General features: G+C 46.7%; 3 protein-coding genes across 9 annotated transcripts; 1 reads left to right on the top strand and 2 right to left on the bottom strand.

Annotated features, from left to right (window-relative positions):
• Window positions 1-39021: 39021 nt before the first annotated feature.
• Window positions 39022-40549, bottom strand: LOC141029375 (uncharacterized). Its single transcript, XM_073506144.1, has 3 exons — window positions 40472-40549; window positions 40224-40370; window positions 39022-39702 (listed from the first exon to the last, which is right to left on the bottom strand). The coding sequence occupies exons 1-3, from the start codon at window positions 40547-40549 to the stop codon at window positions 39022-39024; spliced, it is 906 nt and encodes a 301-aa protein (XP_073362245.1).
• On the top strand, window positions 40485-46200 carry LOC141029373 (protein synthesis inhibitor I-like). 4 transcript variants are annotated; one of them, XR_012191532.1, is made up of 5 exons: window positions 40485-41474; window positions 44470-44567; window positions 44681-45475; window positions 45623-45794; window positions 46150-46200. XR_012191532.1 is itself a non-coding variant. In XM_073506141.1 (4 exons), exons 1-3 carry the CDS (start codon window positions 41334-41336, stop codon window positions 45465-45467), a joined length of 1026 nt encoding a protein of 341 aa, XP_073362242.1. In that variant the 5' UTR covers window positions 40485-41333; the 3' UTR covers window positions 45468-45475; window positions 45623-46200. The 4 variants fall into 4 exon arrangements, 2 of the variants coding, with proteins under 2 accessions (XP_073362242.1, XP_073362241.1); XM_073506141.1 differs by having other exon boundaries at window positions 45623-46200; XR_012191531.1 differs by having other exon boundaries at window positions 40486-41474; window positions 44681-45794.
• LOC141029374 (uncharacterized) lies at window positions 45782-69132 on the bottom strand. 4 transcript variants are annotated; one of them, XM_073506143.1, is made up of 9 exons: window positions 68711-69132; window positions 63620-63659; window positions 50134-51473; window positions 49717-49943; window positions 47338-47534; window positions 47185-47251; window positions 47004-47098; window positions 46648-46929; window positions 45782-46563 (listed from the first exon to the last, which is right to left on the bottom strand). In XM_073506143.1, exons 3-6 carry the CDS (start codon window positions 50148-50150, stop codon window positions 47225-47227), a joined length of 468 nt encoding a protein of 155 aa, XP_073362244.1. In that variant the 5' UTR covers window positions 50151-51473; window positions 63620-63659; window positions 68711-69132; the 3' UTR covers window positions 45782-46563; window positions 46648-46929; window positions 47004-47098; window positions 47185-47224. The 4 variants fall into 4 exon arrangements, 2 of the variants coding, with proteins under 2 accessions (XP_073362244.1, XP_073362243.1); XR_012191534.1 differs by having other exon boundaries at window positions 47185-47534; window positions 50124-51473; XR_012191533.1 differs by having other exon boundaries at window positions 46692-46929; window positions 47185-47534.
• Window positions 69133-72089: the final 2957 nt, after the last annotated feature.

Below are 72089 nucleotides of genomic sequence, written 5' to 3'. Positions count from 1 at the left end.
CTTGAATCATAATTGAAGGCAAGCATACATGCTTGGGCCTTCATGGGACTATACTAGGTTATGTCGCTGTGGGTCTACCCGGTGGGAGATGACCTTGTCATTAGCCCCTGAATTCGTCAGGGTCTTGAAATGAACATCAAGCAGACGGGAAGAGATCCTAATGGATTCTAAGAGCAAAGATTTCATGGCCTTAATTATTACGAACAAGTTTCATAAAATGTTTGATGATACACAATCGTCCCTCGGGAGAGGCTGACTAGTGATCCAACTGAGACTGACTAGTGATTCGACACTTTGGTTCCTAGAGAAAGGACCAAACCATGCCGCGGAAGGCACGCATCGAATTCGCCCCTTGTTTGTGACATCCCCAATGATACGACAATCTAAAAATAATGGATCATCGGTTTATAACCTTATAGAACTAACCTGCATAGAGTGAATGATCACTCGGATTTATCTTCGCACAATCGATTGGAAAGTGAGAAGACAAGTTCTTCTTTCTTTTATCACTTAGGAGCCATGCGAGATGAAAGTCTCATGCACGGTTTTGCATGAGAGAAAGAAGCGAGGAATCCTCTTTTCGACTCTGACTCCCGCACTCCAGTCGTTGCTTTTCTTTCTGATACTTCGAAAGTAGCTGCTTCAGCTTCAGCCACGCGAATTCTCGATATTCCTTTTTATTTCTCATCAAACGAATGTCATCTTCTTCTGGAAATCCTAGCTATTCTTAGCATGATTTTGGGGAATCTCCTTGCGTTTAGTTCAAGATTCTCTCAACTGAGATTAAAATTTCATCCGTCTGGAAGCAAACCGTCTCGTGACTTCTCTGGATGGACATCATAAATCTCAAGTTCCTTCTCCTCTGTTTTGAGGAGATGTCGGATCTAAAGATTAACTTTGATAAGAGTGAGATAGTTGTTGTGGGATTCTCAACCGAGGAACAACAACAGATTGCGGATAATTTCAACTGCAATCTGGCCTCATTTTCCATTACTTACCTGGGAATGTCGTTGGCCGACTGAAAGATCCTGATGAGCGACTTCGACCCGTTGGTGGGACGTGTGGCATCTCGGGCTGAGCCCTAGCGAGGACGGTTCACCTTCAAGGGGAGAAAATGGGTCCTCATTAGGGCTAACCTAGCAAGCCTTGAACGAAATATGCCCTAGAGGCAATAATAAAGTATTATATTTTTCCTTATATCATGATAAATGTCTATTATTCATGCTAGAATTGTATTAACCGGAAACATAATACATGTGTGAATACATAGACAAACAGAGTGTCACTAGTATGCCTCTACTTGACTAGCTCGTTAATCAAAGATGGTTATGTTTCCTAGCCATAGACATGAGTTGTCATTTGATTAACGGGATCACCTCATTAGGAGAATGACGTGATTGACTTGACCCATTCCGTTAGCTTAGCACCCGATCGTTTAGTATGTTGCTATTGCTTTCTTCATGACTTATACATGTTCCTATGATTATGAGATTATGCAACTCCCGTTTACCGGAGGAACACTTTGTGTGCTACCAAACGTCACAACGTAAATGGGTGATTATAAAGGTGCTCTACAGGTGACTCCAAAGGTACTTGTTGGGTTGGCGTATTTCGAGATTAGGATTTGTCACTCCGATTGTCGGAGAGGTATCTCTGGGCCCACTCGGTAATGCACATCACTATAAGCCTTGCAAGCATTGTGACTAATGAGTTAGTTGCGGGATGATGTATTACGGAACGAGTAAAGAGACTTGCCGGTAACGAGATTGAACTAGGTATCGAGATACCGACGATCAAATCTCGGGCAAGTAACATACCGGTGACAAAGGGAACAACGTATGTTGTTATGCGGTCTGACCGATAAATATCTTTGTAGAATATGTGGGAGCCAATATGGGCATCCAGGTCCCGCTATTGGTTATTGACCGGAGACGTGTCTCGGTCATGTCTACATAGTTCTCGAACCCGTAGGGTCCGCACGCTTAAAGTTACGATGACAGTTTTATTATGAGTTTATGTATGTTGATGTACCGAAGGAGTTCGGAGTCCCGGATGAGATCGGGGACATGACGAGGAGTCTCGAAATGGTCGAGATGTAAAGATCGATATATTGGATGACTATATTCGGACTTCGGAAAGGTTCCGAGTGATTCGGGTATTTTTCGGAGTACCGGAGAGTTACGGGAATACGTACTGGGCCTTATTGGGCCATACGGGAAAGAAGGAAAAGGGCCTCAAGGGTGGCCGCACCCCTCCCCTTGGTCTGGTCCGAATTGGACTAGGGAAGGGGGGCGCCCCCTTCCTTCCTTCTCTTTTTCCCTTCCTCTTTTCCTATTCCATATGGGAGGTGGAATCCTACTAGGACTAGGGAGTCCTAGTAGGACTCCACACTTGGTGCGCCCCCTCCTAGGGCCGGCCTCCTCCTCCCTTGCTCCTTTATATACGGGGGCAGGGGGGCACCCCAGAGAGACAACAATTGATCCTTGTGATCTCTTAGCCGTGTGCGGTGCCCCCTTCCACCATATTACACCTCGATAATACCGTTGCGGAGCTTAGGCGAAGCCCTGCGTCGATGGAACATCATCATCGTCACCACGTCGTCGTGCTGACGAAACTCTCCCTCAACACTCAGCTGGATCGGAGTTCGAGGGACGTCATCGAGCTGAACGTGTGTAGAACTCGGAGGTGCCGTACGTTCGGTACTTGATCGGTCGGATCGTGAAGACGTACGACTACATCAACCGCGTTGTGATAACACTTCCGCTGTCGGTCTACGAGGGTACGTGGACAACACTCTCCCCTCTCGTTGCTATGCATCACCATGATCTTGTGTGTGCGTAGGATTTTTTTTTGAAATTACTATGTTCCCCAACAGTGGCATCCGAGCCTGGTTTTATGCGTTGATGCTATGCACGAGTAGAACACAAGTGAGTTGTGGGCGATATAAGTCATACTGCTTACCAGCATGTCATACTTTGGTTCAGCGGTATTGTGAGATGAAGCGGCCCGGACCGACATTACGCGTACGCTTACGCGAGACTGGTTTCACCGTTCGGAGCACTCGTTGCTTAAAGGTGACTGGTGGGTGTCTGTCTCTCTCACTTTAGTTGAACCGAGTGTGGCTACGCCCGGTCCTTGCGAAGGTTAAAACAGCACCAAATTGACAAACTATCGTTGTGGTTTTGATGCGTAGGTAAGAACGGTTCTTGCTAAGCCCGTAGCAGCCACGTAAAACTTGCAAATACAAAGTAGAGGACGTCTAACTTGTTTTTGCAGGGCATGTTGTGATGTGATATGGTCAAGACATGATGTGATATAATGTGTTGTATGAGATGATCATGTTTTGTAACCGAGTTATCAGCAACTGGCAGGAGCCATATAGTTGTCGCTTTATTGTATGAGATGCTATCACCATGTAATAGTTTTACTTTATCACTAAGCGGTAGCGATAGTCGTAAAAGCAATTATTTGGCGAGACGACAACGATACTACGATGGAGATCAAGGTGTCGCGCCGGTGACGATGGTGATCATGAAGGTGCTTCGGAGATGGAGATCACGAGCACGGTGCTTCGGGGATGGAGATCACAAGCACAAGATGATGATGGCCATATCATATCACTTATATTGATTGCATGTGATGTTAATCCTTTATGCATCTTATCTTGCTTTGATTGACGGTAGCATTATAAGATGATCTCTCACTAAAATTTCAAGATAAAAGTGTTCTCCCTGAGTATGCACTGTTGCAAAAGTTCTTCGTGCTGAGACACCACATGTTAATCGGGTGTGATAGGCTCTACGTTCAAATACAACGGGTGCAAAACAGTTGCACACGCGGAATACTCAGGTTAAACTTGATGAGCCTAGCATATACAGATATGGCCTCGGAACACAGAGACCGAAAGGTCGAGCGTGAATCATATAGTAGATATGATCAACATAGTGATGTTCACCATTGAAACTACTCCATCTCACGTGTTAATCGGACATGGTTTAGTTGCTTTGGATCACGTAATCACTTAGATGATTAGAGGGATGTCTATCTAAGTGGGAGTTCTTAAGTAATATGATTAATTGAACTTAAATTTATCATGAACTTAGTCCTGATAGTGTTTTGCAAATTATGTTGTAGATCAATAGCTCGCGTTGTTGCTTCCCTATGTTTATTTTGATATGTTCCTAGAGAAAATTATGTTGAAAGATGTTAGTAGCAAAGATGCGGATTGGATCCGTGATCTGAGGATTATCCTCATTGCTGCACAGAAGAATTATGTCCTTAATGCACCGCTAGGTGACAGACCTATTGCAGGAGTAGATGCAGACATTATGAACGTTTGGCTAGCTCAATATGATGACTACTTGATAGTTTAGTGCACCATGCTTAACGGCTTAGAATCGGGACTTCAAAGACGTTTTGAACGTCATGGACCATATGAGATGTTCCAGGAGTTGAAGTTAATATTTCAAGCAAATACCCGAGTTGAGAGATATGAAATCTCCAACAAGTTCTATAGCAAAAAGATGGAGGAGAATCGCTCAACTAGTGAGCATGTGCTCAGATTGTCTGGGTACTACAATCGCTTGAATCAAGTGGGAGTTAATCTTCCAGATAAAATAGTGATTGACAGAATTCTCTAGTCACCATCACCAAGTTAGTAGAACTTCGTGATGAACTATAGTATGCAAGGGATGACAAAAGTAATTCACGAGCTCTTCGTGATGCTGAAATCGACGGAGGTAGAAATCAAGAAAAACATCAAGTGTTGATGGTTGACGAGACCACTAGTTTCAAGAAAAGGGCAAAGGGAAGAAGGGGAACTTCAAAAAGAACGGCAAGCAAGTTGTTGCTCAAGTGAAGAAGCCTAAGTCTGGTCCTAAGCCTGAGACTAAGTGCTTCTACTGCAAAGGGACTGGTCACTGGAAGCGGAACTACCCCAACTATTTGGTGGATAAGAAGGATGGCAAAGTGAATACAGGTATATTTGATATACAGATTATTGATGTGTACTTCACTAGTGTTTATAGCAACCCCTCGGTAATTGATACTGGTTCAGTTGCTAAGAGTAGTAACTCGAAACGGGAGTTGCAGAATAAACAGAGACTAGTAAAAGTGAACAAAGGTATATTTGATATATAGATTATTGATGTGTACTTTACTAGTGTTTATAGCAACCCCTCGGTAATTGATACTGGTTCAGTTGCTAAAGAGTAGTAACTCGAAAACAGGAGTTGCAGAATAAACAGGGACTAGTAAAAGGCGAGGTGACGATGTGTGTTGGAAGTAGTTCCAAGATTGATATGATCATCATCGCACACTCCCTGTACTTTCGGGATTAGTGTTGAAACTAAATAAGTGTTATTTGGTGTGCGTTGAGCATGAATATGATTTGATCATGTTTATTGCAATACGGTTATTCATTTAAGTTAGAGAACAATTGTTGTTCTGTTTACATGAATAAAACCTTCTATGGTCATACACACCAACGAAAATGGTTTGTTGGATCTCGATCGTAGTGATACACATATTCATTGAAGCCAAAAGATGCAAAGTTAATAATGATAGTGCAACTTATTTGTGGCACTGCCGTTTAGGTCATATTGGTGTAAAGCGCATGAAGAAACTCCATACTGATGGGATTTTGGAATCAATTGATTATGAATCACTCGATGCTTGCGAACCATGCCTCATGGGCAAGATGACTAAAACGCCGTTCTCCGGAACTATGGAGAGAGCAACAGATTTGTTGGAAATCATACATACAGATGTATGTGGTCCGATGAATATTGAGGCTCGTAGCAGGTATCATTATTTTCTGACCTTCACAGATGATTTGAGCAGATATGGGTATATCTACTTGATGAAACACAAGTCTGAAACATTTGAAAAGTTCAAAGAATTTCAGAGTGAAGTGGAGAATCATCGTAACAAGAAAATAAAACTTTCTACGATATGATCGCAGAGGTAAAATATTTGAGTTACGAGTTTGGCCTTCAGTTAAAACAATGTGAAATAGTTTCACTACTCACGCCACCTGGAACACCACAGTGTAATGGTGTGTCCGAACATCGTAACCGTACTTTATTAGATATGGTGCGATATATGATGTCTCTTACCGATCTACCACTATCGTTTTGGGGTTATGCATTAGAGACAACTACATTCACGTTAAATAGGGCACCATCAAAATCCGTTGAGACGACGACTTATGAACTGAGGTTTGACAAGAAACCAAAGTTGTCGTTTCTTAGAGTTTGGGGTTGCGATGCTTATGTGAAAAAGTTTCATCCTGATAAGCTCAAACCCAAATCGGAGAAATGTGTCTTCATAGGATACCCAAAGGAGACAGTTGGGTACACCTTCTATCACAGATCCGAAGGCAAGACATTTGTCGCTAAGAATGGATCCTTTCTAGAGAAGGAGTTTCTCTCGAAAGAAGTGAGTGGGAGGAAAGTAGAACTTGATGAGGTAACTATACCTGCTCCCTTATTGGAAAGTAGTTCATCACAGAAATCTGTTCCTGTGACTTCTACACCAATTAGTGAGGAAGTTAATGATGATGATCATGTAACTTCAGATCAATTTACTACCAAACCTCGTAGGTAAACCAGAGTAAGATCCGCACCAGAGTGGTACGGTAATCCTGTTCTGGAGGTTATGTTACTAGACCATGATGAACCTACGAACTATGAAGAAGCAATGGTGAGCCCAGATTCCGCAAAATGGCTTGAGGCCATGAAATCTGAGATGAGATCCATGTATGAGAACAAAGTGTGGACTTTGGTTGACTTGCCCGATGATCGGCAAGCAATTGAGAATAAATGGATCGTCAAGAGGAAGACGGATGCTGATAGTAGTGTTACTATCTACAAAGCTAGAATTGTCGCAAAAGGTTTTCGACAAGTTCAAGGTGTTGACTACGATGAGAGTTTCTCACTCGTATCTATGCTTAAGTCTGTCTGAATCATGTTAGCAATTGCCGCCTTTTATGAAATATGGCAAATGGATAAACAAAACTGCATTCCTTAATGGATTTATTAAAGAAGAGTTGTATATGATGCAACCAGGAGGTTTTGTCAATCCTAAAGGTGCTAACAAAATATGCAAGCTCCAGCGATCCATCTATGGACTGGTGCAAGCATCTCGGAGTTGGAATATACACTTTGATAAGTTGATCAAAGGATATAGTTTTATACAGACTTGCGGTGAAGCCTGTATTTACAAGAAAGTGAATGGGAGCACTACAACATTTATGATAAGTATATGTGAATGACATATTGTTGATCGGAAATAATGTAGAATTATTCTGTAAAGCATAAAGGAGTGTTTTGAAATGAGTTTTTCAAAGAATGACCTCGGTGAAGCTGCTTACATATTGAGCATCAAGATCTATAGAGATAGATGAAGACGCTTGATAAGTTTTTCAATGAGTACATACCTTAACAAGATTTTGAAGTAGTTCAAAATAGAACAGTCAAAGAAAGAGTTCTTGCCTGTGTTACAAGGTGTAAAATTGAGTAAAGACTCAAAGCCCGACCATGGCAAAAGATAGAAAGAGAATGAAAGTCATTCCCTATGCCTTGGCCATAGGTTCTATAAAGTATGCCATGCTGTGTACCAGATCTATTGTATACCCTACGCTGTTTTTGGCAAGGGAGTACAATAGTGATCTAGGAGTAGATCACTGGACAGCGGTCAAAATTATCCTTAGTAGAATAAGGATATGTTTCTCGATTATGGAAGTGACAAAAGGTTCGTCATAAAGGGTTACGTCGATGCAAGTTTTGACACTAAATCTAGATGACTCTAAGTCTCGGTCTAGATACACATTGAAAGTGGGAGCAATTAGCTAGAGTAGCTCCGTGCAGAGCATTATAAACATAGAAATTTATAAAATACTTACGGATCTGAATGTGACAGACCCGTTGACTAAAATTATCTCACGATCAAAACATGATCACACCTTAGTACTCTTTGGGTGTTAATCACATAGTGATGTGAACTAGATTATTGACTCTAGTAAACCCTTTGAGTGTTAGTCACATAGAGATGTGAACTATGGGTGTTAATCACATGGTGATGTGACTTATTGATGTTAAATCACATGGCGATGTGAACTAGATTATTGACTCTAGTGCAAGTGGGAGACTGAAGGAAATATGCCCTAGAGGCAATAATAAAGTATTATATATTTCCTTATATCATGATAAATGTTTATTATTCATGCTAGAATTGTATTAACCGGAAACATAATACATGTGTGAATACATAGACAAACAGAGTGTCACTAGTATGCCTCTACTTGACTAGCTTGTTAATCAAAGATGATTATGTTTCCTAGCCATAGACATGAGTTGTCATTTGATTAACGGGATCACCTCATTAGGAGAATGACGTGATTGACTTGACCCATTCCGTTAGCTTAGCACCCGATCGTTTAGTATGTTGCTATTGCTTTCTTCATGACTTATACATGTTCCTATGACTATGAGATTATGCAACTCCCGAATACCGGAGGAACACCTTGTGTGCTATCCTTCCTTCCTTCTCTTTTTCCCTTCCTCTTTTCCTATTCCATATGGGAGGTGGAATCCTACTAGGACTAGGGAGTCCTAGTAGGACTCCACACTTGGTGCGCCCCCTCCTAGGGCCGGCCTCCTCCTCCCTTGCTCCTTTATATACGGGGGCAGGGGGGCACCCTAGAGAGACAACAATTGATCCTTGTGATCTCTTAGCCGTGTGCGGTGCCCCCTTCCACCATATTACACCTTGATAATACCGTTGCGGAGCTTAGGCGAAGCCCTGCGTCGGTGGAACATCATCATCGTCACCACGCCGTCGTGCTGACGAAACTCTCCCTCAACACTCGGCTGGATCGGAGTTCGAGGGACGTCATCGAGCTGAACGTGTGTAGAACTCGGAGGTGCCGTACGTTCGGTACTTGATCGGTCGGATCGTGAAGACGTACGACTACATCAACCGCGTTGTGATAACACTTCCGCTGTCGGTCTACGAGGGTACGTGGACAACACTCTCCCCTCTCGTTGCTATGCATCACCATGATCTTGTGTGTGCGTAGGAAGTTTTTTTTGAAATTACTACGTTCCCCAACAAGCCTTCCCATGTATATGATGGGGATGTATATCCTACCGGAGGGCGTCCATGGATCCTTTGATAAGGAGCTTGCTGGGTTCTTCTGGCAGGCCGCCAATGGGCGCCAGAAATATCACGTGGTCAAGTGGGCGGACATTTGTATGCCTAAGGGCCAGGGTGGCCTGGGCATTGTGGCCTCCCGTCATCTGAGCTTCGCGCTCATGTTGCGATGGGTGTGGAGGATATTGCGTGGAGAGGGTGGCTTATGGCTACAGCTCATTCATAACATGTTCTCGCTCAGCAGGATCACAATTTTGGCGATCCATCCAAAGGATCAAGGAGGACATCCGTTTAGACATTTCCTTCTCAAAAGGGAATGGGGACGGGTCCCAATTTTGGTTTGACCCGTCGTTGGGTTCTGAACCTCTGAAAACGAGCTTCCCCAGCTTGTTTATATGATTTGTGATAACCTCAATGGACTAAACCCTCCGGTTTATATAGACATCGGAGGGGCCTAGGGTTATACAAAGTCGGTTAACAGAGAAAGGAAACTATTTGAGTTATTTGATGTTTGGCAACAATGATTGGTGTTGCTAATATTGATCTGAGCTACACGAACATTTTTCAGTTCATGTAAATTTGAATCGTTGAACATGTTGCTATCTGAATTCTGAAATGATCAAACATGGTCTTTCATTCGTCATACAGGACATCACCGAGTACTTTAAGCTAGTTGTAGGAATAACATAGTTTACAACGCTGGTGTGCAAATTAAAGGTTCTAATACAGTTTATGTATCCAGATATTTTGAGTCATGCTGATTAATGTACTTCACATATTTGTTTTTAAGCTAAGAGCTCCTAATAATCGTTTATCCTCTGTGTAGTTGCTATTTCAGTGATAGCTCCTAATAAGTGGCTCCTAAGATGTATTGTCAGGAGTTGTCTCTCGACGATGAGATTAGGTATATAGCTTCTTGCATAGTTTTTTTGTTAGTATCATTTTCTCTAGATTTGGTTAGCTTATAGAGCTAAGAGATAATATGGTAAGAAGTTTCTATCAAGTGGTTGAACTCCATTTCTCAAGGTCATTTAGGTAAGAAAGCGTCATTGTACTGCAACCAATAACATAAAACTGGATTATCTAATGGGTAATGAAACTAGCATTTTCCCTATTTATGATGGTCGAGATCATTACTCATTTGTGCTATGTAACCTTATTTCACTTCTAGAATTGTCCAAAATTTTCATACTTCAGTACAGGTTCACCTATCGTATCCTTTTTAGAATCCATCTTATATGAGTACATTTTGTTTATCACGTGACACATGTAAATCTAGAAGAATGGTTGATTCTTGTTATGAACTATCTTCCAGCTTTGTGTTATGCTCAGTTTGTATGTTAGGTACTGAACTATGGATGGTTTGGTTTGAGCAGCTCCATTTTACAGATATCATAAAATAGAAATTTCATTATCATCTGAATGCAGTAGTATTGAGTTTAATGGTCAGTAAATGATCCCTTGTTTCATTTTAGTTAATGTTTGTGTCGTGAAAGACAGAGTTACAAATCTACATGAGTACAAAGGGTTTGGAATTCAAAATTGAGAAAGATCTAGATAATGTAGGTTTATTTCTGTTGGCGTGAAGATAATTGATTTTACTTCATTTATCTCCTCTAGACGTGAGGTGTTTTTCTTTTTGCCGGCTATTAAAGATTTTGAACATGCTCAAAATATATCAAATCCAATAAAAGTGAACAAGCTACACACTTCTCTTGACCCTCCCACCCCCTTGGGTACTTTTGTACCAGGTATGCAACATAGTAATTGAACGCGGATCTAGATTGCTTAATTTATGACTTTATGATGGTGGGTGGTTTGATCTCAGGTGCTTAGATGTTTGGTGTATTTGAACAAAATATTCTACCATAGTTTTGTAGTTGAGCAAACTGAAATTTTCCTATTGACTACTGTTGAAGTGTTAAATTATTGTCTTTGTTGGGGAACATAGTATTTCAGAAATTTCCTACGATCACACAAGATCTATCTAGGAGAAGCATAGCAATGAGCGGGAAGAGTGTGTCCACATACCCTCGTAGACCGAAAGAGGAAGCGTTTATCAACGCGGTTGATGTAGTCGAACGTCTTCACGATCCGACCAATCCTAGCACCGAACGTACGGCACCTCCGTGTTCAGCACACGTTCAGCTCGATGACGTCCCTTGTACTCTTGATCCAATTGAGGCCGAGGGAGAGCTCCGTCAGCAGGACGGCATGGCGACGGTGATGATGAAGTTACCGGCGCAGGGCTTCGCCTAAGCACTACGATGATATGACCGAGGTGTGTAACTGTGGAGGGGGACACCGCACACGGCTAAGAGAAACTTTGATGTGCTATTGGGGTGCCCCCTGGCCACGTATATAAAGGAGGGGAGGGAAGAGGTGGCCGGCCCAAGGGGGGCGCGCCAGGTGTGGGGAATCCTACCTGGACTCCCTAGTCCAAGTAGGATTACCCTCCTCTTTCCTATTCCTAGTAGGAGAAGGAGGGAACGAGGAGGAGGGGAGAAGGAAGGAGGGGGCACCCCCCTCCTAGTCCAATTCAGACCAGCCCATGGGGGGGCGACCACCCCTTGAGGCCCTTCTCTCCTTTCCCGTATGGCCCACTACTTCCCCCGACGAATTCCTGTAACTCTCCGGTACTCCGAAAAATACCCGAATCACTCGGAACCTTTTCGATGTCCGAATATAGCCTTCCAATATATCGATCTTTACCTCTCGACCACTTCGAGACTCCTCGTCATGTCCGTGATCTCATACTCCGAACTATCTTTGTGTTGGGTAACGTAGCGGAAATTCAAAATTTTCTACGCATCACCAAGATCAATCTATGGAGTAATCTAGCAACGAGGGGAAGGGGAGTGCATCTACGTACCCTTGTAGATCGCGATGCGGAAGCGTTGCAAGAACGCGGATGAAGGAGTCGTACTCGTAGCGATTCAGATCGCGGTTGATTCCGATCTAAGCGCCGAACCACGGCGCCTCCGCGTTCAACACACATGCAGCCCGGTGACGTCTCCCACGCCTTGATCCAGCAAGGAGAGAGGGAGAGGTTGGGGAAGACTCCGTCCAGCAGCAGCACAACGGCATGGTGGTGATGGAGGAGCGTGGCACTCCAGCAGGGCTTTGCCAAGCACCGCAAGAGACGAGGAGGGAGAGGGGTAGGGCTGCGCTATGAGAGAGGAATTCTCATGTCTATGGCAGCCCCAAAACCCCCACTATATATAGGGGAGGGGGAGGGGCTGCGCCCCCATCTAGGGTTCCCCCCCCAAGGGGTGCGGCCCGCCCTAGATTGGACTTGGGGGGCGGCCAAGGGGGGGAGAGAGGGGGGCGCACCACTAGGTGGGCCTTAGGCCCATCTGAGCCTAGGGTTTCCCCCTTCCCCCCTTCATGCGCCCTGGGCCCCTTGTGGGAGGCGCACCAGCCCACCTAGGGGCTGGTCCCTTCCCACACTTGGCCCACGCAGCCCTCTGGGGCCGGTGGCCCCACCTGGTGGACCCCCGGGACCCTCTCGGTGGTCCCGGTACGTTACCGATAGCACCCGAAACTTTTCCGGTGACCAAAACAGGACTTCCCATATATAAATCTTTACCTCCGGACCATTCCGGAACTCCTCGTGACGTCCGGGATCTCATCCGGGACTCCGAACAACATTCGGTAACCACGTATATCTATTCCCTATAACCCTAGCGTCATCGAACCTTAAGTGTGTAGACCCTACGGGTTCGGGAACCATGCAGACATGACCGAGACGTTCTCCGGCCAATAACCAACAGCGGGATCGGGATACCCATGTTGGCTCCCACATGTTCCATGATGATCTCATCGGATGAACCACGATGTCGGGGATTCAATCAACCCCGTATCCAATTCCCTTTGTCAATCGGTATGTTACTTGCCCGAGATTCGATCGTCGGTATCCCGATACCTTGTTCAATCTCGTTACCGGCAAGTCTCTTTACTCGTTCCGTAACACATCTTCCCGTGATCAACTCCTTGGTCACATTGTGCACATTATGATGATGTCCTACCGAGTGGGCCCAGAGATACCTCTCCATTTACACGGAGTGACAAATCCCAGTCTCGATTCGTGCCAACCCAACAGACACTTTCGGAGATACCTGTAGTGCACCTTTATAGCCACCCAGTTACGTTGTGACATTTGGTACACCCAAAGCATTCCTACGGTATCCGGGAGTTGCACAATCTCATGGTCTAAGGAAATGATACTTGACATTAGAAAAGCTCTTAGCAAACAAACTACACGATCTTGTGCTAGGCTTAGGATTGGGTCTTGTCCATCACATCATTCTTCTAATGATGTGATCCCGTTATCAACGACATCCAATGTCCATGGTCAAGAATCCGTAACCATCTATTGATCAACGAGCTAGTCAACTAGAGGCTTACTAGGGACATGGTGTTGTCTATGTATCCACACATGTATATGAGTTTCCTATCAATACAATTCTAGCATGGATAATAAACGATTATCATGAACAAGGAAATATAATAATAACCAATTTATTATTGCCTCTAGGGCATATTTCCAACAGTCTCCCACTTGCACTAGAGTCAATAATCTAGTTCACATCACCATGTGATTAACACTCACAGGTCACATCACCATGTGACCAACATCTAAAGAGTTTACTAGAGTCAACAATCTAGTTCACATCACTATGTGATTAACACTCAATGAGTTCTGGTTTGATCATGTTATGCTTGTGAGAGAGGTTATTAGTCAACGGGTCTGAACCTTTCAGATCCGTGTGTGCTTTACAAATATCTATGTCATCTTGTGGATGCTACCACGCGCTACTTGGAGCCATTTCAAATAACTGCTCTACTATACAAATCCGGTTTACTACCCAGAGTCATCCGGATTAGTGTCAAAGTTCACATCGACGTAACCCTTTACGACGAACTCCTTTTCACCTCCATAATCGAGAAAATTCCTTAGTCCACTAGATACTAAGGATAAGTTCGACCGCTGTCATGTGATCCATTCCCGGATCACTATTGTACCCCTTGACCAACTCATGGCAAGGCACACTTCATGTGCGGTACATAGCATAGCATACTGTAGAGCCTACGTCTAAAGCATAGGGGACGACCTTCGTCCTTTCTCTCTCTTCTGCTGTGGTCAGGTCTTGAGTCTAACTCAATACTCACACCTTGTAACACAGCCAAGAACTCCTTCTTTGCTGATCTATTTTGAACTCTTTCAGAATCATGTCAAGGTGTGCGTTCTTTGAAAGTATCATCGGGCGTCTTGATCTATCTCTATAGATCTTGATGCCCAATATGTAAGCAGCTTTATCCAGGTCTTCCTTTGAAAAACTCCTTTCAAACAACCCTTTATGCTTTCCAGAAATTCTACATCATTTCGGATCAACAATATGTCATTCACATATACTTATCAGAAATGTTGTACCGCTCCCACTCACTTTATTGTAAATACAAGTTTCTAACAAACTTTGTATAAACCCAAAAACTTTGATCACTCCATCAAAGCGTACATTCTGACTCCGAGACGCTTGCTCTAGTCCATGGAAGGATCGCTGGAGCTAGCATACCTTTTAGCATCCTTAGGATCGACAAAACCTTTCTGATTGTATCATATACAACCTTTCCTTACGAAAACTGGTAAGGAAACTTGTTTTGACATCCATCTGCTAGATTTCATAAATGCAGCTAATGCTAACATGATTCCGACGGACTTAAGCATCGCTACGGATGAGAAAATTTCATCGTAGTCAACTCCTTGAACTTGTGAAAATTCTCTTTGCCACAAGTCGAGCTTCATAGACGGTAACATTACCGTCCATGTCCGTCTTCTTCTTAAAGATCCATTTATCTCAATGGCTTGCCGATCATCGGGCAAGTTCACCAAAGTCCATGCTTTGTTCTGATACATGGATCCTATCTCGGATTTCATGGCTTCTAACCATTTGTCGGAATATGGGCCCACCATCGCTTCTCCATAGCTCGTAGGTTCATTGTTGTCTAGCAACATGACTTCCAAGACAGGATCACGTACCACTCCGAAGTAGCACGCATCCTCGTCGTCCTACGAGGTTTGGTAGTGACTTGATCTGAAGTTTCATGATCACTATCATAAGCTTCCACTTCAATTGGTGTAGGTGCCACAGGAACAACTTCCTGTGCCCTGCTACACACTAGTTGAAGTCATGGTTCAATAACCTTATCAAGTCTCCACCATCCTCCCACTCAATTCTTTCGAGAGAAACTTTTCCTCGAGAAAGGACTCGTTTCTAGAAGCAATTACTTTTGCTTCCATATCTGAAATAGGAGGTATACCCAACTGTTTTGGGTATTCTATGAAGATGCATTTATCCGCTTTGGGTTCGAGCTTATTAGTCTGAAACTTTTTCACATAAGCGTCGCAGCCCCAAACTTTTAAGAAACGACAACTTAGGTTTCTCTAAAAGGTGTCGTCTTAATGGAATTGCGTGGTGCCCTATTTAAAGTGAATGCGGTTGTTCTAATGCCTAACCCATAAACGATAGTGGTAATTCGATAAGAGACATCATGGTATGCACCATATCCAATAGAGTGCAGTTATGATGTTTGAACACACCATCACACTGTGGTGTTCCAGGCGGTATTAATTGTGAAACACTTTCCACAATGTCTTAATTGTGTGCCAAACTCGTAACTCAGATACTCATCTCTATGATCATTCATAGACATTTTATCCTCTTGTCACGATGATCTTCAACTTCACTCTGAAATTACTTGAACCTTTCAATAATTCAGACTTGTGTTTCATCAAGTAAATACACTCAGCATCTACTCAAATCATCTGTGAAGTAAGAACATAACGATATCCACTGCATGCCTTAGCACTCATTGGACTGCATACATCAAAATGTATTACTTCCAACAAGTTGCTCTCTTGTTCCATCTTACTGAAAACGAGGCCTTTCAGTCATCTTGCCCATGTGGTATGATTTGCATGTCTCAAGTGATTCAAAATCAAGTGAGTCCAAACGATCCATCTGCATGGAGTTTCTTCATACCAATAGACATGGTTCGCATGTCTCAATCTTTTCAAAAACGAGTGAGTCCAAAGATCCATCTACATGGAGCTTCTTCATGCGTTCTATACCAATATGACTCAAATGGCAGTGCCACAAGTATGTGGTACTATCATTACTATTTTATATCTTTTGGCACGAACATGTGTATCACTGCGATCGAGATTCATTTTAGGTGCAAGACCATTGAAGGTATTATTCAAATAAACAGAGTAACCATTATTCTCCTTAAATGAATAACCGTATTGCGATAAACATAATCCAATCATGTTTATGCTCAACGCAAACACCAAATAACAATTACTTAGGTTTAACACCAATCTCGATGGTAGAGGGAGCATGCGATGCTTGATCACATCAACCTTGGAAACACTTCCAACACATATCGTCATCTCACCTTCAGCTAGTCTTCGTTTATTCCGCAGCTTTTATTTCGAGTTACTAACACTTAGCAACCGAACCGGTATCTAATACCCTGGTGCTGCTAGGAGTACTAGTAAAGTACACATTCATATAATGTATATCCAATATACTTCTGTCGACCTTGCCTGCCTTCTCATCTACCAAGTATCTAGGGTAGTTCTGCTTCAGTGACCGTTCCCCTCATTACAGAAGCACTTAGTCTCGGATTTGGGTTCAACCTTAGGATTCTTCACTAGAGCAGCAAATGATTTGTTGTTTCATGAAGTTTCCCTTTTGCCCTTGCCCTTCTAGAAACTAACGGTTTTACTAACCATCAACAATTGATGCTCCTACTTGATTTCTACTTTCGTGGTGTCAAACATCGCGAGTTGCTCAAGGATCATCTATCTATCCCTGATATGTTATAGTTCATCACGAAGCTCTAATAGCTTGGTGGCAGTGACTATGGAGAACCATCACTATCTCATCTGGAAGATTAACTCCCACTCGATTCAAGCGATTGTGGCACTCAGACAATCTGAGCACATGCTCAACGATTGAGCTTTTCTCCCTTAGTCTGCAGGCTTAAGAAACTTGTCAGAGGTCTCATACCTCTTGATGTGGGCACTAGTCTGAAATCCCAATTTCAGTCTTCGGAACATCTCATATGTTCTGTGATGTTTCAAAACCGTCTTTGGTGCCACAATTCTAAACCGTTAGCATTACGCACTGAACTATCACGTAGTTATCAAAACGTGTATGTCAGATGTTTCGTAACATCTACAGACGACGATCGAGGTTCAGCACACTGAGCGGTGCATTAAGGACATAAGCCTTCTGTGCAGCAATGAGGACAATCCTCAGTTCACGGACCCAGTCCGCATAACTACTACCAACTTTCACCTAAATTTTCTCTAGGAACATATCTTAAACAGTAGAACTAAAGCGTAAGATATGACATAATTTGCAAAGACCTTTTGACTATGTTCATGATAATGAAGTTCATCTGATTATTTAATGAACTCCCACTCAGATAGACATCCCTCTAGTCATCGAAGTGATACATGATCCGAGTCAAACTAGGCCGTGTCCGATCATCACGTGAGACGGACTAGTCATCATCGGTGAACATCTCCATGTTGATCGTATCTACTATACGACTCATGTTCGACCTTTCGGTCTCTTGTGTTCCGAGGCCATGTCTGTACATGCTAGGCTCGTCAAGTTAACCTAAGTGTTTCACATGTGTTCCGAGGCCATGTCTGTACATGCTAGGCTCGTCAACACCCGTTGTATTCGAACGTTAGAATCTATCACACCCGATCATCACGTGGTGCTTCGAAACAACGAACCTTCGCAACGGTGCACAGTTAGGGGGAACACGTCTCTTGAAATTTTAGTGAGGGATCATCTTATTTATGCCACCGTCGTTCTAAGCAAATAAGATGTAAACATGACAAACATCACATGCAAATCATAAAGTGACGTGATATGGCCAATATCATCCTGCGCCTTTGATCTCCATCTTCGAGGCGCGGCATGATCACCTTCGTCACGAGCATGACACCATGATCTCCATCATCATGATCTCCATCATCGTGTCTTCATGAAGTTGTCTCGCCAACTATTACTTCTACTACAATGGCTAACGGTTAGCAATAAAGTAAACTAATTACATGGCGTTATTCATTGACACGCAGGTCATACAATAAATTAAGACAACTCCTATGGCTCCTGCCGGTTGTCATACTCATCGACATGCAAGTCGTGATTCCTATTACAAGAACATGATCAATCTCATACATCACATATATCATTCATCACATCCTTTTGGCCATATCACATCACATAGCATACCCTGCAAAAAACAAGTTAGACGTCCTCTAATTGTTGTTGCATGTTTTACGTGGCTGCTATGGGATTCTAGCAAGAACGTTTCTTACCTACGCAAAAGCCACAACGTGATATGCCAATTTCTATTTACCCTTCATAAGGACCCTTTTCATCGAATCCGATCCGACTAAAGTGGGAGAGACAGACACCCGCTAGCCACCTTATGCAACTAGTGCATGTCAGTCGGTGGAACCTGTCTCATGTAAGTGTACGTGTAAGGTCGGTCCGGACCGCTTCATCCCACGATGCCGCCGAATCAAGATAAGACTAGTAACGGCAAGTAAATTGACAAAATCGACGCCCACAACTACTTTGTGTTCTACTCGTGCATAGAAACTACGCATAGACCTAGCTCTGATACCACTGTTGGGTAACGTAGCGGAAATTTAAAATTTTCTACGCATCACCAAGATCAATCTATGGAGTATTCTAGCAACGAGGGGAAGGGGAGTGCATCTACATACCGTTGTAGATCGTGATGCGGAAGCGTTGCAAGAACGCGGATGAAGGAGTCGTACTCATAGCGATTCAGATCGCGGTTGATTCCGATCTAAGCGCCAAACCACGGCGCCTCCGCGTTCAACACACGTGCAGCCTGGTGACGTCTCCCACGCCTTGATCCAGCAAGGAGAGAGGGAGAGGTTGGGGAAGACTCCGTCCAGCAGCAGCACAACGGCATGGTGGTGATGGAGGAGTGTAGGACTCCAGCAGGGCTTCGCCAAGCACCGCAAGAGACGAGGAGGGAGAGGGGTAGGGCTGCGCTATGAGAGAGGAATTCTCATGTCTATGGCAGCCCCCAAACCCCCACTATATATAGGGGAAGGGGAGGGGCTGCGCCCCCATCTAGGGTTCCCCCCCCAAGGGGTGCGGCCAGCCCTAGATGGGACTTGGGGGGCGGCCAAGGGGGGAGAGAGGGGGGCGCACCACTAGGTGGGCCTTAGGCCCATCTGAGCCTAGGGTTTCCCCCTTCCCCCCTTCCTACGCCCTGGGCCCCTTGTGGGAGGCGCACCAGCCCACCTAGGGGCTGGTCCCTTCCCACACTTGGCCCACGCAGCCCTCTGGGGCCGGTGGCCCCACCTGGTGGACCCCCGGGACCCTCCCGGTGGTCCCGGTACGTTACCGATAGCACCCGAAACTTTTCCGGTGACCAAAATAGGACTTCCCATATACAAATCTTTACCTCCGGACCATTCCGGAACTCCTCGTGACGTCCGGGATCTCATCCGGGACTCCGAACAACATTCGGTAACCACGTATATCTATTCCCTATAACCCTAGCGTCATTGAACCTTAAGTGTGTAGACCCTACGGGTTCGGGAACCATGCAGACATGACCGAGACGTTCTCCGGCCAATAACCAACAGCGAGATCTGGATACCCATGTTGGCTCCCACATGTTCCACGATGATCTCATCGGATGAACCACGATGTCGGGGATTCAATCAATCCCGTATACAATTCCCTTTGTCAATCGGTATGTTACTTGCCCGAGATTCGATCGTCGGTATCCCGATACCTTGTTCAATCTCGTTACCGACAAGTCTCTTTACTCGTTCCGTAACACATCATCCCGTGATCAACTCCTTGGTCACATTCTGCACATTATGATGATGTCCTACCGAGTGGGCCCAGAGATACCTCTCCGTTTACACGGAGTGACAAATCCCAGTCTCGATTCGTGCCAACCCAACAGACACTTTCGGAGATACCTGTAGTGCACCTTTATAGCCACCCAGTTACGTTGTGACGTTTGGTACACCCAAAGCATTCCTACGGTATCCGGGAGTTGCACAATCTCATGGTCTAAGGAAATGATACTTGACATTAGAAAAGCTCTTAGCAAACAAACTACACGATCTTGTGCTAGGCTTAGGATTGGGTCTTGTCCATCACATCATTCTCCTAATGATGTGATCCCGTTATCAACGACATCCAATGTCCATGGTCAGGAAACCGTAACCATCTATTGATCAATGAGCTAGTCAACTAGACGCTTACTAGGGACATTGTGTTGTCTATGTATCCATACATGTATCTGAGTTTCCTATCAATACAATTCTAGCATGGATAATAAATGATTATCATGAACAAGGAAATATAATAATAACCAATTTATTATTGCCTCTAGGGCATATTTCCAACACTTTGGTCATCAAATCACATAAGTCATAATACAAATCGTCATCAAACGTTAAGCGTGCGGACCCTACGGGTTCGAGAACTATGTAGACATGACCGAAACACATCTCCGGTCAATAACCAATAGAGGAACCTGGATGCTCATATTGGCTCCTACATATTCTACGAAGATCTTTATCGATCAAACCACATAACAACATACGTTGTTCCCTTTGTCATCGGTATGTTACTTGCCCAAGATTCGATCGTCGGTATCCTCATACCTAGTTCAATCTCGTTACCGGCAAGTCTCTTTACTCGTTCCGTAATGTGTCATCCCGTAACTAACTCATTAGTCACATTGCTTGCAAGGCTTATAGTGATGTGCATTACCGAGAGGGGCCCAGAGATACCTCTCCAATACACGGAGTGACAAATCCTAATCTCGGTCTATGCCAACCCAAAAAACACCTTCGAAGACACCTGTAGAGCATCTTTATAATCACCCAATTACGTTGTGAAGTTTGATAGCACACAAGGTGTTCCTCCGGTATTCGGGAGTTGCATAATCTCATAGTCAGAGGAACATGTATAAGTCATGAAGAAAGCAATAGCAATAAACTAAACGATCATAGTGCTAAGCTAACGGATGGGTCTTGTTCATCACATCATTATTTAATGATGTGATCCCGTTCATTAAATGACAACACATGTCTATGGTCAGGAAACTTAACCATCTTTGATAAACGAGCTAGTCTAGTAGAGGCATACTAGGGACACTTTGTTTTCTCTATGTATTCACACATGTATCAAGTTTCCGGTTAATACAATTCTAGCATGAATAATAAACATTTATCATGATATAAGGAAATAAAATAATAACTTTATTATTGCCTCTAGGGCATATTTCCTTCAGTCTCCCACTTGCTCTAGAGTCAATAATCCAGTTCACATCGCCATGTGATTTAACACCAATAGTTCACATCACCATGTGATTAACACCCATAGTTCACATCGCTATGTGACCAACACCCAAAGGGTTTACTAGAGTCAGTAATCTAGTTCACATCGCCATGTGATTAACACCCAAAGAGTACTAAGGTGTGATCATGTTTTGTTTGTGAGAGAGGTTTAGTCAATGGGTCTGCCACATTCAGATTCGTATGTATTTTGCAAATTTCTATGCCTACAATGCTCTGCACGGAGCTACTCTAGCTAAATGCTCCCACTTTTAATATGTATCCAGATCGAAACTCAGAGTCAGATCAGTGTTAAAGCTTGCATCGACGTAACTCTTTACGACGAACTCTTTATCACCTCCATAACCTAGAAATATTTCCTTAGTCCTCTAAGGATAATTTTGACTGTTGTCCAGTGATCTACTCCTAGATCACTATTGTACTCCCTTGCCAAACTCAGGGCAGGGTATACAGTAGGTCTGGTATATAGCATGACATACTTTATGGAACCTATGGCTGAGGCATAGGGAATGACTTTCATTCTCTCTCTATCTTCTGCCATGGTCGGGCTTTGGGTCTTACTCAACTTCACACCTTGCAACACAGGCAAGAACTCCTTCTTTGATTATTCCATTTTTAACTACTTCAAAAACTTGTCAAGGTATGTACTCATTGAAAAAAACTTATCAAGCGTCTTGATCTATCTCTATAGATCTTGATGCTCAATATGTAAGCAGCTTCAATGAGGTCTTTCTTTGAAAAAACTTCGTTCAAACACTCCTTTATGCTTTCCAGAAAATCCTACATCATTTCTGATCAACAATATTTCATTCACATATACTTATCAGAAAGGCTGTAGTGCTCCCATTCACTTTCTTGTAAATACAGACTTCACCGCAAGTCTGTATAAAACTATATGCTTTGATCAACTCATCAAAGCATATATTCCAACTCCGAGATGCTTGCACCAATCCATAGATGGATCACTGGAGCTTGCACACTTTGTTAGCACCTTTAGGATCGACAAAACCTTCTGGTTGCATCATATACAACTCTTCTTTAAGAAATCCATTAAGGAATGCAGTTTTGACATTCATTTGCCAGATTCCATAAAATGTGGCAATTCCTAACATGATTCGGACAGACTTAAACATCGCTACAAGTGAGAAAATCTCATCGTAGTCAACACCTTGAACTTGTCGAAAACCTTTTGCGACAAGTCGAGCTTTGTAGATAGTAACACTACCATCACCGTCCATCTTCCTCTTGAAGATCCACACTTTGTTCTCATACATGGATCCCATCTCAGATTTCATGGCCTCAAGCCATTTTGCAGAATCTGGGCTCATCATCGCTTCCTCATAGTTCGTAGGTCCGTCATGGTCTAGTAACATGACCTCCAGAATAGGATTACCGTACCACTCTGGTGCGTACCGTACTCTGGTGGACCTACGAGGTTCGGTAGTAACTTGATCTAAAGCTTCATGATCATCATCATTAACTTCCTCACTAATTGGTGTAGGCATCACTGGAACTGATTTCTGTGATGAAGTACTTTCCAATTCGGGAGAAGGTTCAATTACCTCATCAAGTTCTACTTTCCTCCCACTCACTTCTTTCGAGAGAAACTCCTTCTCTAGAAAGGATCCATGCTTAGCAACAAATATCTTGCCTTCGGATCTGTGATAGAAGGTGTACCCAACAGTCTCCTTTGGGTATCCTATGAAGACGCACTTCTCCGATTTGGGTTCGATCTTATCAGGTTGAAACTTTTTCACAAAGCATTGTAACCTCAAACTTTAAGAAACGACAATTTAGGTTTTCTTGCCAAAACACAGTTCATACGGTGTCGTCTCAACGGATTTAGATGGTGCCCTATTTGACGTGAATGCAGCTGTCTCTAATGCATAACCCCAAAACGATAGTGGTAAATCGGTAAGAGACATCATAGATCGCACTATATCTAATAAAGTACGGTTATGACGTTCGGACACACCATTACGAAGTGGTGTTCTAGGTGGCGTGAGTTGCGAAACTATTCCACATTGTTTCAAATGAAGACCAAACTCGTAACTCAAATATTCATCTCCACGATCAGATCGTAGAAACTTTATTTTCTTATTACGATGATTTTTCACTTCACTCTGAAATTCTTTAAACTTTTCAAATGTTTCAGACTTATGTTTCATCAAGTAGATATATCCATATCTGCTCAAATCATCTGTGAAGGTCAGAAAATAACGATACCCGCCGGAGCCTCAATACTCATCGGATCGCATACATCAGTATGTATTATTTCCAATAAGTCAGTTGCTCTCTTCATTGTTCCGGAGAATGGAGTCTTAGTCATCTTGCCCATGAGGCATGGTTTGCAAGCATCAAGTGATTCATAATCAAGTGATTCCAAAAGCCCATCAGCATGGAGTTTCTTCATGCGCTTTATACCAATATGACCTAAACGGCAGTGCCACAAATATGTTGCACTATCATTATCAACTTTGCATCTTTTGGCATCAATATTATGAATATGTGTATTACTACGATCGAGATTCAATAAACCATTTACATTGGGTTTAAGACCATAGAAGGTTTTATTCATGTAAACAGAACAACAATTATTCTTTGACTTAAATGAATAACCATATTGCAATAAACAAGATCCAATCATATTCATGCTCAACACAAACACCAAATAACATTTATTTAGTTCCAATATTAATCCTGAAGGTAAAGGGAGTGTGCGATGGTGATCTTATCGACCTTGGAATCACTTCCAACACACATCATCACCTCGCCCTTAACTAGTCTCTGTTTATTTTGCAACTCCTGTTTTGAGTTACTACTCTTAGCAACTGAACCAGTATCAAATACCGAGGGATTGCTATAAACACTAGTAAAGTACACATCAATAACATGTATATCAAATATACCTTTGTTCACTTTGCCATCCTTCTTATCCGCCAAGTATCTAGGGCAGTTCCACTTCCAGTGACCATTTCCTTTGCAATAGAAGCACTCAATTTCACGCTTGGGTCTGGCTATGGGCTTCTTCATGGGAGTGGCAACTTGCTTGCAATTCTTCTTGAAGTTCCCTTTCTTCCTTGCCCTTTTACCTGAAACTAGTGGTCTTGTTAACCATCAACACTTGATGCTCTTTCTTGATTTCTACCTTCGCCGATTTAGCATCGCAAAGAGCCCGGGAATTACTTTCGTCATCCCTCGCATATTATAGTTCATCACGAAGTTCTAGTAACTTGGTGATAGTGACTAGAGAATTTTGTCAATTACTATATTATCTGGAAGATTAACTCCCACTTGATTCAAGCAATTGTAGTACCCAGACAATCTGAGCACATGCTTACTAGTTGAGCTATTCTCCTCCATCTTGTAGGCAAAGTACTGTTAGAGGTCTCATACCTCTCGACACGGGCATGAGTATGAAATACCAATTTCAACTCTTGGAACATTTATATGCTCTGTGGCGTTCAAAACATTTTTGAAGTCTCGGTTCTAAGCCGTAAAGCATGGTGCACTAAACTATCAAGTAGTCATCGTACCGAGCTTTGTCAAACGTTCATAACGTCTGCATCTGGTCCTGCAATAGGTCTGTCACCTAGCGGTGCATGAAGGACATAATTCTGTGCAGCAATGAGGATAATCCTCAGATCACGGACCAAGTCCGCATCATTGCTACTAACATCTTTCAACTTATTTTTCTCTAGGAACATACAAAAAATAAACGGGGAAGCTATACACGAGCTATTGATCTACAACATAGATATGCAAATACTATCAGGACTAAGTTCATGATAAATTAAAGTTCAATTAATCATATTACTTAAGAACTCCCACTTAGATAGATATCCCTCTAGTCATCTAAATGATCACGTGATCCAAATCAACTAAACCATGTCCGATCATCACGTGAGATGGAGTAGTTTTCAATGGTGAACATCACTATGTCGATCATATCTACTATATGCTTCACGCTCGACCTTTCGGTCTCAGTGTTCCGAGGCCATATCTGCATATGCTAGGCTCGTTAAGTTTAACCCGAGTATTCTTCGTGTGCAAAACTGGCTTGCACCCGTTGTATGTGAACATAGAGCTTATCACACCCGATCATCATGTGGTGTCTCAGCACGACAAATTGTCGCAACGGTGCATACCCAGGAAGAACACTTATACCTTGAAATTTAGTGAGGGATCATCTTATAATGCTACCACCGTACTAAGCAAAATAAGATGTATAAAGGATAAACATCACATGCAACCAATATAAGTGATATGATATGGCCATCATCATCTTGTGCCTTTGATCTCCATCTCCAAAGCACCGTCATGATCACCATCGTCACTGGCTTGACACCTTGATCTCCATCGAAGCATCGTTGTCGTCTCGCCAACTATTGCTTCTACGACCATCGCTACCGCTTAGTGATAAAGTAAAGCAATTACATGACGATTGCATTTCATACAATAAAGCGACAACCATAAGGCTCCTGCCAGTTGCCGATAACTTTTACAGAACATGATCATCTCATACAACAATTTATATGTCATCACGTCTTGACCATATCACGTCACAACATGCCCTACAAAAACAAGTTAGACGTCCTCTACTTTGTTGTCGCAAGTTTTACGTGGCTGCTACGGTCTTAGCAAGAACCGTTCTTACCTACGCATCAAAACCACAACGATTTTTTGTCAAGTGTGATGTTTTAACCTTCAGCAAGGACCGGACGTAGTCACACTCGATTCAACTAAAGTTGGAGAAACTGACACCCGCTAGCCACTTGTGTGCGAAGCACGTCGGTAGAACCAGTCTGATGAACGCGGTCATGTAATGTCGGTCTGGGCCGCTTCATCCAACAATATCGTTGAATCAAAGTATGACATGCTGGTAAGCAGTATGACTATTATCGTCCACAACTCTTTGTGTTCTACTCGTGCATATAACATCTACGCATAGACCTGGCTCGGATGCCATTGTTAGGGAACGTAGTATTTCAAAAAAATTTCTACGATCACGCAAGATCTATCTAGGAGAAGCATACAACGAGCGGGGAGAGTGTGTCCACGTACCCTCGTAGACCGAAAGCGGAAGCGTTTATCAACGCGGTTGATGTAGTCGAACATCTTCACGATCCGACCGATCCTAGCACCGAACGTACGGCACCTCCGTGTTCAGCACACGTTCAGCTCGATAACGTCCCTCGTACTCTTGATCCAGTTGAGGCCGAGGGAGAGTTCCGTCAGCATGACGGCATGGCGACGGTGATGATGAAGTTACCGGCGCAGGGCTTCGCCTAAGCACTACGACGATATGACCGAGGTGTGTAACTGTGGAGGGGGACACCGCACACGGCTAAGAGAAACTTTGATGTGCTATTGGGGTGCCCCTGGCCACTTATATAAAGGAGGGGAGGGAAGAGGTGGCCGGCCCAAGGGGGGCGCCCCAGGTGTGGGGAATCCTACTAGGACTCCCTAGTCCAAGTAGGATTCCCCTCCTCTTTCCTATTCCTAGTAGGAGAAGGAGGGAAGGAGGAAGAGGGGAGAAGGAAGGAGGGGGGCACCACCCCGTCCTAGTCCAATTCAGACCAGCCCATGGGGGGGTGGCCACCCCTTGAGGCCCTTCTCTCCTTTCCCGTATGGCCCATTAAGGCCCACTACTTCCCCCAACGAATTCCCGTAACTCTCCGGTACTCCGAAAAATACCCGAATCACTCGGAACCTTTTCGATGTCCGAATATAGCCTTCCAATATATCAATCTTTACCTCTCGACCATTTCGAGACTCCTCATCATGTCCGTGATCTCATCCGGGACTCCGAACTATCTTCGGTCATCAAATCACATAAGTCATAATACAAATCGTCATCAAACGTTAAGCGTGCGGACCCTACGGGTTCGACAACTATGTAGACATGACCGAGACACATCTCCGGTCAATAAACAATAGCGGAACCTGGATGCTCATATTGGCTCCTATATATTCTACGAAGATCTTTATCGGTCAAACCGCATAACAACATACGTTGTTCCCTTTGTCATCGGTATGTTACTTTCCCGAGATTCGATCGTCGGTATCCTCATACCTAGTTCAATCTCGTTACCGGCAAGTCTCTTTACTCGTTCCGTAATGCATCATCCCGTAACTCACTCATTAGTCACATTGCTTGCAACGCTTATAGTGATGTGCATTACCGAGAGGGGCCCAGAGATACCTCTCCGATACACGGAGTGACGAATCCTAATCTCGATCTATGCCAACCCAACAAACATCTTCGGAGACACCTGTAGAGCATCTTTATAATCACCTAGTTACGTTGTGACGTTTGATAGCACACAAGGTGTTCCTTCGGTATCCGGGAGTTGCATAATCTCATAGTTAGAGGAACATGTATAAGTCATGAAGAACGCAATAGCAATAAACTAAACGATCATAGTGCTAAGCTAACGGATGGGTCTTGTTCATCACATCATTATTTAATGATTTTATCCCGTTCATCAAATGACAACACATGTCTATGGTCAGAAAACTTAACCATCTTTGATTAACGAGCTAGTCTAGTGGAGTCATACTAGGGATACTTTCTTTTGTCTATGTATTCACACATGTATCAAGTTTCCGGTTAATACAATTCTAGCATGAATAATAAACATTTATCATGATATAAGGAAATAAAATAATAATTTTATTATTGCCTCTAGGGCATATTTCCTTCAGTCTTTGCATACTACACATGGACAATACTCACGAACCTTTTATAAGTTATTGTTCTGTTTTGGAGTGTCCATAAGCTATACGGTGCCGTGAGCATAACAATGATTTCTGCCTGTTACTGTGTTCAATGATCAATTGATCATGATCATTATATGCCGCAGATGCACAACACACTGTAGATAGAAATTACATATATCTGGGTTGGATCTTTGGAACATTTGGTTTGATCTAACTTAAATATATTTATTCTTTTACTTTCAGTTATTACTTTTCATCTAATATTATACCGTGTTGCTTCACAACTTCATCTCATCCGATGTTATATTACTGGTCTACTGCAATTCTTTTCTGATACTCTTGTAGGTCATACTTGGACTAATTGGTTTGTTTTACTGACTAAACTCACGTATACCTTCCACCTTCAAGGCTTGGACAAACCACTTAGTTCATCTAGCAGTTGATGTTAGATCATACTGGATGGAATATAAACACATTCATAGCATTTTAAGTTGTTAAAGCTTGTTTGGAATTTTCAGGTACCGGCGGCGGCGGCTACGATGGCGACGACGAACGGGACGCAGAACAATGGCTACAACAACATCTCGGCATCCACAAAGGCAGACTTGGTGAGCTCTGCTTTTTTCTCTTGTTAATTTCCGTTGTCCGTGCTTTGCATTGATTCCTTTTTGAACTGAAAAAACTCTAGTTTGGATTAGTTTGCAAAGTTTTCGTTGTATAAGTGTAGGCAAATTGGAAAGTTTCCATAATGTCGTTGCCTGATCCAAAACTCTGTTTCTGTACTGTAAGAGCTTATAGCCATGGTAATCTAAAAATATAAGAACATGCCACTGAACTGACACGTGTGCCATCTATAAACACAACCCGCTTTATTATGTTAGCTATAAAAAACCATGAAACCGTAAGGGAGGAGAGCAATGTCAACTGACCTATAATCATAAACGAGAAGAACAAATTCTCGGTTACATGTCTTCATGTTGGCTCTGCAACCTTTGGTCACCCGGCACCTGTTGATGTCTCTCCTTCTCTTTATGGTTGATAGCGTTGGTGGACATGGACACGAGAAACCATGGCAACATATGCGGCTTTCCTGATGATGATAATAGTATTCTGATTCTGAGCAACTTCCAAGTGGTGCTTACATGGAAGAGTATGTGTGAATAGATGGTGCTTACATGGAAGAATATGTGTGGATCGAAGGAAGGGTACCATTTTTATTGATTCTTCTCAGAGAAAACTGGTTGATAGATTGTTGATGAATATCTATGTTTTCAACTTCAATTTTTCATATAAGAATTTATAAAGCTCATCATCGTTGTCATGCTGATGGGTAAACAAGAACAGCAGCCTAATTAGCAATGCACCTGACCGCCTCAAGAGGCGCGCCCCAACCACTAGTATAAAGGCAAGTGGGAGAGAGAAAGAACCATCCCCCCCCCCCCCCCCCCCAAGAGAGAACGGCCGCGCCTATCTCCACCTTGCGAAAACCGCTCGTAGCTTCGTCCGACATCGCCATTGCCGGTGATCAGACTCGCAAGTTCAAGCAGAAGAAGAAAAAAACGCGTCCATGCCTGCCAAGATCCCAAAACTGTAGTATATACAAAACTAAAAGAAGAAGAAGAACCAACAACAAAAGAAAAAATAATAGAAGAAAACCAGAAGAAAAGCCGAATAAATAACAACATAAAAAGGATCAGAAATAAATAAAAAACTAAAACTAAAACTAAAAAACCAAATAGTTTTTGTTTTTGGTTTTTGTTCTAGTTGTGCTGCCTCTAGAGGGGCGGCCCGGGCGAACCCTAACCACCGCCCCTACCCCCCATCCACCCGCTTTCCTTGCCGCCGCCGGAGGAAGCCGGTGAGCGAAGCTCGTCTAGCAGACGGCGGCGGCGGGCTTGCCTCCTTCCTCCTCGAGAAGGCCTCTGGCTAGCGCGCAGCGGTGCCCCTAGGCACTATGTGGGGGGCGAGTCTGGGTGCTGGGGGGCGGCCCCAGGGATTCTCAGTGGGGTTATGCCACCATGGCTGCGCGGGCAGCATGGGGGTCGGCCGTGGCTTCCGGTGGCGACAGATTTGGGGTTCTCTTGCCCAGATCCGTTTGCTACGGCGGGTGGTGGCTCGGGGCGCTAACCGGCAGCCTCCAATGGCGTGGTTGGAGATGGTCGAAGGTGCGGGAGCGTGCTGGGGCTGGGCATGACCCGGATCAGGTGTCGTTGGCGTCTAGGGTCGGTTCTGTCCGGCGGCCGGCAGGGCTGCGGGCGGCGGCGCGTCACGGGAGCTAAGGATCCACCCCATGCTTGGTCTTCGGGATGTCTCACGTGGCGGTGGTGGTGGCTTGCTGTGGCGCGCGATGGAGGTGGTGCATGGTTGCGGCTTCGATCTGGGTAGGATGCGATGCCCTTCTGGATCTGGTTCGTGTGCTGGTGGCGGATGTTGTGCTATGAGATACGCTCTCCTCCCACTGCGGCGGGCGGCCCGAGAAGCCCCGGGCTTGGGGATTTGTGGTCTGGGGTCGGGAGAAATCCATGCTTTGCAATGTCCGAGGCTGACAATGGCGACGCCTACGGGCGCCGTTCCCTCCGTGGAGGCGTTGTCTTGGCCCCGATCCATCTCCCTCCCTCATGCTCGGGGGAAACCCTTGGTCTGACCTACGGACTAGACGATGGCAACGCCATAGTGTCATTCCCTCCTTGGAGGCATCGTCTTTTTGCTCGAGGTGTCCTAGTGGTGCGGCTCAAGTTGGTGTCGGCCATGGCTCTGAGTGTGAGTCTCCAAGGCGCAATGCACAGCGTCGTCGGCGCTCTCTCGACGATGCCCACCCTAGGTCTACCCAAGCCCTGACGACTTCCTCTTTGGCGCAAATGGATGGGGTACGTTGGTTTGTGCTGTCGTTGGGTGTTGGTCATGTTAGGTCTTTGACTTTGGTCGTGACGCTTCAGGCTTCAGGTGGACACGTGCTACCCACGATGCCCACATAAAAGCCAAAAAACATGTTCGTGGACACCTACGGAATTACCTCATTCTTATGTGGTACATGTAGGCTATTTTTTAGAAATGGAGGATGTACCTCCGGTCTCTGCATCGTTCATCTGAACGATGCATGCTGCCATATTATTAATTATTCACAAAAACCATACAAGGTGATACATCAATAAGCCTGAAGCCACCAACTTGGCAACGTTGTTGCTACTCCTATCCCGTTGATGAAGGTGTGCCGAATGTCCGGACCTAATATCAAAAAGATATCGCACCAAAACCTAACATCTAAGCCGGTTGTCCTATCCAAGCCACTACCTGGATTGGGACACACCGATTTGACACACTCCCAATAAACACCGCACGCTCAAGGGATGGTACATCTGGGCTATCCCAAGAAAACCACATTACCCGCGTAGCCCCGTGGCGCCCGTGAGGACCAGAGTGAGGCGACCAGCAGCCGGAGCGCCGCGGCTAGCTCCGCCCCCATGTGTCCTCCGTGCCGTCGCGAGTCCTAGTAAGAGCTTCGCCGGCGCCGCCTCTAGCGTGTACCTCCACGCGATCACCTGCGCCGATCGTACTGAGGTAGAAGTTCTTGGCGTACTCCTTGCAGATCTCGCCGCAGTGCATAGGCCTTCTAGAGCCCGCCGCTACGCACCTCCAGCTCCCTGACAACGGCGGGCGGCGCTGCCTGCTGTAGTCAGAGCTGCCGCTTGAGCAATGTCTTATGCTTCACCACCACGTTGTACACCTTCGGCTCCAACGAGACGACGGCGACGATGCGTCGTAGGCCGGGATGACTGTCGGGCTCACCTGGTACGCCATGCTACGGCCGCCCGCGCCGCTGGCCTCCCCCGGCTCGGAGTCGCCGAGGCAGGCGTACTTGAGCGAGCAGAGGACCCACTGCTGCCGTTGCGGAGCACAGGACGACGCTGTCCCGGCCGACGTCACCGGCGCCGAGACCGCCGGACGAGGCTGGTCAGAGCAGCACCATGGTAGTGGCCATCGATGCTAGAGCTTGCCGCCGCAGAGCAGATAAGAGGAAACAGAGTTCTCTGTTTCTTCCCCTGCAGGAGCATTCAGCGCAGGCATGTACTGTATGACGAAATGGATTCAGCAGGACCACGTGCTGTGTTCCTCCCGGCCATCCATGTCCTCTTCACCAATCAGTTGCACAGATATGTAAGCACAAAACAGCAGCGCCATGCTTCACTCACATCCGTATTCCATCCACATGAAGTTTTGAACGATTTAGTTGATGGCAATACTGATGTGTGAGAACTATTTGTTGCATCTGCATCTGTAGGTGGGTGATATCCACCATCCTGGGAACATTCACCGGTTTTGGCATGGGCATGATCGGCCCCGGCATCCGGCCAACTGTCAGCCAGCTGCCGATGAGGAACAGCGTAAGGCCGCCGTCGACGTCGAGAATCCGGCGGTGTTCCAGTGTAAACATATGTTGTTTAGAGTTAATTGCAAGAAACTACCACACTTCGGCACGTTGTTACGAGACAGTACCACTAGTCACATTTTTTGCAGTTCAGTACCAACTCAAAGCCTAAGTGTTGCAAAACGGTCTGACAGCCGTATAAGCACGTATTGACCACGTATCTGACCGACCGAGCCCACGTGTCAGGTGCCACGGTGGCCTACCCGCGCGCATCCGCTCGGTCACTCGTCCCAGCCGGCTCAGTCGCACCATGTAGGTGGGTCAGGTCGAACCCGTACGGGACGAACCCTAGTTTCCTCTCCCCTCTCCCTCGTCTCCCTCTCCCCTCTCAGGCGATGGCGGCGTCGACTCCCGGCGGCGGTGACGGTGCGGGCGGGTACGGAGACCTTCCCGGCCTCGGGAGCGATGACCACTTAGGTCTGGACGACGTCGACGGCTCCAGTTCGTACTACTCCAGCGCAGACGACGTGGATTTGGAGGAGGAGGCAGCGCTGTCCATGGAGGACAGGCTGAGGCTGGCAGAGATATGGGTGGCCAACCCTAGCAGTAGCCATCAGTGGACCAGTGGAGCAGCTGGCGGTGTGCTGTAAGTCCCTCTCTTCTCTCCTTCTTTCTGTATATTTCAAAACAGGGGGCTTGTGTTAGTTGCTCATGATGTTGTTTGTACTGTCAATTGTAGTTTGGATGATGCTGTTTGGGATGTTGGGATTCATTTTGATACACAACATAATCTGGATAGGAAGATATGCAACTCAGATGTGAGATTTCTGAACTTATATGCACTGATGCACACACAAGGTTATTCCTTCTCTGATGAACTGTACCACATGAAGAATTTAGGCAGTGGAGAGGAAAGAGAGCATGTGTTAGAATTGATTGACACAAACATCAAACTGCAGCAACTTAAGAAGGAATATGAGCATAGTTTAGTTCTGAATTTGCTAGTGAGGGCAACAACACCTTTTGTACGTCAAATAGAAGAAGATTTAGTGAGATCAAGGTACAGCAATGTCTGTCAGAGGAGAGAAGAAGATTTAGCAACTATATTGTATGAACCACCTTTAGTGTATGATCTCAGTGAGCCTGCAGTTCTTGCTGTTGATAAAGAAGGTGTTGTTTTTCATAGTCAGTGCACACAAGAGAGCAGAAATTTCAGTAAGGGGAAGCTGAAAGCTGTAATGGAGGAAGAGGCACTGCTAGAGGAGGGACATAATAATAGTGATGACTGTGAGGATGCATATGACAGTGATAACAATCCTTTCTGCATGGAGAAGTACAGGATATGTGAAGACACAGAGATAATTGAGGGGAATAAACTAGCAAAGCAAGAAGTTGAAGATCAATATTCAGATGGAAGATTCAGAAGAGGAACAAGTACATTATGAGGGTGACACTGAGGTTGAGGATTTGTTTGAGATGGAGGAGGAGGAGGAGCAGGAGAAGGACGATGAGGTCAATGTTGTTGCAACAGAAGAAGCAGCAATGCAAAAACCTGCAAAAAGGAGAAAGAAGCTGGTAGTTAGGAGAGGCCCTACTACTAGGTCATATTCAAGTGTGTTGGAGGAGGTGAAACCTGATTTCATTCCTTCATCAGATGAAGAAGATGATGGTTTGCTTTTTGAGGATGAAGATGATGGACATGAGCCACTGTCATTTGTTCTACCTAAAGGGAGGAAGAGTAGGGCCAAGAAAAGGAAACCAAGGATCTGGTACAATGACAAACTTGAGCAACCACATCAGCAGTTATGTCTGTACATGTGCTTTAAGGATCAGCAGCAATTCAGAGATGCTTTGTTGAGCTTGCACATCACACAGGCCAGAGACTTCAGGTATCACAGAAATTCAGACCAAAGGATCATTGCCTGTTGTAAGAAAGAGCACTGCCAGTTTTGCATAGTTGCTGCAGTTATCAAAGGGGGGAAGACTTTTGCTATTAAGAAAATAAGGCTGGAGCACACTTGCCCTGGCAGCACTGAGACATCAAGGATTAGTGCCAAGTGGCTTGCAAAGACCTATGAGTCACTGTTCAGGTCTGATCCAACCACAATGATTAACAACTGCAATGAGAAGTATGGTGTTGATGTGCCAAGGCACATGGCCTATAGGACCAAAAACCTTGTTGTAGAAGCTGTGCTAGGAAGCACAAGAAGCAGTATCCCAGACTTAGGGATTTGCTCAGACCATCATGGATACAAACCCTGGTAGTAGAGTTGTAGTTACAACAGTTACTCCAAAACCAACTACAAAAATACCACATCCAGAACCAATCTTTCATGCTATGTTCTTCTGCATAAATGGAGCAAGGGAGGGATTTCTCAATGGATGCAGACCATTCATTGGTTAGTTATGCCATTATCACTGCTGCTCAAATCATTGTTATTTGTACATCACAATCTTTTTAGTTCATTGTTAACTATGCCAATATAGTTTAGTAATGCTTTATAGTTCTTTTTAGTGACTGAAATATATAGTTTAGTAATGCTTTATAGTTATTTTTAGTGACTTAAATATATAGTTTAGTAGTGCTTTATAGAAGTTTAAATTGTTCTTTGGTTGCAACAACAGGTGTTGATGGATGCTTTATTAAGCTCACCACTGGTGCTCAAATCCTGGCTGCCACTAGAAAAGATGGGAATAATAATATTTTCCCACTTGCATTTGCTATTGTTCGACAAGAGGACACAGTTAACTAGTGTTGGTTTCTACACCAACTGAAGATATGTCTAGGAGGAGAAGTTGGGAAATTTGGGCGTTATACTATCATGTCTGATAGACAGAAGGTATGCATGCATCTTCCTGTTATGTTCTTGCTGTTATGTTCTGCATTAGCATGTTATGTTCTAGATGCAGTAGTACATCAGCTAAGTCTAGCATGCTATGTGAACAGGGGCTACTAAATGCAGTAAACCAAGTTTTTCCAAACTGCCATCAAAGATTTTGCCTTAGACACCTCTATGCAAATTTCCAGAATGCTGGGTTTAGGGGGGAAGATCTTAAAAAATGCATGGATAATGCCAGCTATGCTTATAACCAGCACAAGTTTAACATTGCCATGAATGACTTGAAAAATGAGAGTGAGGAAGCTTGGAAGTGGCTAAGTGGAATACCTAAGCACACATGGGCTAGGCATGCTTTTGACACTAACTGCAAGACAGACTTGGTTGTTAACAACCTGTCTGAGGTGTTCCACAAGTACATCCTAGATTTTAGGAAAAAACGTATTAGGACTATGATTGATGGTATTAAGGACAAGCAGATGGTGAGGTGGGATAATAACAGAGAGAGAGGAAAGGCATCTCTGTAGGAGATTACACCACATTATGCTGAGAAGCTTGAGGTGGAAAAGGAAAGGGCCAGATTCGGACACCGAAAGAGTTTCGGGGGTTACCGGATAAATACCGGAGTACCGGGGGTTACCGGAACCCCCTCCCCCCCGGAGCTTAATGGGCCTACATGGGCCTTAGTGGAAATAGAGGGCAGCAAGGGAGGTGTGGGCCCCCCCCAAGGCCCAAACCGAATTGGTTTAGGGCAAAGGGGGCCGGCCCCCTCTCTCCTCCTCCTCCTCCTCTCCCTTTGCTCCCCCCTCTCCTACTCCTACTAGGAAAGGGAGGAGTCCTACTCCTAGTGGGAGTAGGACTCCCCCCCTTGGGCGCGCCTCTCCCCCTTGGCCGGCCACCTCCTCCCTCCCTCCTTTATATACGGAGGAGGGGGCACCCCATAGACACAACAATTGATCCCTTGGATCTCTTAGCCGTGTGCGGTGCCCCCCTCCACCATAATCCACCTCGATAATATCGTAGCGGTGCTTAGGCGAAGCCCTGCGTCGGTAGAACATCATCATCGTCACCACGCCGTCGTGCTGACGGAACTCTCCCTCATAGCTCGGCTGGATCGGAGTTCGAGGGACGTCATCGAGTTGAACGTGTGCTGAACTCGGAGGTGTCGTGCGTTCGGTACTTGATCGGTCGGATCGTGAAGACGTACGACTACATCAACCGCGTTGCGCTAACGCTTCCGCTTTTTGGTCTACGAGGGTACGTAGACAACACTCTTCCCTCTCGTTGCTATGCATCACCATGATCTGCATGTACGTAGGATTTTTTTTTTGAAATTACTACGTTCCCCAACAGCTACTCCACCTGCAAGATCAAGGAATGAAGCCACTCCACCTGCAAGATCAAGGAATGAAGATACTCCATCAGGATCATAGTAGCCACCAGCAAGGACTGCTACTGCAAGATCTGCTTCTGCAAGATCTGCTACTGCCAGATCTGCTAGAGGGTTAGCTAGTGCAAGATTTGCAAGGCCTTTCACTGCCCCAAGATTTGCTACTGGAGCTTCATCTTCCGGTCCTTCTACTTCTGGTGCTCCTTCAAGTGTCCTAGGGAATTATACTCGCTTGATGTAATTCTTTACTGCCAGTGGTAACCATTGAGTGATAGAATGATTCTGATGGTTGCATGTTGCAACTTTGGTCTGATGTGTACCAGAAAATGCTTATGGATTTTGCTTCTGAACTAAGTTGTTTGTGCTACAAAACCATGTATGTTCTGATGTAGTACTAAGTTGGGTCTGATGTGTACTAAGTCTCATCTGGTCATTTGTGAACATATCATGCTCCTGTCAACATATTATGCCTGCAATATTTGGTCATTTGGCATTATTCAAGAATTCAATGCTTTTTGTGTTATTGCAAAGATGCTCCTGTCAACATATCATGCACATAAATTTGGTCATTTGTCAAGAAACCATGCTCATGTCAATATTATTCAACATTTTAGATGAGTTTAGATCATGCTCAAACTGGATGATAATGCCATAATGGCCACATACTTCATTACTAGGATCAACATACCAAATCTTTTTTACAAAGACACCTAGCTAACACATTACTAGGATCAACATGACTAGGATAAACATTCAGTTCCAGCAACACCTGACCACAACCATTCAGTAAACCAAGGATCAACCTGACCACAACTTGCATCTTCAGTGCCAAAAGATCACTTGAGTCTAAACTACTGACCAGTACCACTAAACCTGACCACAACTACCACTAAACAAGCTTACTGCAGCAGCATCTTAGCTGTCACTAAACCTACCACAAAGACAAGAAAAAGAAAGACAACATTCTGATATTTCCCCTTCAGTGCATCTATCTCTGCATTTTTCTCATTGAGCTGGTCTTCCAAAGACATAGCCACCACCTCTCTTCCTCTTTGAGCTTCAGGCAGAGCCACAACTGCAGTGTCATCTTCAAACACAGCAACACTTGATTCACCTCTCAGCCTACACACTTCATCCCGCAAATCTCCGATCAAATCACTCAAAAACTTGGGCAGATGATCATGATGCCATTCAACAAAGCCACAACTACCATGCTGTACCAACAGAAATCAGGGTTTGAGAGGGGAGAAGATCTAATGAACAGAAAAATAGAACAAAAATGAAGCTCACCATGGCATCCACGCAGGCGTAGTACCTCCGCCTGGGTTCTGATGGCTCCATGAGATCCATCTCGGGGCCTTCCAACGCGGCCTGCACCAGCAGAGCTTCTCCGGCTCGTACGCCATCGGGCTCTCACGGTAGGGCACCGGCGACCTCGATTCGTCCCCTCTCCTTCCAGAGGCTCGACGGAAGCTGGGAGCCTGAGAATGACCCGAAGACCACGACATTGCCTTGGACGCAGCCGCCGCCGCTGCCGCCCCCTGCGAGATCGCCTCCGCCGCCGGCCCGCTCAGGAATCGCCTCCGCCGTCGCCTAACCCTAGTTTTTCCCCCAAATCCCCAATCCGTTTCCTGTTCGCCCCCACGCATTGCTGTTATAACCAGGGCCACCACTCAGAGCGTTTTTTGGCTATAGGACAGTGGCCACGTTAGCGTTTTTTTGGCTAAAACGTCACTAAGGTTTGATTTGGACCAGGATTCGTTAGTTTAGAGGTATAACTTGAGCCATCTAACAGCCATCAAAGCAACATATTTCATCAGAGGTATAACTTGAGCCATCTAAGAAAGCATTAGCTAAATAACGTAGCATAGTGGAGTTCAACATAACCATAGATTCTTACAGCCATAATTAATAGATTCTTACAACATTAGCTAAAGACCATAGCATAGTGGAGTTCAACATTGTTCACAACTACTACATCCATACATTACACTTCACTAAACCACCCTTCACAAAAGATTAGCAAAGCCTTCTATCAAAGCAACATATATCATGATAGGTATGCTCTACTTCATCTACCAGATCATCTTCATCTACCTCATTCCTTCAAGATGTCATGGATCAACTTCAACTTCTCTTTGCTCTTCTCAAGTGAATTGAACTGAACAGCTAGCTGGAGCTTTAACTCATCCCTGCATTTTATCAGATTCTCATGTCCCCTCTTGAGATCATACATGTGAAGGTTCAGCTGCACATTCTCTTCTGTGAGTTTTTTCACAGACTTGGTGAGCTCATCAACCTGAATCTTTAAATTGTTGTTGCCTTCAGTTAGCTTTTCCTTCTCTTTCAAATGATTCGTCTTCAGGTTCCTAATGACACTGCCTTGAGCTTCTAGCAGGTTCATCAGCACTTTATACTTCTCTTTCAGCTTCAAGTTCTCTGCCTCTTTCTTCTCCATCTCATTCTTCATGCCAGCCACAGCTGATGCACTGGCAACCTCAGCTCTCTTCTCCTTAGCTTGCACATAGCTCAAATCCAACACCCTGTCCTCCTGTGCACCGAGAAGTTGATGGACATCTTCAACTAGTTTGTCATAGTTGGCATCCAGATTCCTTTTCTCTTCTTTAAGGTGGTGGATAGTAAGTGAACTTTCCAGGTTATCCTTCCTCCTAGCATGCCTGCTGTCTTCAAACATTTCCCAAAGCTTCAACAATGCATTTTGCATTGTGGGAGGCCACTCTGGGTCAACCCACGCAAGAAAACCACAATTCTCACTTTCCTGTAATATAGTAAACATTTATATTGTTACTCTCTCAAGAATTACAATTATGAAAGGGCACTTTTAAAAAATCAACTAAGAGCATAAGAACTACAACCTATACATGTGGTCAACTAAAAAGTGCTACTTCTACTGCAACCTATACTGCCTCAATTAAAAATTAGCATTTACACTGCTAACTAAGCTGCTGGTCATATATACTACTACAAAAAAGTGGGCAATTTAACTAAACATGAATATACATGAGCACATGCCTACACAACATGTTGCAGTGAGCTTCAGTACTAATAAATAACTAAACTATGAGCATCTCCACTACCAACTAAGCTGCTGCCCATATATATTACTAACATCAGGTGGCATGTTTAACAAAGGTGAGCATCAAAGCTACTAACTTACTAATAAATAACTAAACAATGTGCTTCATCATCAGTAGGAGTACTCCATCAGTAGTACTAACTTACTAAACAGAGGCTACCAACTATATTACAGTGAACATAGAGAGAGAGCATGAATCTTACAGGCTGAGCACAAACTAGAAACCTCCTGCCCGTCTCAAATGATTCAAAAGCTACACGACGCTCAGTTGGCAGCCGATGCTCCACGCAGAGCCCTTCTGATGCCTTCTCCAAGCCATTGTAGTCTTGGTCTTCAATGCTAGCAGGAATCTACAGGAGCAAATCCCCAAATCAGAAAACCAGATCAGCAAATCCCCAAAATCCTTAAATCAGAAACCCTAACCCTAACTCACCCTAGCTCTACCACTGACCTGATAATGCATACCGTCTTCGGAGGAGGAGATCTGCAGGTTGGACAAGTCATCGCTGCTCTCATCCTCGAAGACCATGGCGCGGCGGCGATGGCGGACGCGGCGGTCTGCGCGGTGAGTGGCGGTGGATTGGAGCGACGAGGGCGATGGGGCGAGGAGAGGGACAGAGTGCGGTTGGCTCCGGTCCGACGAGCCCCGACCCAGCTACATGGTGCGAACGAGCCGGGCTGGAACGAGTGACCGAGCGGGTAGGCCACCGTGGCACCTGACACTTGGGCCGGTCGGTCAGATACGTGGTCAATACGGGCTTATACGACTGTCAGACCGTTTCGCAACACTTAGGCTCTGAGCTGGTACTGAACTGCAAAAAAAATGACTGATGGTACTGATTCGTCACGACGTGCCGAAGTGTGGTAGTTCCTTGCAATTAACTATGTTGTTTAGTTTGTAGCTATGTGCCGTTGGTTGATGCTTGGGAGTTTGGCGCTCCAGCGTAAACAACGTAAGCACAGGCTGCACAACACAGCGTAACGGTAGTGGAAGGAAGCGATGTGCTTTAGGCGGGTATCCCATTTGTCTCTCCGTGGATGTAGGATGTAGTATTATCGCTTATCCCACATACTCGTCTAAAACACGATTTGCCCTTTTATTTATTGCTCCACACAAAGGAATCCCCTCCTCACGCTGCTCTTGCTCGCCACCTGCCCGTGAGCACTGGGCCTGCGCCGCCACGATTTTCCCTTTTTATTTATTCCTCCACATTCCCCTCACGCTGCTCTTGCTCGCCACCTGCCCGTGAGCACTGGGCCTGCGCCGCCACTCTCTGCGCACTCCCGAGACGCTGCCGCTGCCCGCTGCTACGATGGACTGGGAAGAAGCGGCGACTTTGCAGGTGGAGGCCGTAGCGGCGGCGGCGGTTGATTTGTCGCCGGTGGAGGCCGTAGCGGCGGCGGAGGAGGTTGAGGCGGACACATCAGTCAACCGCAGCATCGTCAACAATCAGGTACCGATGCCTTCTCCCCCTTTTATGTATATATATATACTCCAGTGGAAGTAGATTCCAGCAGTCTTTTTTAGAATCTGAGCAGTTTTTTACTAGACTAGATCTTAATTAGAGGAGGATATGTCTAATCGATCTGTCGGTTAAGCGGTGACAAACAATAGCGGCGGCTGCTACGGATCAGCCGGATGATTTCCCCAGGAAATCATCCGGCTAGCCAGCCGTACGATTCAGGCGCGGTGGCCGTTCGATTCATGTGATGCAGCCAGTCTTCCTTTCCTTTCCCCGGGTCTACACACAACGCGACACCACATGAGCTTCAACGCTTCCGCCGTGGCACCGGCGCCGGCGGCCACCCAGCAGCGGATGCTGCGACCCCGACGAGACACGAGGCTGCGCACTACCTGTTGCATCTCTCGCCACGCGGCAGCACTCGTGCTGCAAAAAATCAGAGCGACGCCGGCCACCGTCCTTGCCATTGGTGCCTTGCAGCTCCGCCACCCCCACTCTGACCGTGGATGCTTTGCAGCACTGCCGCCGCTCCCGCAGCACTAGTGCCTCCACCACAGCACCGACGCCGCCGATGAGCGCTGCATCGCGCATCACTGGTTCCTCTTCGCAGCGACACACGTGTTGCATAGAACCGCCGACAGCACCGACGAGCGTTTTGCAGCACTGGAAGTTGCCGAGGAGCGCCGTGTCGCTGTGCCCGCTGCCGTCGATGAGCGCCGCATTGCCGGCAACACTGACGGGAGTTGCATCTGAACATTGCAACTACCCCTCTCCACGCTGCATTGAAGCTCCGCCGCCGCGCGTGCACCACCATGCGTGTTGCGTTGTCAGCTTCCGTCGCCGGCGAGATACACGGGTCGCAGCAGCAGGTGGTTTACGCGAGGGAGAACTCCGGCTCGACGCGCCAGCGGTCACACGCTGAAGCTCCATTGCAGCGTCCTCGGCAGCACGCAGTGCTCCATTACAACGCCGGCTGACGTCGATGAACGTTGCATCGCAGCACCGGTGGCCGCCGAGGAGCGCCACATCGCCGGCAGCACTGACGAGAGTAGCATCTGAACATTGCAACCCGCCCACGCTGCATTGAGACTCCGCCGCCGCGTGCACACCACCGTGCGTGTTTCGTTGTCAGATTCCGTTGCCGGCAAGATACGCGGGTCGCAGCACCAGGTGGTTCACGCGAGGGGAACTCCGGCTCGACGCGCCGTCCGTGGCATGCTGAAGCTCTATCGCGTCGCCCTCAGCACCACGCGATGCTCCATTGCAGCGCCGGCACGCGATCCTCTATCACAGCGCCGGCGGTCGCACGCTGAAGCTCTATCGCATCGCCCTCAGCAGCACGCGGTGCTCCATTGCAGCGCCGACACGCGATCCTCTATCGCAGCGCTGGCGGTCGCACGCTGAATCTCCATCGTAGCGCTGGCAGGCGCGCGAGGAAGCTCTATCACAGCAACCCGCGACGCTCGGTGATGCAACCGGCGATGTTGCATCAATTTCGCGGTCGGGATTTGGATGCGCGGGAGGGTGGTCGGCGTCTGAATCCTCTCTATATTCACGGTGGCGGGGAAAGTGGTGGTAGCGGCCGAGAGCTGTCTCCATATCCGGCGAGAGGTAAGGGGGTAAGAGCATCTCCAAAAGCCGCGCAACGCGCGACGCGTTAAAAGTCAGAATACAGCGCCGGGTGAGCCAGGTTTTGCGCGCGGCGGTGCGCTGGCTCCAGCGGTCGCCGCAAAATAAAGCGCGCCCGAGCCGCTCCAGCAGGCGCGCTATATTTTATAGAAATGCGTACATAGTTCAGTCTTCTCCTACAATACATAGTCCATAGTACATAGTTCTACTATACATAAATAAAACGAAAAACTACTACTACTCGTCATTCTCCGACTCGGACTCTGCCTCGGTGATGTCCTCCTCAGACGTTGGAGCGTAGGCGTCAAGGAACCGCTCGTCGCGGGAGTCCCAGGACTACGCATCTTCTAGCGCGATGTTGTATTTAGCGACCGCCTTTCGCGTTCGCTTGTCCTCGTGATAGGCGGCTCGCTCCTTCCTCCTCTCCTCCCTCCCCGCCCTCCTCTCGGTGAAGAACTGTTCCTCATTGATAATATCTTGCGGGAAGCGTTGCCTCCACAACGCCATGGCTTCCTCGTCCATCTCGGCCAGGCTAAGACAGCGCTCCCGCCTCCGGTTTTTGCGCCGATCCTCGTCGGTGATAAGCCGCGGGAAAGGAGCCAACTCATGTGCCCGCTCCGGCGTCGCCACGTCAGTGAAGTTCATGTCCCAACGGGACCGTCGGAGGCGCCACGCCGCAGCGTCGTACGCGCGGGCACCGTCCTGGGCGGTGTCGAAGGTTCCGAGGCCGAGGCGCACGCCACCGCCCAACCGGATCGAGGCGGAGTATGTGCCGGACGGACGCACGCGGACGCCGCGGTAACCCGAACCTCCCCGGCGGCGAGGCGGCATGATGGCGCGGTGGTGTCGTGTCGGCGGCGAGGAGAGAAAGCGCTAGAGGGAGCGAGAGAGAGTGGCAGAGGGCGCCGCAATTTATAGGCGCGCCGAACGCGGTGCGCCAAATCTAGCGTGCGGGCTGCCGCCTTTTCCCGCGCGCGCGCAATCGTTTCCCGCCACCGCTGGAGCGCGCGAAAACGTCCCGCACGTGCTAAAAGCCCAGTTTACCGCGAGCGCGTCTTTTGGCGCGGCTGTTGAAGATGCTTTAAATGGAGGAGAAAGATAAGTTGCGGGCGAGAAAAGTCGCGGAGAAAAGATATGACTGGGAGAGATATGGATGCGGTGTGTGTGGGACCGAGCAAATGACTCGGTAGATAATACTAAGAGTTTTCCTAAACAATAAATAGGCTTGTATCTCATGAGATTTACGACACTCAGTTTTAGTATCAACCCCGGCAGCGGCAAAAAATAAATATAAAAATATAAGTACGTACCAAAAGACAAGTACTCATAATCATCTTTGTCTTCATTTTTTGTGCAGAGACTCACTCCTATTGCAAAGCTTCTCATTACATTGGTAGGAGTTGTAATTGCATTTCAACCTGCTAGTGCTATCAAGATTCCTGAGAGTATTAATGGGTATGAACCTCTTTTTTTTGTTTTTATTTTCCTTATACTAAATGCATAAATACAAGTATACAGTATGCGAATATTTCATGGCCTTTAGTAATTAGTTCTTTTTTAATTGGCAGAGTGCCACTTATTGGGATGGAAGCGGATCTAGAGGACTATGCTAGGTTGGCTCGGGAAGGACGTCGAGTAGCCAAAATGCGCTCGCCATTTACCATGTCAAGGGAAGGTCTGCCTGTGCTTGAAAATCAGACTGGAGTTGCAAAACCACCGCCGGCCTGGTTATATAACAAGATTGTAAATGGCCATGATCAGGTGGTATTTCTGATTAGAAGCGATAACCTGTATATCGGTGGATACATAAATCCCCAAGGAATTATCCATTCATTCGCCGAATATTCAAGTATGCTCCCCGGATCCATTTCTCTAGGAATCGGTGGAAGTTATAGAGACCTAGTTGGTCGTAGGTCAAACCTTGCAAACCTTGATCTAGGCAAAAGGGCAATGAAGAGAGCTTTGAAGATTCTTTCTCGGTACAAACATGGAGTCAGCGACTTCTTTCAGATGACAACTTCACTGGCAAGGTACTCTGTAGTATTATGTGAGGCACAGAGGTTCACGGAGATTCATGAATCTTTACTTGATAAATGGAACTCAAGGACTGGATACTATATTCAGCGGCCTAAGGAGCTCTTAGTTAGCTGGGCTTCACTGTCGTGTGGTGTGCTGGAGAAGTGGAAACCCACCCTCAAATATGGTAAAACCTATTATTATGAGACATTGTGGAACTATGACAATGTACGGTTCAAACTTAGAACATCAAAAACAGGAGCTCCATATCTCTTGAGACTGCTGATAAAGGGCAAAAGATGCCAGGATAGCATAATGGGCTGGGGCCACCGCCCTTAGGTATGCAGGCAAGTATTTTTCTTTCGTTTTATTCATACCATGCAATTTACAATGCTGAATTGGATACTCTGCCCACCATTAGTACCATGAACTTTCCTGGGGTTTTAGATCCATGACAGCAGCCTTGAGCTGAATGTGCTTTTGTTGAACTACAGGTGTGGAGAAGGGCAAGATGGAGTGCAGTGATGGAGTGCTACCCCTCCTCTGGATCTGAAGCCTAATAAGGAATAAATAAAAAGCTACAACACATGGAGTTGACTTGGTTCCTAACTCCATGCTGAATAAATATTCTTCTGGGATGTTACCCTGCCAAGTTGTGTTGAACATGTATTAAAGCATAGGGGCACTTATATCTCCCCTAATAATAATAATTAAACCGGGTACTTGTCTCCCCAAACTCTGGTTTTTCAGTTGGTTCGGTTGGCATGGCACGGCTCGCCGATTTTTCATTCTGTCGATATATCCGATTACCTCTGTCATGTCCGATTACCTCTCATCCCATCGTCCGTATCAATAGGTTGCTGCACTTTGCTTCCTTCATCTGCGTTTTAGGAGCGTCTCCTTGCTGCGGGCATGTTGTTCTCTTACGACCCTGCGTTTTGCAGATGCTACAGAATCTACTCCTCTTTGCTCAGGCCTTCATACAGCGTCTTGTCCCTCGTGTTCATAGGCCTCCCTGCAGTCCTCATCTTCAGGGGTGCTCCCAATCACGAAGGAGGTTGCTGTGCCCTGACATCCTGTCGTGTGCGCTGTCAACAGTTACTGCCTGCTCAGCTACCTTGGTGGCTTGCTTATTGGTAGCACGGTCCTCGAGCCCAAGCCCATCCCTGGCATGCTCAAATGGCGTCATCACAACAATGGCTTGCTCGAACAGACTCATCAGTCTTTCATACGCTTCCACACTCACATCTTCGAGCTTAACCAGCTCTAGTGCCTTGACGTACATTCTTGTATGCCTGAATGTTAGCGCGGTGGCACAGAGCTGGTCTCCCTGGTAATGCTGAAGGTGATCTGGCAAAACATCCCTCACATCCCTTGTCCACCTTTTTACAATGTGCCTTTCTGGTATCTCTGTCATGCCACGATAGTCCATAATCTGTCTCATGCAAAACAAATAGTATAGGTTAGCTCCCAGGATTGGGCTAATGATCAGCTTCACAATTTCTGTACTTGTGCACACCTTAAGAACATGACAGCATAACATGCCCATATGTTCGAACATACCACATTCACATTCAGATTCTGCTCAATTGTCAATCATCTTCACCAGGAAAACAACCCTGCTCCATTTCTCCCTTCTTTTCAGGCCGAGTGTGTGTTGCCCTGTATAATTCATTGTTCTCAGCCTGTTCGACCCGATACCCACCCAACTAGTACAAAATTTGGCCGAATTGCTCGCCCGAGTGTACACCTTGCTGGCATGTATTTCAATTGACGAGTTCGTTTTGAGGACGTCGCCACCCTGAATGTGAAACGGTTTTTGTCAGCTCACTCATTCAAGACTAGACTCTTCGTCACAGAACAGTTTTAACTTACAATCTTGGTTCTTTTCTCCTCGTAGCTCTCATCGGACTGGCGATCAAACTACAACCTCATGTACACCCGCACCTGTTCTCATGCAAAGGTTTCCCCTAGACAAACCAACGAGAATATTTGTCAGCACGGTACATCTTAAATTCAGCTCAGCAACTTACATATCTTAGGCTGAACTCCCTACCGAGCGTCCACAAACAATTTCCTGCATTGTCTTCCACTTCTCAGGATTGAGCCGGCTCTTTCCATATCTGATACTCCATCCATCCCAAAATGTAAGATCATTTTTAACACTTTTACACTATCATATGACAAAAATGATAAAAAATGATCTTACATTTTGGGACGGAGTGAGTATCAATCTGTGCTCCCAGGAATACAAATTGTAGCAGTGGTATGCCTTTGTCAGTGAGTTGAAGGTGTTGCCCAGCTCCAGCTTGATCACTTCTTCGCCATCCCTCTCTGCAAATCCTCTTATCATTTTCTCCAGAGCACCCATTCTGCTAGCGCATGGCGCTCGCAACCACGCTAACTCTGTCCAGCAAAATAGAAAGAAGATTCAGTGCATAGACGGCGGACTCAGAAGTCAGAACCCTACACTTCTACTTCTCTGCTACCAGAACAACAAAAAAATCAGAGCACACAACACCTAATCACAGCATGCGAGCATTAGAGCATATCCACTCGATTTGGCCCCCCCAGGGGCGCTCAAATAGCGCCGCCTGGGGGCGCGCCGGCGAAAATCTCGGCGTCGGGGCGAGATGTTTCCCAACCGCCGACCCAAGGCCGGCCCCAGACGCCGTTTTTTTGTTTTTTTTCAAAAACAAAACTCGGCCACAGTTCAGCCAAACACGACGCAAATTCGAGCAAACTTGGCGAGTTCATTGACATATTTACAGGAACTTGTGAAAAACAAACTAATAAAGGAAACCTTCATGGCGAGGAGCACCGGCTCGACGACGCACGGCTCCTTCTTCGGCCTAACGAGCCGGGCAGAGGTGGGGAGGGCTCGTTGATGGCGATGCCGCCGCCGCGGGTGCGCCAACCGAGCGGCGTGTCTTGGGGCTCCGGCTTGACAGGGCGGAGAGCGGGTGAGCCGGAGGAGCGGGAGCGGGAGCCAGACAAGGAGGACTCCGGCTCCATGCGCCTCGGCGTCCACGAGCTGCCACACCGGAGGGAGAAGGTGGGGGCCGACGGGTACTCCAGCCGCGGCGTGTTGCCGCCCTCGATGTATTAGAGGACGGCCTCCAACGTGTGGCCTGGCACGCCCACCATCGGCGGCACCCTTCCGAGTTTTGGAGGCCGCGGGGTTCGATGCCGTTGGTGGCCTCGAGTTGCTCGGCGTGACGCCGCCTGAAGTACGGCTCCCACAGCGTGCTGTCAGAGGTGAACCTCGGCCCGTCCCTCGCCGACTGCGGCAGTGAGGCGTGGATGCGGGCGATCTCCACCCACGGGTCCGCCCCAGAGGGAGGCGGCGGCACTGGACCCTGCCGGCGCTCCTCCACGACACCCGCATGTCCGGCGGGGCCGGGTAGCCGGCCTCGTAGAGGAGGCGGGCCTCGTCCTCGCGCAGGGGTAGCGCTCGGCAATGGGGAAAAAGGAGGGACGCCAAGGAGAGAGGAGAGACGGGAGCGTCGGTGGTAGAGAGAGTGCAAGTGTGCGTCTCACCGGTGTGGGAGAGGTGGCTTTTATAGCCGCGGGCGGGCGGCGAGCGTGTGTCCGCCGTGTGTATGCGTGGCGGGAGAGGGCCGGACACGCATCGCCATGCCTTCGCTGCGGCACCCGTGAGGCATCAATGGAAGGCTGACCAGCGCGCCAGCCTCCCCGCGGGAAACCGAGGCGATGAGGACGATGCGGGCGCGGGGTCGCTGACTCGGCGGGCCCGCCGTTCTTTCGCCCCAAAACCGATTGCCCTGGCGCCCCCGGGCGCCCCCAGCGCGCTGGGTTCGGCCTGGGTCTGCCGACGCCAAATTCGGCCCTAACTGGCGAAAAATGGGCTTTTGGGGGGGGGGGGGGGGGGCGCGGCTGCGCTTTCAGCGCCAACGATAAGAAAGGGCCTTGGGGGGCTTGCTGGGGGCGCCGCTGGAAATGCTCAGTATTTCGATACATCCCAAGCACACGACCCCATCAACAACAACACCCCTCCCCCCGGCTCTATTCCGTACGATGGTCATCCTTAAATCAATCTATATAATTCCTTACGGGGGCACAAGACAGGCATGACCGCATGAGCTTATTACTTTGTTTTCCAATCCCCACAAGCACAACAATAGGATAGCGGGTGCAGCAAAATCACTGAACTTTTTTTGGGCCATGCCTGCGCATTTGGTAATATTTGGGAAGGGGTATGGGAGTTTAGAGTAGGGAGTTGTATTAAGATTAAACATGGGATGAGACGTCTTATTCTTAATCCTCTGTTTGGCACACAATACAAATTATGTGTGAGATTTAAAGAGAAACAGTATTCCCTTATTTGTTTCATGGGAATTGATGAGTAACTAGACATGGGAAGTTAACGTAATTTATGATGAAGGGCTAAGATTGACTCACTAAAACAATTCCTTTCCAACTCCCACCCCCTCCCGTGTTAATAAAATGGTGGGAGTTGAAGCCTAAAGTCCCATGCCTATTCCCTTCTGAATTTCCAATCCCTCGATTCAAACAGTAGATTTGAAGTCTCGTACCCTTTCAATTTCCATTCCCTAAATGTAATTACCTCCAACCAAACACGCTGAAGATTCAGCCGGGTGGTCGCGGATATGGTTTGATCGCAGACTCGCCTGACTGACTAGACTGTTCGCATCGTTCCGGGCGGGGTCGCCGCCATTGAAGTACGCAGCCACAGACGACTCCCGCACGCCTACTGGACCGCCACTACCGGCCTCGCTCCCGTCGTTCAGATCCGAGCCAGCGGGGACAACCCCATCGATGAAGATTGGCAACCTGCCACAATGGGTCAGAGAAATCAGCGAGGCGGCGCCGAAGCTAACAAATCAAACACTACAAAACGCCGCCGGCACAGCCACACAGCAAGGGCCGGCACGGCCAGCCCGCAGCGCAAATACCATATAGGATTGGGGAGGGGAGGGGCGAGAGGAAGGGGCAAGGGGATGGGGTGCACACCGCCGCTCACCTGCACACCGGATCCATGGGTAATCGCCACCGGCGCTGCTAAGCATCGCCGTCCTCTCGATCTCCTTCTCCAGCCGCCGCCCTCCTCTCTGTTTTCTGCACTCGGAAACGCAAAAGCAGCCCGCTGTTGCGTGTTGTGGCCGAAAAATTTCTGGACCGTGGTACATGTATAAAGCGTTATTTTTTTTTGAGTAACGTATAAAGCGTACCTGTACCAGCGGTCCATGCGCACAGCCCCCTCCCTCCCCATTATCTCATCTTGGCTACCTTTACATACGGCTACTGCATTGCAAAACCAGAAGCTCATACTATAATGATGATGATTAGTTAACTAAAATCTGAAACTCTCTGGCCATTTTCTCTAGCTGATAGCAAGAATAATGAACAGCAAGCACTATACCCGATTAGTGTAGCGAATGCCTAATCAAGGTCCATCTGAATATAATTTAATTGTGTTTGATTTGGGCATGCATATAAGTTTGATATCCTGTTGCGGACAGTTGTTTCTCATTTGTTGTTGACCTGATCTAGATCCCTGAACTCTTGTGCTTTGAACCTGAACCTGAAGATTTTATAGCTGTTCAAAGCACTATAAGAAACCTGTTAATACATGACAGTTCATGTCCGTCACAGACCAGGCGAAAACTGTCATGCGTGGCCATGCATGACAGATTTGAATTCCGTCATGTATATCGCGTCATAATTTGACATCAAGTCGTCCATGACGGTTCTCGGCCGTCAAGGATTAGCCCGAGGCCCGCGCAGCCCAAACCAGGCCCTAACCTTCGTGACGGACGATGCCACGTAGGATTTCTGAATCATAAATTGGAATGACGTGGCTGCCTACATGGAAATTATTTTCGTCACGAAAATCATCATGGATTTAGGCACAATTTCAATTTAGTCCCATTATCTCTTTCTTTCCACCCAAGTTTCACCAACACATTTTTTAGCATAACTTGTTACACAGATCATAATGGCAACTTTCACCAAAGACAAGCATTTCCAAAATCGCGTACATACATATATCAATTAATATGCGTCCGCCCGCAGGTATCTACAACATTTGCAATTCACAATATTCTCCATGAAATAATAATTTACAACATATACAAAATATATCACACAACAAGATTAGGAAATAGTAGAATCCAGGTTACATAGACATAACATACAAACTATTAAGGTTTTTATTATAGGTCTTGCCGTCAGCCCTCCAAATGGCAATTATCACGTCATGACAGATTGTGATGGGCTGCACCGAGTAGCCCGCTACCCAATCATACCAAACATATTTACAAAACAACAGATATTGGTCGATACGGATAGATAACAAGAGAACTGCAAGAAAGTGAAAAATGGATTACATGCTGTCAAAAAATCGTAAATCTTATAGTGCCTACAAATGAGGATAACATAGTATCTACAACATATATGTTTCATTTATATCCAAATTAATTAAAACAGCCAAGTTACAGGTAAAAAATGAAGTGTTATGTACTTGTGCATACCATCCAAACAAGAAACAATTTATTTTTTTGCGCACTAGGCATGGGATTGATAGAAGAAGAGTACAAGCATGGGATTACAACGCTTACAAGGCCATGTGCGCACTAGGCATGGTGTACAAGCGAAGGAGCACAACAGATGGGGGTATGCTCAGCCCCGCGACCGAAAACTAGAGACTAAGCACCGGGGATAATGTTTTGCATTCCGGTGGCGCCCGCCTTGGTCCATAGTCGCGCCTCGTCCTTGATGGTGTCGGAGGTGAGGTTGATCGATGGTGTCGCTCCGTCAAAAATGCAAGCGTTGTGGTGCTTCCAAATCCACCAAGCTGAGAGGATGATGAGGGAGGATAGACCCTTGCGCATGGAAGCGGGCGCGAGGTCGAGAGAGGATTGCCACCATAACTGGAATGGTGTGCTGGGGTCAGGGAGGTTGATGGGCACACACGCCCAGCCGAGGATCTCGTGCCAAATTTGGCGAGAGAAAGAGCATCCGGCAAGAAGGTGGTGCATGGTCTCCTCCTCTTGGTCACACAGGGCGCAAGTGTCGTCGTGGGGCAATCCGCGGCGAGCCAGGCGTTCCGCGGTCCAGCAGCGGTCTTGCATGGCCAGCCAAAGGAAGAACTTGACGCGGAGAGGAGCCCAAGGTCGCCAGGTGAGCCGCCAGAAAGGGTCTTCACAAGCTTCGAAGAATAAGGCCTTGTAACAGGAACTTGCAGTATATGTAGCAGAAGAGGTCCATCGCCAGCGTAGCGTGTCCGGCTCGCTGGAGAGATTAGTGTGCCGCACCAAACACCATAGCTCGACGTGCTGCACCATGGCCGCCGGCCCAAGCGCGCCTCGGATATCCTGCACCCAAGAGCGCTGGTGTAGACCATCACACATGTAGCGCTCCTTCCGAAGGCGCCTTGGGACGAGAGCGAGAACGAGAGGGGCGATCTCGGCCACAGACCTGCCAGCGATCCAGTGGTCGGTCCAGAATCTGCAAGTATCTCCAGCTCCAAGCTGCCAAGTCGTGGAGGCTTTGAAAATTGCACTCGCGTTCGCGTCGTGGGGGATGTGAAGGTGGCTCCAGGGGCGAGTAGCGTCGGTACGTTGCAGCCATAGCCAACGAACACGAAGAGAGATGCCCGTACGCTGTATGCCTCGGATGCCGAGGCCACCGAGGGAGATAGGCCGGCATACACACTGCCAGTTGACGAGGCACTGACCACCGTTGGCCTTGTCTGATCCTGCCCATAAAAATCCGCGGATGATCCGGTTCACCTTCTTGATGGCAGTGCTGTTGAAGGCAATGGCCATGAGGAAGTGCGTGGGGATGGCACTTAGGACATGGTGCACAAGGGATAGGCGGTCTCCCTTGGATAGCATAGATGCCCGCCATGTGGAGAGCTTGCGCCCAAGCTTGTCAATGATCGGTTGCAAGCTCGTCGAAGAGGCCTTGCGGACTGAGAGGGGCAGCCCGAGGTAGGTGATGGGAATGTGAGTGACGGGACACTGCATCTCCGTGGCTATAGCAACAATGTGATCCTTGGTGCATTAGATAGGAGCGGCCGAACACTTGTCAAAGTTGGTTTGCAGCTGTGACGCCCGGATAATTAGGCTACAGTAATTCCCTGCTAATGGGGCCACATCACCACGATCACTGTTGTTATTCTCCCGATGATTCAATCCCGTTCAAATTCAAAATTCAAAATCAAGGCAAACGATAAAAGTTTTCAAACATTAAAACTAAAATGTTCAAATTGGAACAAATAAATCCTAAGTAATAATGGAGGAGAAACCACACTTTTATAAAATGTGTAAATACTCTAAAATGAGCAAAACAGCAGCTACATATAATTAAATGCTTTTTATAATATATAAAATATTAAACTAATTTATTTGGGAGCCCAAGTTATTGTGACATTAGAATAAGTAGTAACACTATTTTAGGAACTAATTTAGCATTTTATAAAACTATAGTAAATAGAAAGTGAGATAAAACAGTAAAAAGGAAATAGATAAAAGAAAACCAAACCAATAAAAAAAAAAGGACCCCCGGGCCAACCGACCCAACAGGTCGGCCCAGTCAGCCACCAGGCCAGCCCACCCCGTCGCCTTATCCCCGCACCCCCCCTGTGACCTAAAGCCACGTCCCCCACTCCCCCACCCACGACTCTTCCTCCCTCGCACGCTCCCTCCCCTTGTTTCCAGATCGGGCGCCCCTGGCACCGATCGATGCCGCCGCCTGCGCCCGACGTCCTCCCCGCCACCTCAGACTACGCCGGGAGCACCGCCTCCGCCGTCTTCGTCAACTACAAGGACGTATCGGAGCTCGGGACCTCTGCCTCGCGCCGATCGAGCCGTTCCCTTCCCCGGATCGCCGTCACCCGCCGCCGGACCTCGTCGCCTCGCCGCACGTCGTCCCCGTCGTCCTCACCACGCCCCGCTGCCTAAGACCCTACAACCCCGGTGAGGCCCCCCGGCCTCTCCTTCTCTCCCCGCGTCGTCGCCCGTTACCGCCCCATCTCCGTCGTGGCCGCCCCTGCCGCGCTGGCCGCTGCTGCTGCTCTCCAACGCCTCGCCCGTGCGGCCCCGCTTCGCCCTGCCGCCCGCTTCCCCCACTGCTGCCCACCTCGCTCGCCGCTGCCTCCCGCCGGAGCTCCACGCCGGCCGCCGCTGCTGCCGCTCCCCACGCTCGCCCGCGCCTCTGCTCGCGTTGATCTTACGAGGCCGGGCATGACCCAGAAAAGTGTGTCCGGCCAAATGGGATCGAGCGTGTTGGGTTATGTGGTGCACCCCTGCAGGGAAGTTTATCTATTCGAATAGCCGTGTCCCTCGGTAAAAGGACGACCCGGAGTTGTACCTTGACCTTATGACAACTAGAACCGGATACTGAATAAAATACACCCTTCCAAGTGCCAGATACAACCCGGTGATCGCTCTCTAACAGGGCGACGAGGAGGGGATCGCCGGGTAGGATTATGCTATGCGATGCTACTTGGAGGATTTCAATCTACTCTCTTCTACATGCTGCAAGACGGAGATGACCAGAAGCGTAGTCATCGACAGGACTAGCTACCCCCCTTTTATTCTGGCATTCTGCAGTTCAGTCCACTGATATGCCCCTTTACACATATACCCATGCATATGTAGTGTAGCTCCTTGCTTGCGAGTACTTTGGATGAGTACTCACGGTTGCTTCTCTCCCTCTTTTCCCCCTTTCCTTGCTATCTGGTTGTCGCAACCAGATGCTGGAGTCCAGGAGCCAGACGCCACCGTCGACGACGACACCTACGACACTGGAGGTGCCTACTACTACGTGCAGGCCGCTGACGATGACCAGGAGTAGTTAGGAGGATCCCAGGCAGGAGGCCTGCGCCTCGTTCGATCTGTATCCCAGTTTGTGCTAGCCTTCTTAAGGCAAACTTGTTTAACTTATGTCTGTACTCAGATATTGTTGCTTCCGCTGACTCGTCTATGATCGAGCACTTGTATTCGAGCCCTCGAGGCCCCTGGCTTGTATTATGATGCTTGTATGACTTATTTATGTTGTAGAGTTGTGTTGTGATATCCTCCCGTGAGTCCCTGATCTTGATCGTACACATTTGCGTGCATGATTAGTGTACGGTCAAATCGGGGGCGTCACAAGTTGGTATCAGAGCCGACTGCCTGTAGGAATCCCCCTTTCCAACTCCTTGGCCGAAGTCGAGTCTAGACATTGCAAAAACTTTTACTAACATGGCTGTGTGTCTTACGGGCCCACGTCGCCATTGGGTGGTATTAGGATCTTTTACTCCTTGTCTCTGGGACTCTGATCTCTCTTCTATTCGGGTTAAGTGAGTTTTGCTAAATCTAACATTAGGATCTCGTTATCGCTTTCACCCGGAGAGCCCCTTATTACTAATGATCGTCTGCTGCACGTGAAGACCCTGAAGATACTCTCCGCTGATAACCCAAGAACTTGTGTTCATCGCTTTTACAATTCCCTTTCATCGATGAACTCCTATGGATAACCACGTATACTCGCAATTCATACAATGTTTCCCAGTTGATCTTGTTACTACAAGATACCCCGTAATGCTCTCTGTTGTTCAAAGAATCCTTTGAGCTTACTGCTATGCTGTTCTTTGACACCTGAATACCCCTACGGATAATTCTCGCACTTACCGAGTATCCGCTCATCCCCAGTTGAATTCAAGTATATCACAAAAGTGTTCAGAATACCATTCGATCTTCCGAAAATCCTCAGGAGCCTATTGCTCTTGAAATTCTTGCTTGCTTGCATTATGGATAATCCCATAAGTCTCGTAATCTTATAGTCATTCCTTGTCATTATCATTTTGAGTCTGTTGATTCAAAATATTGCGAATGCTCACAATCCTCAATCAGATCCTAGAATTCTTCCTTCTGGCTCAAACGTCATTTTTAACATGAGCTGGATCTCGACCTATCAAATTGCCATCGATTGTACCCCTAAGCCTACTCACTTATCCATCCTTGATCAGAGCGTTGCTTCTGACCCCCTGATTTGGAAATCATAATTCTTTTTGCATTCGAACTTTGAGTTAGTCAGTTGTTTCTATAATCAGATCTCCTTGCATTCTTCTTCCTCTGGTTGAGTACCGATGCTCACATCAGATCCCTTGTGGACCATCGGTTCCTTTGTTGGATTTTATCCGACAGTGTCCTTCCTATTGAATAACCTTGTGAGTCTTTCCATGGGTATATAATGCCTTTGGTAAATTGTATCCTCTGTTTTCTCAACCATGCTCCGTTTTCGAGCTGGTGGTATTTACTGTTGAAGCTGGTGGTATATGATTCCACGATACCCTGACGGGTTGAACCTATGCCTTCCTTAATATGTGTGAACTCAGAAGTTTTCACGAGTCATACTCATCTGGTATTTCACGAGGTAAAACTTTCAACACTATGCCTTTATCAAAGCGAGGAGTGAATGGAAGGTTATACAGTGAAGAAGTGGGAGTCGACCTTGAACCTTTGTGTTCATGCCCATGGACACGATGTAGATCCTATCATGGAAGCTTCTTATAATAATAACTATTTCCCTGGTATAATATCATCTGGTATCGGTGAATTGATCCTTTGCGATCGTGGTTCCGACCATGTTCTCCTTTAAATACCATTTCCTATGCAAGTTTAAGTAATTGTCTTCTATAGAGCAATACCCCAATCCACCCTCTACTTTGATTTGTCGTCGAGTATTGCCCCCTGGTATCTCGAGACTATCACGGAACCGCATAACTTCTTATGAGTTCTTCATCAAGTACTACATTCTCACGGATTACTATTTTTCCTGGGTTTTGAGTGGTTAATCACTCGAGTACCCCGACAATTGAATCGAGTCCGCACTACGGTTCAACAACTTTTAGTAATGTTCCTTACTTACGAGTTTGTACCCGATCGCGTCATTCCTAGCCTGTTTGGCTATATCATTATCTTGATGATTTTAACTGTGCTACCTGGTCCTTATTCCCGGAGCACCACTTCGACGATGAGCTAAGCTTACGTCGATTTTCCTCGTCATATCGTTTCACCTCGAACAACAAACTTGACCCCGAGTTTGTGTGCTACCCGTGGTTCCAATAACCTTTCGCTTTCATCATTCCTTTGACTTGATGTCATCGTCGATCGATTACATCTCCATGAAACCTCTCGACAAAATTTGTCATGATCATCATCAACATTCTGAGTTCCTCCAGGATATCAATTGAATTCATGATGAGAAATACCATCCTTGCCCCTCGATGATTTGTGTTATCATCGGCAACATTCTTGCTTTCCCTTCAATACAAACTTGTTCATGTTTTGTGTTGTACCTTGAGATCCTTATTATCCAACTTATGTTATGTTCTACCTTGGAGTATTGCTATCTCTTATGTCAAGGATATTGTGAGAATTTCTCCACCTCTTGAGAATTCTTGATATAGTAATACTTCTCGCCATCTCCATTTGCTTTCTGATCCCCGTGTTGTTTCTAACCTGAATACCGACAATTGAACTAGGATGCGTGAATTCAAAACTTCTAGCAATCCTATTGCTTTGGAGCTAATGGTCGATAGTTCATGCTTAGACTATTGGTTAATGAATCATCATTCGAACATTGATCGTGCTACCTAGCCCATATTTCGGGTGCACCGTCAACCAATGTTCAATCGTGTATGTTTCCTCGAGCATACCTCATTATATCATTTGAACTGACAAAAGTTATCTCCTTGTTCACATAAGTGTGGAAATCCCTCTTTTTGGAAATCTCGAGGAATTGTCGCTGAGTCAATCAGTCACCTCCTCACCTCCCCTTGATTTAATGATGAACTCTTGTTTCGGAACTTGGTTTCATAGTTCATTTCCCGAGAATCTTACAATGTCATCTCGACAATTCGTGTTGCACCTTTCTTCTCAGGCATCCCGAGTCTGAGTTATCCTGACACCAATCAGATCTGAATCTCGGTCAGATATGATGGTTGGAACATATTTCCAAGAGTTGTCACATTGGTCTATTCATGACCCGGTAAGGTGATGTCATGCCTAACACACCTGGCCAGAGGACCTATTGTTATAGGTTTTCCCTTTTAGCAAGGTTAGCTGTTCTTCCATGAGGAAATTGTAAGACTTATTCTATAAGTTGTTCCTGATGGGTCCTTTTTGTTTCCTAAGTCTGATCCTCACCTGTTGACCATGTCAATGCTACCTCGAAGCATGTCTATGGTACTCCGATTTTCAACAGGAACATTTGAAGCCCAATGCTAAATGTTTCCTGCTCAATTATCCAAACACCGTTGTATGGGTAATGTCATGAAATTTCTCTCCCCTACCTAAAGAGTTTTCTACATTATATCCTGTCATGAATATCATGCTCAGCTTGTCCTTGGGAAGGATATACCCTTGAAATATGTGTTTAAACACATTTTCCTTTCCATTCTTCTGTTTAATCTGATAATCATATTTTCCTTTCCATTGTTTGGTTTAACCTTTCTGGTGATCTATATGATCTAAGCAGTAATATTCTCCTGCTTATGTAAACACCTCGGTGTACAACTCTGTCAGTAAGACCCTGTTACTATTGTTGGTGACATTTCGGTAACCACCGATGGATGAGAATTTTGCCTAATGGTCCGCCTCATTTCAACGGGCAGGGAAATGGTTCTCTTCGTCCCTCGCCCTTGGTACCGACGATGTTGCTGACATATAACTGACAGGTTAACCTCTGACATGCCTTGCTATCATGATCGTGCAAGATGTCACCGCCCTTCCTACTTTTAACCCACATGGTGGGCCCATAACCCACAGTTCCACAGGATCGAAACCTGACTCTCCTGAAAACACCCCTGTTCCCATGGTTGTTCCTCGCGCGTGGCCTTGTATGTAATTCATGAGCCACCTTCCGAGAGATCATCAATTCTGGCATCAGACAAAATACTTATTTCCGTTGCTTTGAACCCCTTTCACGCCCTGTAACAGGCATAGAATGATTGCCTGCCCGCTCGAAACTTTCCATGACACCTCCTCACGTTGCTCTTGATATTTTCTTAAGTTTCAGTTCGAGAGTTACTTACCGCCACCTTCCCCGATGTTAGCTACCAGATAGTCAACCTTGCAGAGGTCCGTTCTCCCGGAATACCCACCCTTTATTCTTTCGTAAGTACGATGGAAATCCCGAAGGAATGATGACGACTTCATCATGATGACCTGAAGCGGAGAAATGAAGACCTCAACGTAATGGATCGACCTCTTCGAGAAGAGCAACCAAGACCGAGAAGAATCGTTAGAATTTCGTAACCAGGACTTTCCCCCTTACACCCCTCTTAAATCTCGGGACGAGATTTCATGTAGTGGAGGAGAATTGTGACGCCCGGATAATTAGGCTACAGTAATTCCCTGCTAATGGGGCCACATCACCACGATCACTGTTGTTATTCTCCCGATGATTCAATCCCGTTCAAATTCAAAATTCAAAATCAAGGCAAACGATAAAAGTTTTCAAACATTAAAACTAAAATGTTCAAATTGGAACAAATAAATCCTAAGTAATAATGGAGGAGAAACCACACTTTTATAAAATGTGTAAATACTCTAAAATGAGCAAAACAGCAGCTAAAACCAATAATTAAATGCTTTTTATAATATATAAATATTAAACTAATTTATTTGGGAGCCCAAGTTATTGTGACATTAGAATAAGTAGTAACACTATTTTAGGAACTAATTTAGCATTTTATAAAACTATAGTAAATAGAAAGTGAGATAAAACAGTAAAAAGGAAATAGATAAAAGAAAACCAAACCAATAAATAAATAAAAAGAAAGACCCCCGGGCCAACCGACCCAACAGGTCGGCCCAGTCAGCCACCAGGCCAGCCCACCCCGTCGCCTTATCCCCGCACCCCCCCTGTGACCTAAAGCCACGTCCCCCACTCCCCCCCCCACGACTCTTCCTCCCTCGCACGCTCCCTCCCCTTGTTTCCAGATCGGGCGCCCCTGGCACCGATCGATGCCGCCGCCCGCGCCCGACGTCCTCCCCGCCACCTCAGACTACGCCGGGAGCACCGCCTCCGCCGTCTTCGTCAACTACAAGGACGCATCGGAGCTCGAGACCTCTGCCTCGCGCCGATCGAGCCGTTCCCTTCCCCGGATCGCCGTCACCCGCCGCCGGACCTCGTCGCCTCGCCGCACGTCGTCCCCGTCGTCCTCACCACGCCCCGCTGCCTAAGACCCTACAACCCCGGTGAGGCCCCCCGGCCTCTCCTTCTCTCCCCGCGTCGTCGCCCGTTACCGCCCCATCTCCGTCGTGGCCGCCCCTGCCGCGCTGCCCGCTGCTGCTGCTCTCCAACGCCTCGCCCGTGCGGCCCCGCTTCGCCCTACCGCCCGCTTCCCCCACTGCTGCCCACCTCGCTCGCCTCTGCCTCCCGCCGCTGCTGCCGCTCCCCACGTTCTCCCGCGCCTCTGCTCGCGCCCCCCCGTCGCCCGGGCAAGCTACGGCCTCGGGCACGCGCACCACACCCGGGCGCCCGCTAACGCCGAACCCACTTCCCCCCTGGCCCCATGACATGTGGGGACCAGCCCCTGGAACATTAAAAAATAAAAATAAAAATATTAATTAATTAAAGACTTAATTAACTTAATTCAGCCTAATTAACCTAATCACTTAATTAAATTAACTAATCATGTTTAGTTAACCTAAGTCAATGACAACCGGGACCCACGCGTCAGTTTGACCAAGTCAACTGACTGTTGACTGCTGACATCACCCTGATGTCATGCTGACGTCATAATGACATTTCCTAATTAATTTAAGTCTGTTAATTCTAAAATGAATTAAAAACTTTGAAAATTAATATAAAATAATCCGTAACTCGGATGAAAATACTTTCTACATGAAAGTTGCTCAGAACGACGAGACGAATCCGGATACGCAGCCCGTTCGTCCGCCACACATCCCTAGCATAGCAAACTCGCAACTTTCCGCCTCCGTTTCATCTGTCCGAAAATGCGAAACATCGGGAATACTTTCCCGGATGTTTCCCCCCTTCGTCGGTATCACCGCCTACCGCGTTAGGGCACACCTAGCACCGCGCATTGTCTTGTCATGCACCGCCATGCTTATGTTTGCATTGTATTTACTGCTTCTTCCCCCTCTTCCCTCCGGTAGACTACAAGACCGACGCTGCTGCTGCCCAGTTCGACTACGGAGTTGACGATCCCTCCTACTTGCCAGAGCAACCAGGCAAGCCCCCCCCTTGATCACCAGATATCGCCTAGTCTTCTCTATACTGCTTGCATTAGAGTAGTGTAGCATGTTACTGCTTTCCGTTAATCCTATCCTGATGCATAGCCTGACATTGTTGCTACAGTTGTTACCCTTACCTGCTATCCTACTGCTTAGTATAGGATGCTAGTGTTCCATCAGTGGCCCTACACTCTTGTCCGTCTGCCATGCTATACTACTGGGCCGTGATCACTTCGGGAGGTGATCACGGGTATATACTATATACATTATATACATGACACATGTGGTGATTAAAGTCGGGTCGGCTCGGTGAGTACCCGCAAGTGATTCTGATGAGGGGGCTGAAAGGACAGGTGGCTCCACCCCGGTAGAGGTGGGCCTGGGTTCCTGACGGCCCCCGACTGTTACTTGTGGCGGAGCAACAGGGCAGGTTGAGACCGCCTAGGTGAGAGGTGGGCCTGGCCCTGGTCGGCGTTCGCGGATACTTAACACGCTTAACAAGATCTTGGTATTTGATCTGAGTCTGGCCATTTGGTCTATACGCACTAACCATCTACGCGGGAGTAGTTATGGGTATCCCGGCGTCGTGGTATCAGCCGAAGCCTTCGTGACGTCAGCGACTGAGTGGCGCGCGCCGGATTGGACTGGAACGCCACTAGGCTAGGTCTGCTTCCGGTCGCGTACGCAACGTGCAGGTGTGCATAGGGCGATGGGCCCAGACCCCTGCGCGCATAGGGTTAGACCGGCGTGCTGACCTCTCTGTTGTGCTTAGGTGGGGCTGCGACGCGTTGATCTTACGAGGCCGGGCATGACCCAGAAAAGTGTGTCCGGCCAAATGGGATCGAGCGTGTTGGGTTATGTGGTGCACCCCTGCAGGGAAGTTTATCTATTCGAATAGCCGTGTCCCTCGGTAAAAGGACGACCCGGAGTTGTACCTTGACCTTATGACAACTAGAACCGGATACTGAATAAAATACACCCTTCCAAGTGCCAGATACAACCCGGTGATCGCTCTCTAACAGGGCGACGAGGAGGGGATCGCCGGGTAGGATTATGCTATGCGATGCTACTTGGAGGATTTCAATCTACTCTCTTCTACATGCTGCAAGACGGAGATGACCAGAAGCGTAGTCATCGACAGGACTAGCTACCCCCCTTTTATTCTGGCATTCTGCAGTTCAGTCCACTGATATGCCCCTTTACACATATACCCATGCATATGTAGTGTAGCTCCTTGCTTGCGAGTACTTGGATGAGTACTCACGGTTGCTTCTCTTTCCCCCTTTCCTTGCTATCTGGTTGTCGCAACCAGATGCTGGAGTCCAGGAGCCAGACGCCACCGTCGACGACGACACCTACGACACTGGAGGTGCCTACTACTACGTGCAGGCCGCTGACGACGATCAGAAGTAGTTAGGAGGATCCCAGGCAGGAGGCCTGCGCCTCGTTCGATCTGTATCCCAGTTTGTGCTAGCCTTCTTAAGGCAAACTTGTTTAACTTATGTCTGTACTCAGATATTGTTGCTTCCACTGACTCGTCTATGATCGAGCACTTGTATTCGAGCCCTCGAGGCCCCTGGCTTGTATTATGATGCTTGTATGACTTATTTATGTTGTAGAGTTGTGTTGTGATATCCTCCCGTGAGTCCCTGATCTTGATCGTACACATTTGCGTGCATGATTAGTGTACGGTCAAATCGGGGGCGTCACAGCAGCCCAGAAGCGAGGGCAAAGACGTGGAGGAGCCTGCGAACCGTGGCGAGGTCGTGATAGTCCGGATGGCAGAAGATGACCACATCGTCGGCATAAAGGGATATGCTCGAAGCTGCGTGACGGGTGGTCAAGCGATGAAGGAGGCCCAGCTGAACCGCACGTAGCAGCATGGAGTTCAGCACGTCGATGACCAAGGTGAAGAGCATGGGTGAGACCGGATCGCCTTGACGGAGGCCGTGAGCGTGGTCGATCGGAGGCCCTGGGTGGCCATTGATGAGAACTCTCGTGGAGGCCGTGGAAAGGAGCATGGAGATCCACTCGCGCCAACGAACAAGAAACAAAAATGAAGTGTTGATACTTGACAGTTAAAGCTTAGATAAAAAAAAGTGAAAATAAATCAAAAAGCTACGAAGGAGACAGTACTGGACCTATATAAGAATGTAAAATTTTAGCCCAAGGATACAGTTATCAAGAATCCAGCTGAAGAATTAGTATTTGAAAGGAACAATAATATATTCACAAATGGAGATGCAAAATTACCAGCAGCGGTGAGTTGACACGTTTCTCAGCAACCAGGACACTGCAATCCATAGCAGAAGGATTACATGCAGACCAGAATAAGAACACCAACTTTTCAACATTAAAGGTTACAAAAAGTAAGACATCAAGTTTCATCAGGAATACCACTAGGGGAAAACTCATATGACTGGAAATTATGAATTAGTTCTCCAACAAGAGATTATGTTTGGAATATCTGTCATTTGGTGCAGAAAAAATAAAACTACATTATGTGTGTGTACATCTAAATCCCAAAGATGCAGATTGTTACAATATTTCATTATTTTATTGTTTCAATCATGTCTAATGGAGCAGCTTGTTCAATGGTAATCTTGTGCCTCTCCCTCTCACTCAGGGAGCAGCTTATTCAGTGGGGTAAACTCGTATGCTTAGCTTTCTTCCATCTACAAAAGCTGAAAGGGAGAAGGAGAATCACACAAGTTAACCACCGAAAAAGCTGCTCCGTGAGTGAGAGGGAGAGGCACAAGATTTACCACTGAATAAGCTGCTCCATCAGGTTTATGCACTTGGTCCCCATCAGGTTTCAAAAATATATATAATTGTAGTTTATGCACCGGTCCTTCCATTAACTTAAAACTATTTTTTTTCATGCATCCTTTTCTAATGCATAACTCCGCCTATGTTGTCTCAACATAGCCGGTCCCAAGCCCGGGTAAAGGAGGAGGGTTGTGATAGGCTTGGCGAGCCAACGTAAAAACTCAGCCACTCTTATGGAGATGAAACCCAATAGATTTTCGTTGGGGCGTAACCCTCTCAGCGACGCGCCACATCGGAACCCGGGTGTGGTGGAAAATGGGCAAGGGCCGGGCCGTTACCCCCCAGGTGGCGCGCCGTATCTTGATCTGGATACGGTGGCAAGTGAGTGAGGATCGGGTCGTCGCATCCTTAGTGGCGCGCTACATCGGCGCCCGGATGTAGTGGAAAATGAGCAAGGGTCTTCGCATTTGACTCGACGAGTGCAAAGGGTAAGGAAGCTAGCCGAGCCTAGGAGGATTCGCTTAGGTAGCTGGAATGTAGGGTCTCTGATAGGGAAGCTCCGGGAGCTAGTTGATGCAGCGGTGAGGAGAGGTGTTGATATCCTTTGCGTCCAAGAAACCAAATGGAGAGGACAGAAGGCGAAGGAGGTGGAGGATACCGGCTTCAAGCTATGGTACACGGGGACGGCTGCAAACAGAAGTGGCGTAGGCATCTTGATCAACAAGAGCCTCAAGTATGGAGTGGTAGACGTCAAGAGACGTGGGGACCGGATTATCTTGGTCAAGCTGGTAGTTGAGGACTTGCTTCTCAATGTTATCAGCGCGTATGCCCCGCAAGTAGGCCACAATGAAAACACCAAGAGGGAGTTCTGGGAAGGCCTGGAAGACATGGTTAGGAGTGTACCGATTGGTGAGAAGCTCTTCATAGGAGGAGACCTCAATGGCCACGTGGGTACATCTAACACAGGTTTTGAAGGGGCGCATGGGGGCTTTGGCTATGGCATCAGGAATCAAGAAGGGGAAGATGTCTTAAGTTTTGCTCTAGCCTACAACATGATTGTAGCTAACACCCTCTTTAAAAAGAGAGAATCACATCTGGTGACTTTTAGTAGTGGCCAACACTCTAGCCAGATTGATTTCATCCTCTCGAGAAGAGAAGATAGGCGTGCGTGCCTAGACTGTAAGGTGATACCTGGAGAGAGTGTTGTACCCCAGTATAAGCTGGTGGTTGCTGACTTCCGCTTTCGGATTCGTGTCCAGCGGGATAAGCGTGCCAAAGTCGCTAGAACGAAGTGGTGGAAGCTCAAGGGGGAGGTAGCTCAGGCGTTCAAGGAGAGGGTCATTAAGGAGGGCCCTTGGGAGGAAGGAGGGGATGCGGACAATGTGTGGATGAAGATGGCGACTTGCATTCGTAAGGTGGCCTCAGAGGAGTTTGCAGTGTCTAGGGGAAGGAGAAGCGAAGATAAGGATACCTGGTGGTGGAATGATGATGTCCAGAAGGCGATTAAAGAGAAGAAAGATTGCTTCAGACGCTTATACCTGGATAGGAGTGCAGACAACATAGAGAAGTACAAGATGGCGAAGAAGGCCGCAAAGCGAGCTGTTGGTGAAGCAAGGGGTCGGGCGTATGAGGACCTCTACCAACGGTTAGGCACGAAGGAAGGCGAAAGAGACACCTATAAGATGGCCAAGATCCGAGAGAGGAAGACGAGGGATATTGGCCAAGTCAAATGCATCAAGGACGGAGCAGGCCAACTCTTGGTGAAGGACGAGGAGATTAAGCATAGATGGCGTGAGTACTTCGACAAGCTGTTCAATGGGGAGAATGAGAGTTCTACCATTGAATTGGACGGCTCCTTTGATGAGACCAGCATGCGTTTTGTGCGGCGAATCCAGGAGTCTGAGGTCAAGGAGGCCTTAAAAAGGATGAAGGGAGGCAAGGCGATGGGCCCGGATTGTATCCCCATTGAGGAGTGGAAAGGTCTCGGGGACATAGCGATAGTATGGCTAACCAAGCTTTTCAACCTCATCTTTCGGGCAAACAAGATGCCAGAAGAATGGAGACGGACTATATTAGTACCAATCTTCAAGAACAAGGGGGATGTTCAGAGTTGTTCTAATTACCGTGGAATTAAGCTGATGAGCCATACAATGAAGCTATGGGAGAGAGTCATTGAGCACCGCTTAAGAAGAATGACAAGCGTGACCAAAAATCAGTTTGGTTTCATGCCTAGGAGGTCGACCATGGAAGCCATTTTCTTGGTACGACAACTTATGGAGAGAGATAGGGAGCAAACGAAGGACTTGCATATGGTGTTCATTGACTTGGAGAAGGCCTATGATAAGATACCGCGGAATGTCATGTGGTGGGCCTTGGAGAAACACAAAGTCCCAACAAAGTACATTACCCTCATCAAGGACATGTACGATAATGTTGTGACAAGTGTTCGAACAAGTGATGTCGACACTGATGACTTCCCGATTAAGATAGGACTGCATCAGGGGTCAGCTTTGAGCCCTTATCTTTTTTGCATTGGTGATGGATGAGGTCACAAGGGATATACAAGGAGATATCGCATGGTGTATGCTCTTTGCGGATGATGTGGTGCTAGTTGACAATAGTCGGACGGGGGTAAATAGGAAGTTAGAGTTATGGAGACAAACCTTGGAATCGAAAGGGTTTAGGCTTAGGACTAAAACCGAGTACATGATGTGCGGTTTCAGTACTACTAGGTCTGAGGAGGAGGAGGTTAGCATTGATGGCCAGGTGATACCTCAGAAGGACACCTTTCGGTATTTGGGGTCAATGTTGCAGGAGGATGGGGGTATTGATGAAGATGTGAACCATCATATCAAAGCCGGATGGATTAAGTGGCGCCAAGCTTCTGGCATTCTCTGTGACAAGAGAGTGCCACAAAAGCTAAAAGGCAAGTTCTACAGGACGGCGGTTCGACCCGCAATGTTGTATGACGCTGAGTGTTGGCCGACTAAAAGGCGACATGTTCAACAGTTAGGTGTGGCGGAGATGCGTATGTTGAGATGGATGTGTGGCCACACGAGAAGGATCGAGTCTGGAATGAGGATATACAAGATAGAGTTGGGGTAGCACCAATTGAAGAGAAGCTTGTCCAACATCGTCTGAGATGGTTTGGGCATATTCAGCGTAGGCCTTCAGAAGCTCCAGTGCATAACGGGCGGCTAAGGCGTGCGGAGAATGTCAAGAGAGGGCGGGGTAGACCGAATTTGACATGGGAGGAGTCCGTTAAGAGAGACCTGAAGGATTGGAGTATCACCAAAAGAGCTAGCTATGGACAGGGGTGCGTGGAAGCTTGCTATCCATGTGCCAGAGCCATGAGTTGGTTGCGAGATCTTATGGGTTTCACCTCTAGCCTACCCAACTTGTTTGGGACTAAAGGCTTTGTTGTTATTGTTGTCCTTTTCTAATGCATACATATAGAGACAAACTTAACTGAACTCGTCTCTCTCTCTGAACAAACTGAAATTCTCAAGTACACGTACATTCCGTGAGATACTGAAATTCTCAAGTACACATACATTCAGTGAGATACTGAAATTCTCTATTACACGTACATTCAGGACATGGTCTAGTTCATTGATTAGAAAGCAAGAAGACTTGCACACATAGTAGAAGTTCATAAGTTCAGCCAACTAACTTGTACATACTTAGTTCAAGCAGGACATGGTCTGATTCATTACATTACAAAGCAATAACCTATGCAAAAAAGAAGTAAACAAAGTAAAATTAGGTACTGCAAGCCTCACCATTTAAAAAGATGTTCATCACAGAAATGCATTACATATTTTGTTTAAAACCAGTCTATGAATGCAGAATAAATGCAGGGGATTGGTTTCTCAATAGAGAGGCAAGATTGAATTGGCAGCAGTACCTAATTTTGTTTCTAGTTAATAATTAGCAGCAATAAGCTCATTAAGATCTATGATAAGCCAAACAACCAGCACTAGTTGGAATAAAAAAACAAAGATCTTACCCTGCTATTGAGAAACTGATAAAAACAAACAAGCCAGCTAGAAATTTCCGCAAAAAAAAGCCAGCTAGAAATGGAGCAATCATGTAGATTCAATCTGGAGCAAAATATTCACTTCCACGCAAGAACTAGCACTTCAAAAGCTTCAGCAATAATCACACATCGATAGGAGGACATTAATCTCTTGCTGTTCCGAGGACTAAGATATAAGATAGCTAAAGAAAATGAAGATGGAAAATCTGTCTATTCTTTTAGATTCGTAAGAAAACTTTGTAGCAATGTAAATTCTAGTAACATGCAACTGGCTGCCCTGGTCAAAATCTTCACACCTAGTCATAGCAATATTATTTTCTTTCTTCCAACTGAAAAATAATTCATGATCTGAAAAATCGAACATAGAAGAGGCTATCTCAAGATATGAAGTGCTAAGCAACATCATGGACAAAAATTACAGAGAGGACAACCTAGTTGAGACAAGGTCCCTCGTGTACGACCTAGTTGAGACAACCTCGTCGGCATGCACAAAAAAATTTGTGGAACAGAGGGGATGGGGAGAAGCAAAGCCTCACCAGATCTTGAGGAGGAGCATGAGGAAGAGGTGTCGGCGAGATCCAGGAGGACGCCATTGGCACACGGGCATCGCCAAGATCCCAAGGTCAGCTCGCCGTAGGACGTCGCCATCCTCCCGCATCTGCTACCGCTCGGGGCCCTTCTCTTGTGCCACACGTTTCGTCCTCCCCTGACCGGCCAAGGACGTGGTGGTCATCGTCGTGGTAGTTGACGATGCAGTGGTTTTCCAGATCTAGAAAGAGGTAATAGATGTCAGGGAATAGAGTGGCGGCAGTTGACGGTGCGGTGGTCATCGTCCTGCCTCTAGGAGAGAAGAGGGAGGGCCGGCGGTGAACTTTGGGAAGAGGGAGGCGATGAGATCTTGGGTGGCGGCGCTGTGTGGGGAACGATGGGGAAGCAGGAGGGGGCTGTGCAGGAGGGAGAGAGGAGGGGGCGGGGAGGAGGGTTAGGGTTAGGCTTTTATACGGGCAAATGTCAGGCGGGCTGTAGCGGGCTTTGGCGGGCTTGCGGGACAGTGCACTTGGCCTGTCCATGACAATTTCTGAAAACGTCACCCGAAATGTCAGGCGGGCTGTAGCGGGCTTTGGCGGGCTGTAGCTTGGAGGACTTTGTGAGCATTTGAACATGTTCATTCGGAAGTTTTGGTGGGGGAGTAAAAACGGACAACGCAAACCCCATTGGGTGTCTTGGAAGGCTATGACGCAGCCTAAAGCAATGGGAGGTTTGGGCTTCAAAGATTTCGAGCTATTTAACTTAGCAATGTTGGCACGGCCTGGCGCCTGTTACAAGAGCCGGAGTCTTTGAGTGCTCGTATTCTGAAAATTGTTTACCACCCCAATACTACCATTCTTCAAGCCAACCTGGGGAACCATCCTAGCCCAGTCTGGAGGGCTATCATTGAAGGGCGTGACACTTTGAAACAAGGGCTGATCAGACGCATTGGCGACGGTGCAACGACCAACATTTGGGAAGATAACTGGCTCCCACGGGAGGAGATGATGAGGCCTTATGGCTGCATTGCAGCAATTCCACCTGCGGTTGTGTCTGACCTAATCGATCCGACCTCAGCCACTTGGAATAAGGAGTTGCTAGAAGCCACGTTTATGCAATTTGATGTGAAGGTTATCTTGAGCATCCCCCTATGCACAATGAACATGCAAGATTTTTGGTGCTGGGCTCACGAGAAGAGTGGCAGTTTTTCGGTCAGATCGGCGTACCGAATGCTAGTGTCAACACGGCAAAGGCGAGAGGCATGGCTGGATGGTACATCGGGGTCGTCGACTACCCACTTAGAGGAGGGAGCATGGAAAACTTTATGGAGGACAGAGGTACTAGCTAAATTTCGTATGTTCTTATGGAGACTCTCAAAGCACTCGCTACCAACAGAGGACGTCCGTGCTCATCGACACATGTCGACTTCGAGTTCATGCGGGATATGTGGCGCGCCGGATTCATGGCGGTACTCCCCCCTTGAGTGTACAGTATCCAGATGTACTTGGGCTCTCATCGATGAGGATCTGGGAAGCAAGCTAGCAGTGAACACTGAACCGAGTGCAAAGAATTGGCTTTTCTCGCTACTAGAAACACTATCGCATGATCAGTTTGTGCTAACTGCAGTTACCCTTTGGGCAATCTGGACTTCTAGGAGGAAAGCCATCCACGAAGCTATATTCCAATCTCCACATGCAATACAATCTTTCATCTCTCGATTTATTGCAGACTTGAACATCGTGCGGTCGAAACAACCAACACAGCGGAGATTGGCCAATGTGCAACCAGGAACCACTAATCGACCAAGAGCTCCTGCGGCAAATTATGCTATGATTCACGTGGACGCGGGCGTACGCGCCCAAAGAGGTGGGTCGGCAGCAGCGGTCTGCAGGGATAGCCACGACAACTTTTTGGGAAGCTCAGCGCTAGTTGTGTATGGAGTCAGTGACCCAGCGACGTTGGAGGCGATAGCCTGCCGGGAAGCTTTATTTCTTGCTGAAGATCTTCATCTCCAAAGATTCATCATCTCTTTCGACTGCAAGCAGGTGGTGGAAGACATCATGAAGGGCAGCAATGGTCACCACGGAGCAATCATTCATGAGATAAAATCTAGATCAACCCCCTTTCTTTGTAACTTTATTTTTGAAAGTCGTAGTGTTAATGTCGAAGCTCATAGGTTAGCAAAATTTGCTAGAAACCTAGCTCCGGGTCGTCATGTTTGGCTTGGCCAGCCACATGATCCAGTTTGTATCCCACCTTCTGTGGAATTTGATCAATAAAGTGGCTTCATTCCTAAAAAAACAGATTTCTTGTAGTGAAGGAAGAGATGCTGAAATGGAACCTCCATCAGTGTACTTGGCCTGTGACTACTGTAGTGTGGGTGCTTGTGTATTTAGTGTCCTTTGAATGTCCAGTGCTGGGTCCTTTCAATGTCCACTGATGGGATGCACACACTTCTATGAGTAGCGAACTCATAATTTGTAGTATCGCTGATGGTTCAAATAACAGAAAATTAAGATTATGGCAATACAAAGGAAACATAAAAATCTGTTTTATTATCATCCCAGGTTTCACAAAATTCAAACATACATCATTTCCATGCGAGGTTACATATTTTAGGTGCTAGCGAACTGTTGAAAGAAACTCGAATGTTTGAGAAACACTACTCATATCAAGCTCTATCACTTGCATATCCATGTGCTACCCACACTGCATTTTGTTTTTTGAAATGGTCGCCTCCTACCTAGCACCGCCTAGGAACTTCTCAGGCGGCAGAGTTCGGCTGCCAACAAGGTCGTCTCACACCCCCTCTTCTTCTCTCATTGGTTCGATTCAATTTTGATGCTCCGTGTCTAATTTGTTTCCTCACACATGTCGTCATCTTCGTCAAGTTGCATATCTCTTATGTATAGTTTCAACTACATTGAAGTTTTGCATCCATTTTCATTGCATCACTTATCACAAGATCTACCCAATAAATCCTTGTATAGTGACGAGCATCTACAAAACAATGATGTTCGTAAGGATTTGGTCTACGAACAGGGATGTATACAAGCAGTGCTTATCTTGGAACAACCAAAAGACAAACATTTAGGAATGTTTGACAACGGTGAAGCACAGAAAAATACCTAGCAAAAACAAGCAAGAGGGCTAATGGAGATTATTTACAAGGGCCACATGAGCTATTTTCTAATGCTTAATTTGCAACTCGGTATCAGGTGAGCGTCGAATAACATCAATGCATCACTGCAATTTTCTATGTCATCTTAATTTAGCCACATGAATCTACCTTATGTTTATCTTTGCATAGTGCGTATATATTTTAGGCTAGTGCATCCCGTTTAAATGAAGTAAGCTAGGTAAGTAGGATTGAGTATTTGTAGATCT

The sequence above is a fragment of the Aegilops tauschii genome, unplaced genomic scaffold (genome assembly GCF_002575655.3).
Source record: "Aegilops tauschii subsp. strangulata cultivar AL8/78 unplaced genomic scaffold, Aet v6.0 ptg000364l_subseq_5206:116015_obj, whole genome shotgun sequence".
Taxonomy (NCBI): Eukaryota; Viridiplantae; Streptophyta; class Magnoliopsida; order Poales; family Poaceae; genus Aegilops; species Aegilops tauschii.
The sequence above is the reverse complement of the archived record's forward strand: the minus strand, read 5'-3'. Positions and strand labels throughout refer to the sequence as shown.

Coding starts and splice junctions, on each gene's coding strand:
- LOC141029375 (XM_073506144.1), bottom strand. CDS start 40,549: ATGGTCTTCGAGGATGAGAGCAGCGATGACTTGTCCAACCTGCAGATC. Junction 40,371..40,471: donor AAGACGGTATGCATTATCAG/GTCAGTGGTAGA, acceptor TTGCTCCTGTAG/ATTCCTGCTAGCATTGAAGA. Junction 39,703..40,223: donor TTCTAGTTTGTGCTCAGCCT/GTAAGATTCATG, acceptor ACTATATTACAG/GAAAGTGAGAATTGTGGTTT.
- LOC141029373 (XM_073506141.1), top strand. CDS start 41,334: ATGGACTGGGAAGAAGCGGCGACTTTGCAGGTGGAGGCCGTAGCGGCG. Junction 41,475..44,469: donor GCAGCATCGTCAACAATCAG/GTACCGATGCCT, acceptor TTTTTTGTGCAG/AGACTCACTCCTATTGCAAA. Junction 44,568..44,680: donor ATTCCTGAGAGTATTAATGG/GTATGAACCTCT, acceptor TTTAATTGGCAG/AGTGCCACTTATTGGGATGG.
- LOC141029374 (XM_073506142.1), bottom strand. Junction 47,535..49,716: donor TTCAGCGTGTTTGGTTGGAG/GTAATTACATTT, acceptor TTTGCTGGACAG/AGTTAGCGTGGTTGCGAGCG.